Below are 72089 nucleotides of genomic sequence, written 5' to 3'. Positions count from 1 at the left end.
AGGTTGTTAGATCTTCTCAATAACCATAACCAATTTAGTTAAAAGTAGAAGATTTTATCATTGCATCTATGATCAATTCTCTGAATCAATTCTGAAATTATACCTTTAGTTGGATATTTGCTTGATATTGATCTCTCTAAATTTTTGGTTGATTTTAAATGCTTTTTCTTTTTTATTTTTTATCAATTTTAATACCCCTTTTATTTACTTTAATTTTCATTAAAATAAGTCTACCCAATCCCTGTGGATTCGACCTTGCTTACCGCTACTACAAATTTATATTTCTAAAAGAAAGTATTATTATTTGTTGGATTCGACACCCACCAAATTTTTGGCACCGTTGCCAAGGATTGGTTTCATTTAGACGTATTTTAATGCCCCGTTCTTCTCGTGCAGGTGAACTCTAATACGATCCTGAAATCGAGAAGACTGCTCGCAGGTTAAGGAAAGAAACTAACTTGCGCAATAGACAAGCTTCTTATTCTTCATCCCCTGAATCAAAATATACAGTCAACTTGGTTGATTCATCCAGCAATTCTAAAAAAGAAGGAACAATGGCCAACGAAGAAAGAACTCTAAGAGAATTGGCTGCACCAAATGTGAATCAATAACCGCTCTGTATTGACTACCCAGCTTTGGAGGTAGCTTTTGAACTAAAATCTTGTTTGATTCACTTGTTGCCTACTTTCCATGGACTTGAGAATGAAGACCCTCATAAGAATTAGAAGGAATTACATGTGGTATGTTCAAGTATGAGACCACAAGGAGTGACTGAAGAACAGATCAAATTACATGCTTTTCCGTTCTCGCTAACCGATAGAGCTAAAGATTGGCTCTTCTATTTACCCCCTGGTTCTGTAACTACCGAGATGATGATGATGTTCCTTGATAAATTTTTCCTTGCTTCAAGAGCCGCTGGTATTCGAAGGGAGCTGAGACCCTTCACGAGTATTGGGAAAAATTCAAACGACTGTGTGCAAGCTGCCCTCAACATGGGATTTTTGAGCAACTTCTCATCCAATATTTCTATGAAGGACTACCACCCATGGAGAGAAAGATGATGGATGCAGCCAGTGGAGGTGCCATAGTGAATAAGACTTCTCACGATGCTAGGGAATTAATCTCCATCATGGCCTCCAATTCACAACAATTTGGTTTTAGGCAAGACACATCTCCAAGAAGAGTGAATGAGGTAGGTTCGTCTTCCATTGAACATCAATTATCACATCTCACCTCCCTTGTTCAGCAACTAGTTGTAGGAAAAACACAGCAAGTGAAAGCTTGTGGGATATGTGCTGCGATCGGTCACCCAACTGACATATGCCCTACACTTCAAGATGATTCTCATGAGTACGCCAATGTAATTGGAAGGTTTCCCGATCCTCCACAAAGGAAATATGATCCTTACTTAAATACCTATAATCCAGGATAGAGGGATCATCCTAACTTTAGCTATGGACCAAGACCATCGTAATTCCAGCGTTTTCCACTTGAGCAGTCTTCTTCAAAGCCAGGTTTGTCTCTAGAAGAAATTGTGAAATCACTTGCAACTAATGCATAACAATTTCAGCAAGAGACAAGAACAATCATACAAAATTTGGATAATCAAATGAGTCAATTGGCATTATCCATAAGTCGATTATAATCCCAAGGTAAGCTACCTTCACAAACTGTTGTTAATCCAAGATAAAATGTTAGTGCAATCACATTGAGAAGTGGAAAGGAGTTGAAGGAACCTAGTCTATTGGAACATGGGAGAGCCTTAGAGGACGAAACTAAAAAGGAAGTTGTTGCTCCTCACACTCAAAAAGACCAACCTAAATGACTCAAAAGCGAAAAACCCAAGGAATTTGTCATAGATCCTCCTTTTCCCTCTAGATTCGCTAAGTCTAAGAAAGAAGCATGAGAGAAAGAAATTCTTGAGATATTTTGCAAGATCGAGGTAAATATTCCTTTACTTGATGTAATTAAACAAGTACCTAGATATGCTAAAGTTCTTAAAGAATTATGGACCAATAAGAGAAAGCTCAAGGGTAATGAAAAGGTATGTATGGGGGAGAATTTTCAGCTATCCTGCAGAGAAAACTACCCCCAAGTGTAAAGATCCAGGTATGTTTACTATGCCATGTAAACTCGATAATCTTAGGATTGAGAGAGTAATGTTAGAGATAGGAGCCTCAATAAATATCATGCCTCTTTCTATTTACTCATCTCTGAATGTTGGTTATTTGAAAGAAAGAGGAGTGAATCTTCAACTTGCTGATAGATCTAATGTATATCCTGAGGGAGTTTTAGAGGATGTTTTGGTGCAAGTTAATGAATTGGTTTTTCCTGCAAAATTTTATGTGCTTGATATGCAAGAAGATGATTCTTCTAAATCAACATCAATTTTGTTAGGAAGGCCATTTTTTAAAATAGCTAGGACAAAAATTGATGTAAATGATGGTACACTTACCATGGAATTTGATGACGAAATTATTAAATTCAATATTTATGATGCCATGAGATATTCTATTGAAGTGTCCTCCGTTTCTGTCATGGATGTTATTAACCCTTTAGCACAGGAAACTTTTGATCAAAATGAAGATGATAAGTTGAAAGATACACTCAACATGAATTTCACTTCTGAAAGATTGCAGGGAATCATGAAAAAAATCTGTGTTGGATCTTGATTTGCAAGATACAATCCAAGAACTAGAATCACTCAAACCCATGAGGTATGATGTATCTTATATTGAGTCACCTCTTTCTCACACCAAGCTTCTTCTTTCTCTTGTGCATGCACTAAAATTGGAAATGAAGTCTTTGCCAAATCATCTGAAGCATGTATATTTAGAGAAGAGGAAATTATTCCGGTGATCATTCCCAACAAACTCTTTCCCTTAGAAGAAGAAAAGTTTATTCGAATGCTTAGAGAGTACAAGGAAGCGATTGGGTGGAGGAAAAATTTCTTTATCGATGAAATACAAAGTTTGGATACGGGTCAAATATTTAAGGTCGATGATCATCGTTTCAAACCTTTTTATGAAGGTTCTCTGGTGCATACTGCTGGTCAAAACATTTTGGAGTACCCAACTTAGGATGATTGAGAAGCTACAACGTCTAGCCAAAGACGTTAAAGAAAGGCGCTCTTGGGAGACAACCCAATTTTTCTTTTTTCTTTTTTCTTTTTTTCTCAATTTCTATTTTCGTTCTTTTTATTTTTTTTTTATTTTTCCCTTGATTTTTCGGAGTACAATTAATCTTTTTTTCCTCTTTAGGTCAGAAGATGAATTTTTGTAACCCGTGGGCACATCATACAAAAGCATAATTATTCCTAAAGTCTCTCACTATCCAGAAGATGTTTTTGTATAAGACGTGCCCACGTCTAAACTCAACACCAATTCTGGTTTAGGAAGCAAGATTCAAAGAAACTTTTTAAAATATAAATGTGCCTTATCTTTTGTTGATTTTCTGTGCTCCTTCAGAAGAATCAACCCAGCCGACGCAGAGTGCCTTTACCCCTACTCGTGACAAATATCGTAGTTGATGCTCAACATTTTTAGGGGAGTTTTCTACTCTTATTCTTTTATGGTTTTTGAGCATCTACTTTTGATACATTAAGGATAATGTATGGATTAAGTGTGGGGGAGAGTATTTCATACATGGTTTTACTTTGAACATAATTTTGCTTCAATTTTTTTAAAAAAAAAACAAGTGTTCTTTAGTTCTTTTTTGTGATTTTTCTCTTCGAAATTCCATATTCTTTCGATGTTTATCCTTACATTATTTGGATTGATGTGCATTATCGAATTAAGTTGAAGCATAATAGGGGATTAGCTTGAGTAGTTGAATTCTTATTTGCTACACACTAGTTGATTACTCTTAATGACTGATTGAATGAAAAATGTACGGGATTTGATACATGTTTATCCTTTTTGTGAGTTTTGGGGCCAATGAGCACTCATTTTCAGCATGCTCCATTTCTTGATTGAGTGATTGCCATACATAGTTGATTTTTCTAGAACTTGCTTTGTTATACATGTCGAATACCACATTTTAGAATTGGATGCATCAAGAACGATAAGGGCATTTAGGTGAAACCACTTTTAGCTTTCGTAAAGAGCTTACCCTAATTATCATCCTTAGAAAGCCAATTTTGAGCCTGAGCCTTTTTGTTTGAAATTAACCATGGTACAAGCAAATATTAAATCCTTTTTATTAATTTCACCTCTTTTGAACCTTGAATTGGAGGATTGTATGAGCTTCTTCACAAAGAATTCAAATTATCTTGAAAAGATCAGAAGATGTTGGAATATAGTGATTCGAGTTGCAATTTCTTTCATTGAAGAAAAAAACAAAAAAAAGAAGCAAAATTGTGCAAAGGAAAATAAGAAAGAGAGATTGTGTAATAAAAAAATTTTATGTGGCTTGAAGTGAACATTTGAGATTGAGTTCCATGTGGATAAGTTTGTAAGAATTATTTAATAAAATAGCTCAAATTCATTTCCTACCAAACCTTACCTAAGCCACATTACACCCTATTTTAGATCCTAAGGTTTTTATACATTCAATTCATTGATTAGTGGTGGGGATGTGATAGGTTAGCAAGCTTATGGTAAAAAACTTTATGTTTTGGTTTGAGAGTTTATTGACACCCTAAACACTTCGAGTGTATTGAGGGAATCTAATGTGAGGGTATTAGATCCCACTGCATTTTGATATTAAAAAGATTGATGGAGTGGTTATTCATGTAAGTTGGTTTATGAGAGTTTCTTCTACGAATTGTTCGTTCCTTACTTGTGACTAGATTTGAGTCTTTAGGGCATAACTATTTTGATTATGGAGGGTTGAGAAAAGGAAGAAGAATGATTGATGTTGAGAAGAGTTATGAATTTGAACTATTGTTTTCTTGATGACAAGCATTGATTTAAGTGTGGGGGAATTTGATAAGATGCATATTAGACATATATTCTATGATATTTTCCTCATATTTGAATAACTAAAATTGCTTAAATCATGGATTTTGATTATATTTCGTATTTTGTGGATTAGGTTGAAGATTTGGATAAAACAAGTTCAAAATCTAATGATTAGCATGATCTTCACAAAATCCTCAAATCAAGGAGGAAAAATCGGAATTCAAGAAGTTGGCAAGACCAGAAGAGGTTTTCATATAAGACGTGGGCACTGCTTATTCATCCTGAGCTATCGTTGAAGAAGTCTTCAGTTAAGGCGTGAGCGCGCCTTATCAGTCTGTACAACCCTAAATTGGGGTTATGAATTTATAAGGGAAAAAGAGTTTAATGACAGCTGGAAGACTCTTTTGAATTATTCTTATCTTTAGAAAAGGATGAGGGCATTTAAAACTCCTATTTTTGTGGGATTTTCTTCAAGGGAAACTTCCTTATCTAGAGTAGGAAAATCCTTATAAAAATGGGAGCTAGGGCATTAGTTTTACATCAAGTCTTTTATTAAGTTTTCTTTTAGTTTTTCTTTTGGTGTTCTTTCAATTATGAGTAGCTAAATACTTTTGTTCCAACTGGAGGATAATTGAAGTTTTGGTTCTTCAAGGATTGTGAGATCTAAATAATTTTCATTGTTCTTTTACTTCTGTGCTATTTATATATCTTCTGTTTTTATTAAGAATTATTGTCTTGATTGATTATGCAAAGGGGTCGTTGTTCAATTGTCAAGTTCATAAATTGCCATTTAGAACTTTAAATCTGTAATTGTTTAAACGTTCTAATATTAGTGGTAAAGTAACATAGTTGATTTTGATTATGTTATGAATGTATATAACCTAGTCTAAATGAATCGAGCTTGTGTATTCGTTGGCTAGAATTTATGGTCCCTCTAGTGGTTAATGTTGTTGGTGGATTAAATCTTAAGAGCATGTCTAGGGTTGTTCATTAACAAGGGAAATAATCAAAGAGCTTCTCTTGATTATCGTTAAACTAAGGAGAGACATGTTGTTAGAGCTTCTCAATAACCATAACCAATTTAGTGAAAAGTAGAAGATTTTATCATTGCATCTATGATCAATTCTCTGAACCAATTCTGAAATTATACCTTTAGTTGGATATTTGCTTGATATTAATCTCTCTAAATTTTTGGTTGATTTTAAATGCTTTTTCTTTTTGATTTTTTATCAATTTTAAAACCCCTTTTATTTGCTTTAATTTTCATTAAAATAAGTCTACCCAATCCCTGTGGATTCGACCTTGCTTACCGCTACTACAAATTTATATTTCTAAAAGCAAGTATTCTTATTTGTTGGATTCGAAACTCACCACAACTACGCTGGTTACTTTTGTTTTTAAAACAAATTGAGAGTCGAGACACGAGTTAGTTACCCTATATTTATAATTTTGGAAATTACGAGTCCGATCTTATTTAATTTACGGGTCATTATGTTATTTCAAAAGAAAAAAAAAATAGATTTTCTGTCTGGTTAATGCTTACACTTCCATAAAATTATTTAAGGTTGTTGCATATCATAGCTCTAAACCCGAGCTTAATCCCGATTTACTTAAGTAGGGAGAAACATCACACCTCATGAGGAGCATTGGGCTTCCTTTTGTGGGTCTGATAAAGTACCTCTAGGAAGCATCCTATGTTGCCTATCCAGATATCAGATCTGAGGTATGCTTTTAGTGGAGTGATCAGTATGTAATAGGCCAGAATCGGAGTCAACCTTAGCAGGTTGTAAAAATTGCTCGGGAACCTTTACTAGAACTCTGATACATTTAGATAATTTAGTGAACCTACCCCACTAGAGCCATGTGGATAACCTAGAGGTACTAGAGCGCATACGGGTAGGATTTTAATTTTCTTTGGTGTGTTTTACATCCGATTCTTTATTTTTGCTAATTATTTTTTGATTTTTTTAATGTTACTAAGTTGTCGCTTTGTTTCCTGATTGTATGTGTCATTTTCATTTTCGTGTCATATCATTACATAGAATGTATTGATTCTCAGATTACCTAGTTATTGTAAAAAGAGCTTAAGGCAGCAATGTCTTCTAATGGGACTAAGAACGCGATATATGTTCAGACTTGGTTTGAGTATAGACATAAATAGTTTGGGGACAACATTGCCGAAGAGTCAATTTTGCTAGATGAGGTGATTGTTAGTGTCAGACAGGTGTATTGGTCCAAGTTATCGAGAATTTGGGCTAGCCAGGATGAGATTTGAAAAATACTATTTAGAGAAGTATACGGTGACATCGTCAAGTCACTGAGGGTACCGATAGATGTATTGGTGGTTCGAGCCTTGGCTGAGTGTTGGAATCTGGCTTACCGTTGCTTTACTTTCGACAGAGCAGACATGACCTCTACCCTGGAAAAATATACGGCTCTGCTGAACATCCCAAATGTTAGGATGCATTCCTTTTACACCAAGATGATTCGATCCTAGGGGTTTTCAACCAAGATGTTTACACTAACGGGAAAGACCAAGGAATGATTTATCTATATAAGCGGCAGCCTTGAGGGTTTTCTTAATCCTAGAATCAGAGAAAGAGCGACACATCATAGAGTTAATGATAGATCTCGAGAAATTAGAGGATGGGGCTAGATATTATATTTAGTTCCTTGTCGATGTACTCTCTTTACCTAAGTTCTTAAGCATTGTGTGTTGTTGAGAACTCTTTGTAGAAACTAAGTTATTTTGGAATCAATATTGGTTGCATTTGCATTTTCATGTTTTTTTCTAATGTTTAAATCTGAATGCTTGCATTAAAACAATTCATTCATTTAATAATTCACCAAATAATAAAATATAATTTCTGATCATTTGTAGTGATCTTGGCATACACCTAACACATATACGGTACTCGCAAGTCACCCAAGAAAATGAAAGATAGACTAGCCCAGATTTAACAATACCACAGCGAAGCACAATATGAAATGAGAGAAAAACTAAGTAAAATGGAAACAAAAATCACAAACTCACAACTCGGTGTACTGCAAAAGATCGAAGACATATTCAAGAAGCATTCTACGACTGAAAAAACTACGATTGACCAACCAGCGTCATCCGATCAATAGCTCTCGCATTCCCCAGGTTTTTGGACTGGGAACGTCGCATCCTGCTGGGTTTGAATCTGAGCCCCAACACCCACCGGGATTTACACTGGACCCCCGTATCCTCTTGGTTTCACACCAGTGCACGTTTCTGTTAGATTACCAGCTCTACAAGAGACTCACCCTGAAATCTACATGGCTAATCTACAATACCACACTGAGCCCGCATTCCAAATGAATTACCCACCTAATGCTAAGGTAAGGCCTATCGAATCAGGCGTGGAGGAGCTGTCACCCGACTTTCATGAGATAGCAGAAAAGGAAAAGGCTAATAGCGAGATAATCAAGTAGCTGAAAAGTTTGGAGGAAAGGGTGAGGTTAGTAGAAGTGGAGCCTTTTTACATAATGGACGCAAGGGAGCTAAGCTTAGTCCCTGATCTCATACTACCCTTAAAGTTCAAAGCACCAAACTTCGAAAAATACGATAGAAACACTTATTTATCTTCTCACCTCACCATGTTCTGCATGAGAATCACGGGCTATACTGAGAATGAGAAGCTTCTAATACATTGCTTTTAGGACAGTTTGACTGGATCGGTGGCCAAATGATACAATCAATTAACCAAATCCTATATCAAATCGTGGAGGGAATTAGCCCGAGCATTTTTGGAGCAGTATTGTTACATCACTGACCTGGTACCTGACAGGTGGATGCTGTAAAATATGAAGAAACGACACAAAGAAACCTTCAAGCAATATGACCAAAAGTGGTGTGATGCGTCACCACAAGTGTACCCCCTAGTACAAAAAAATGAGGCTACATTTATTTTCGTGAATACCCTGAAAGCTGCGTATCTGGGGCATCTGTTAGAAAATACTACTAAGAACTTTTCCGACCTAGTCATTTCTAGTGAGCTAATCGAGAATGGAATGGAAATATTGAAAGAGTATAAGGGTCGAAGAAGCCCTATTTTAAGAAGAAGAAAAGTGAGGTGAACCACGCGAGCACTTACCAGAAGAACTGCGCGGCTAGTATTACAATCACCCAGCCTAGGGTAGAGAAGGCAAACACCCATGAAAACATGGGGCCAAGAAGGGAGAATATGAGACCAACTTTCTCACTAGTGCCAGTGTCATACTTAGAAATCTACACTTCTCTCTTGAAGGAAGATTTAGTATGCCCCTATAAGATGACTATGTTGCAGCCACTTTACCCTCACTGGTATAATGCCAACATCCACTGTGAATACCATACAAGGGTCGATGGGCATGATATTGAGAATTTCTTATCTTTTAAGATGGTCGTACAAAACCTCATCAACACTGGAGATTTCGAATTCAAAACACCACTTGTGAACGCTCACCCCATGCTCAATCACGGGGTTTAAGGAGTCATTATGATTGATGAAAGGGAGATTGGAACGACAAAGAGAAATGTATCAAAAGTCAAATATCCCCTTAGTTGGGTGTTTAGGCAGTTGTGCACATCAGGAATGATTAGTGGTAATCTCGAGTCGAAGCCATTAGGACGTGAAGCATATTATGAGTATCACCAAAGGGAGGACCAAAACATTCAGAGTTGCCATGAATTCCGAGCATTACTTCAGAAAACGATAAACAACGATGAAGTGGAATTCTTCAGTAAAGAGGAGAATCCATGAGAGATGGATGCTTGTATGACTGATGGCTCTAACAGGATACAGGGGATGAGGAGAGAATAAGAGTGAATGGGAGAAACTCTGAAAGGACTATCAATCAACATGATTATCAGGGGCAACCAACCTGAAAAGTTTTAGCCAGAATTTGTCCTTATTTCCCCGGTGAAAAGCTCGACAACTAGATGGTCGAAGACCTCCTCGTGGTTTTTAGGGTCAATCCAAAGTAATGCCTAGGAATAATTTGTATTAGCATCTTGAAAGTATCTATTAAACTTTTTTTGAAACTCAATGATTATCCAATCAATTAATGAAAGATGTTTTTTCTCAAATGACAATCACTCTCATTCTTCGTATTTTGCATTACATTCTTTGCATCATATTTTTTATTCTATATTCTTTATTCATTACATTCCAATATATCCGAGCCAAATTTCATGCAGATGTCACAACAATACTACATAAATGTTCCTAAGGGCAGTTACAAGATAGATTTTGAATGACCATCGTGTCCGGATGAAGTTAATGAGTATGAAGATGAAGAAGACTATAAAGTCCCTAATGAGCTATTGAGATTGCTGGAAAGAGATGAAAAACAGATTCTACCCCACAAGGAAGAAACATAGCTCGTGAATTTGGGGACAGTGGAAGTAAAGAGAGAAGTAAAAATTGGCACTACTTTATCTGCATAAATAAGGCTAGATTTGATAAGCTTGCTCCAGGAGTATAAAGATGTCTTCGCTTGGTCATATCATGATATGCCGAGGTTGAGCACTGATATAGTAGTCCACAGATTGCCCATTAAGCCAGAATGCAGGCCAATTCAATAAAAACTCAGAAGAATGAAACCAGAGATGTTATTAATGATTAAAGACGAAGTAACAAAACAGATCGACGCAGGTTTCCTTCAAGAGGCAAAATATCCCGAATGGGTAGCCAATATAGTTCCGGTACCTAAGAATGATGAGAAGGTCCGCATGTGCGTAGATTATCGAGACCTTAACAGGGCTAACCCGAAGGAAAATTTTCCTTTACCTCATATAAACACTCTGTTAGACAATATTACGGGGTATTCTTGGTTTTCCTTCATGGATGGCTTCTCAGGGTACAATCAGATCAATATAAACCCTGAGGACATAGAGAGAACGATGTTTATAACTGTGTGAAGGACTTTCTACTACAAGGTGATGCCATTCGGGATAAAAAAATGCTGGGCCAACCTATCAGAGAACCATGGTAACTCTTTTCCATGACATGATGCACAAGGAAATAGAAGTGTACGTAGATGACATGATTGTCAAGTCCCAAATGGAAGAAGAGCATATAAAGAATTTGAGAAAATTATTCCAAAGATTAATGAAGTACCAACTAAAGCCCAATCCAGATAAATGAATGTTCGGAGTAAAATCAAGGAAACCATAATCTTCGTGGTGAGATAGAAAGGAATTGAGATCGATCCAGATAAGGTCAAAGCAATTTAAGACCTTCCAGCACCTCGCACACAGAAACAAGTTCGAGGGTTCCTGGGAAGACTAAATTATATATTGCAATTCATTTCTCAGCTGACTGATAAGTGCGATTCGGTATTCAAATTGCTCAAATATAATAATCCTGAGGTATGGAATAACGAATGCCAGGAGACTCTGAAAATTATCAAGAAATACATGTCCAGTTCCCCCATACTAGTAGCACCATTACCCGACAGACCGTTGATTCTCTACTTAATAGTTTTCGAGAATTCAATGGGTTGTATATTGGGGAAACATGACGAGTGAGGAAGAAAGGAAAGAGTTATATATTACTTGAGTAAGAAGTTTACCGATTGAGAGACTCAATACCCACTAATTCAAAAGTTGTGTTGTGCATTAGTTTGGGCTACCCGGAGGCTTATGCAATACATGTTATACCATACCACATGGTTGATATCGAGGATGGATCCACTAAATTTTTTTTGGAGTCCCCTGCCCTGACTGGTAGACTGGCTAGATAAAAAATGTTGTTATCAGAGTTTAATATTGTCTATATAAGCCAAAAGGCAATAAAAGAAAGTGTCATAGCCAACTTTCTTGCAATTCGTGCCTCAGAGGATTACGAATCACTGAACTTTAATTTCCCAAATGAGGATTTGATGTGCATTTCTACAGAAGAAGAGAGCTCTAGGGCAACAAATCTTGGACCTTGTACTTTGATGGAGCCTCTAACGCTTTAGGAAATGGAATTGAGGCAGTTTTGATTTCCCCATAAGATATATATTATCCTTTCACAAGTAGATTAGAATTCTTTTGCACCAACAACATGGTCGAATACGAAGCATGCATTATGGGGTTGAAAGCAGCCATTAAAATAAAGATCAAAACACTCAAAGTGTATGGAGATTCCTCATTAGTAGTGTACCAACTAAGGGGAGAATGGCAGATGAAAGACCCGAAGCTAGTTGAATATCAAACTTTAGTCCTCGAACTACTAAAAGAATTTGAGAAAGTCACATTAAAATATCTCCCCCGAGAAGACAATCAAATGGTAGATTCTTTGGCTACCTTAGCAGCAATGTTTAAGGCTAATAAGAGAACGTACATGATGCCATAAGGATACAAGTATACGAGACCCCGACCCACTACTATCACCTAGAAAAAGAAATAGACGGTCATCCATGGTACCACGATATCTTATAGTATATGAGATACCAAACGTATCCTCCCAAAGCACTTGAAATTGATAAGAAAACAATCAGGAGAATGGCGTCCGGATACTTCCTTGATGGGGAAATCTTGTTCAAAAGGGGCAGTGACCAAGTTTTACTGAGATGTGTAACTGCCAAAGAAGCAAAAAATGTTATGGAAGAGGTACATGGCAGAACATACGGAACACATGCAAATGGTTTATCTGTGGCTAGAGAGATTATGAGATATAGATACTATTGGGCCACGATGCATATAGATTATGTCAATTTCGTGAGGAGATGCCATAAATGCCATATATATGCGGATAAAATTCAAGCACCGCCTTCACCTTTGTATGCCATGAGCTCACCTTGGTCGTTCTCTATGTGGGGAATAGACGTCATTGGGGCAATCACACTAAAATATTCAAATGGGCATCAATTCATCTTAGTGGCAATCGAATATTTCATAAAGTGGGTAGAGGTTGTTTCCTATTCCAGTATCATGAGATCTACAGTTTGTAGATTCATAATGAGGGAAATAATATGTCGATATGGATTTCCAAAATGAATCATCACAGACAATGTTACTAATCTAAACAACAAGATGATGGATGAACTCTGTGCGCAGTTCAAGATAAAGTATGCCAACTCTGTGACCTATTACCCGAAAATGAATGGGGCAACGGAAGAAGCAAACAATAACATCAAAAGGATCAGTACGAAGACTACATAGACTTACATAGATTGGCACGAGAAATTACCTTTTCCCCTATATGGATATAGGAAGACCATGTGTACATCTACAGGGGCAACGCCCTTCTCTCTAGTATACGGAACAAAGGCAGTCGTACCTATTGAGGATGAAATTCCATTTGGCTCTTGTTTTAACAAAGGAAAATACAGGGAGTAATTTCAAAGAGGAAGGGGAAACAAAGCTAGTGAAATTAGGGTTTTTGTAAGTTTATGGATTCACAAGGTGTAAGGTTGACTATTACTCCCAATTGTTTATCTTAATGGCCTTTTCTAGTATTTAGAAATGGGCCTTTTTTATTATTTGGAAATTGTTAGTAGGTAATGATTCATAAATATTTTATTGACCCTATTAATATAAATATTGTCAAAGTCTAATCAAAATTAAAATATTTATATTAAATTTATAAATATTAACAGAAAGTTCACATTTACTTATTATTATTAATCTTTCGTGATATTATATTTCAATTCACTTTCAAAATTTAAATGAAAAATTATTCTGAATTTATTTTTATAAGAAATATCTATTAAATTTATTATTATTATTTAGTTATTGAAGAACTTAAGCATCTTAGGTTAGATTTGTAGAGTTTGAAGTATTTTTGGGTGAAGTAGACATTGAATTTGTGATTAAGAGGTCAAAAGAGAGTGAATTAAAAATCTTAGAGCTCAATGATTGTCTATAACGATGACTGATGGTGGTAACCGACGTTAGTGAGTGAAGATACTCATTTTTTTCATTTGAATATTTTTTTATTATTATTATAATTATTATTATTATTATTATTATTATTTTATTAATAAATATTATTACAGGCCCAATCCAGACTGGACCGGCCCATTTACAGACCCAACAATAACCGGCCCAATTATAATAGCCCAATGAAAACCCTAAACCCAACTAGGGTTTCAACATCTTCATCCAGCCGCCTCTCTCTCTCCACCGTTGGATATGATTTGATCCAACGGCCCAGATGGCTCTAGACAAAACCCTAGGGTATCATCACCCTAGGGCCACGTGGCCGTCGTTGCTTTTGCCGCCAGTTCACTTCGTTTCAACTGCTGCCACGACGTCCACCAAAGGCTTCCAGAAGAGCCCTTCCAGCCGCACACGTCGCTCTACAGTGAGTCATCACTAGAAATCCGATGACTCACTAAACAACTACCTTATTAACTGGTCCGAGAGCCATACCGTCGATGGCTATAAAAGCCATCGACCACCTGCAAACAAAGGAACACGACAGCAACCCAAGAGAAAAACAGAAAGCAAAAAAAAAAAGAGAGAAGAGAAGATACAGAGAGCAACTCAGCAACCATAATAGCAAGGAAAATATGAGGGATACTTACTAACAAAGCCCCGCCGTCGCCGCAGTTCACACGAGCCTCCAAACATCACCAAAGGCCTACGAAAACCTGAAGGTATTTTCGTAGATTTGCTCCGATCGGGAGCTTTTTAAGAGAAACGGTTATCGGAACCGTCAATAGGACGGTCCGATCTATATTTTGGTGTAAAAAAAAATTCGGCCACCGGTGGCGTGGTCAACACCGACGAACAGCTGCCGACCGGTGCCTCTTCTCTCTGTTTTAGAGAGAAGCAAGAGAGTTTTATAACTCTCTCATTTAGAGAGAGAAGAGAGAAAGGAAGAACTGAGAGAATGGCCCGTAGGGCTAGCCATATTCGGGTATAAATACCCCTACCCAAACAACGGCGTTTTGGGAGGGGTATACCTGTAATTTCGTGCATGGCCACACCATACGCGCAGTCATCCAAGTTTGTAATCTTTTCAATTTAGTCACTAGAATTATTTTTCTGGATATTTTAATTTTGTCTTCCAATATTATTTTATTATCTTTTAGTCCTTTCCAGTGTTTATATATATTAGGGTAAATACTCATTTTAGTCCCCTATAATTTTAATTAATTATATTTTAGCCCTGAATAAATAATTAAGGTTAAATTACACTATTAGTTATTATATTTCATAACATTACAAATTAGGGTATTTAATATTAATATATTTTAATTTAGTCATTAATTTTAATATCTTCATTTATTTTAACTACAAGTTTATTACTTTTTATTTTAACATTATAGTTTTATTTTTATTATTTTAGTCATTATTTAGTTATATTTTAATTTAAATATTAATTATTATTATTATATAAATTTTTTAATCATGTTTTAATTTATTTATTTTTCAATATTAAGAAAGTGTAGTCTTAAAACAACTGGATGTCCATTTTCTAAATATTTTAAATAAATAAATATCCTTTTTTTTAAATGTTTTAATTATTTATTTATTTATTTAATATCAAAGAAAAGAGTTGTCTTAAGGCACCTAGAAGTCCTTTTCTGATATTTCTAAATAAATAAATTTATTTTTTATATATGTTATAAATACAATTATATAATTATAACTTCGAAATAATAGGATTATGAATTAAATATATCTTTGAATTTTTAAATTTCTAATAATAGAGACAATTTATAATTAATAAAGTACCAATTTTGGGCGTTGTAGGAGTGCTAGTCTTTCCCTAAACGTAATCGACCACGAATCCCTTTTTATTTATAAAAAGAATGAATTTTTGGTTAAACGCAGATCAGTTTATCTTTTAACTGATGTTTTCTTAAAAACTCTTTTAAAAGATAATTTTTTTAGGTATTCGACCTACTTGACCCAAAAGGCCGATGGCGACTCCCAAATTATTTTAAAAAAACCATTTATTCACATCACTTTTCCCGCCAAGTAAAACATTTGTGCCCGGGTGAAAACTGGTTACGACAGCTTGGCGACTCTACTGTGGATAAGTCAAGCTTTTAAAATCAATTATAAATTGTCTCTATTAATTATAAATTAAAAATTCATATATTTAATTTATAATTCTTTTTTTCAAATTTTTATATATACTTATTATTTTCATAGTATTATATATATTATTTCATTTTATTTGCAAGTATTTTATTTCATTATTTATTTTTCTGTCAGAGTTTTGAACATTTCTCCTCACACACAACACTTGCAGTGCATAACATAAAGCTCTATAATTGAGTTTGTCTCTTTTAAGTGGGAGTAAAAGCGACGTCTTTGTGAGAATTTATTCTCTGTGTCAGACCTAGCAAGTAGCTTTCGGGGTTCATATGCTCTATGTCTTCCTGAGAATTTATTCTCCGTGTCAGGCATAGAGAAGTGTGTCCCCTCGAATTGAACTCGATTCACTTTAGTCTGTGATGGACTAGGATTGAGGGTTAGCAGCCCAAGGGGGCACTAACAAGGACAATCCGGGTACCTTTATTCTTAGATCTGAAACCCTGCATATAATAAACCCTAGAAACTCTTCCGATCTGAAGCCATGCCGAAATTTTGTCCAAAATAGTTGTACACACAGGAGAAATGATTTCAAACTTTTCCTTTTAATTTATTTTCTTACTGAATAAATTGCATGTGAATTTAAATTATTTAAAGTATGAAGAAAGCATGTTTAAATAAAGATATTTAGGTAGACATTATTGTTAAATTATTTTTTCCTTTATTATGTTAACTAATTCTTTTTTTTTTGTTCTTTATTTCTTCTTTTTGCATAGCATCATACAGGATAAAATGCATTGATCCTCGTGTTAATTGTTTCATTGGAAAACCTTCATCCATGGATAAAAAGTGTTCAAATCAAATAATTCTAAACTCAGAAGTAAGACAGTGGGCTGAGGACTTACAAAGACAAGGGGGAGACAGTCTGCAGGATGACTATGTATCTGAGTTAGCCAGTTATGCTCCAGTTTCGCTAAAAAGAAATGATATACAAGATTTGCGAGGCATTTGGGAGAGTTGGGACTCAAACAAAAAGTTGAACTTTTATCAGACTTACGGGGACATCCCATATTTGCTCTATGTCAAAGTTGATGATGACTTACTTAAAAGCCCTAATTCAATTCTGGAATCCAGGGTACAATTGCTTCACTCTCAATAAGGAGGACTTGGTTCCTACTATTGAAGAGTACACAACTTTGCTACATATAGAAGGGGCTTTGGAGAATCGAATTTATTCAAGGTCAATTAAAACTCAACCTTTTCGAGTTAAATTAGCAAAGATTACCGGAGTACGAGAGGAATGGGTGGTATCCCGTACAAAACAAAAGGGCGAAAGCGAAGGCATTGCTTGAACCAACATTAAAGAACTTATTCAGAGTCATCCAGATGATAAAGTACGATTCGATCTCTTTGCTCTGGGTATGTATGGTATGGTCATCTTTCCAAAAGTATTGGGATATATTGAAGCTGAAGTGGTAGATTTGTTTGAGCAGCTACCAAAAAGGGTTAATCCTGTTTCTGCAATTCTAGCAGAGACTTTCAGATCGTTAAACGCTTGTAGAAAGCTAGGAGGTGGACGATTCTCAGGGTGTACCCAATTGTTATATGTCTGGATCTGTAGCCATTTTTGGAGGACAGAAAAGGTTTCATACCGGCGCTTTAATACGGACTACTCACCATTGAAAGAATTTCTGGAGCAAGAATGGCCGAAATAAATTACGAAAGATATGTGGATTAATGCCTTTCAAAATCTGCAAAGCGATGACATTGTTTGGCGAGCCCCGTGGCAAATCCAAAGGTAATTCTTTTACAAATGTGGTGATTACAACTGGGTAATGCTGCTCGGATTGTGGGGAGGAATCGGATATGCACCACTTCTGGTCATAAGACAGTATGAAGGTCGTTAATTTGTACATGTCACTGCTGGATTACATTCATCTAAGTTCGCATTCCACAGCAAAAAATTATAAAAGAAATATCATGGAGGCCTTTACAGCTTGGAAAACAACTTTTTGTATCCGAGCTAAAGCAGCAAAAGAAATGTTAACTCCTGATTATGAAGAATGGAGATATGTCAGGAAAAATGAAAATATCCCTCTACCAGACCAAAATGACGATATCTCTATGGAAGATCGCATTAAGGTGGTTCCATCAGAGATTGAAATCCTGAAAGCTGAGTTTGAAGCAGAAAGAGAAGGTTGGTCGAGAGAATTAGAGCAAATGAGACGAGATAAAGCTATGTTGGGTGTTGACATTGACTTTCATTTATCACAATGTGCAATGTTGAGAGAAAACAAAGAAAAATTTGATGGTGAATTCAGAACGTTAAAGAAAAATTACCAGGAGCTATATAAATCTCGGAAAGCATCAGGACCGAGCCGATCAACAGTACAGATGACCAGAGAATTGAACATCGAGAAAAGTCGAGTTGAAGATCTGAAAGGAAAGAATAGTCGTCTACTCAAAAGCCTTGAGAAAGGAAAGCAGAAAATGGAAGATTTTGAGGTTGACAGAAGAGGGCGAATTATAAAACATAAAGCTGAACACAGCGAGATCATGAATGAAATGCAAAGAGAAAGGGATCGAGCCAAAGATTTAGAAGAAATGAAGAATGACATGCTTGATAAATTTGAAGGTGAGAAAAATACCATGTTCAAGGGATTTGAATCTGAAATAAACCATCTGATGTCGAACTTGAAGTTAGGGGCCAAAGGATTGAAGAGTTCGATGTTGAAAAAGAAAAATGGGAGCTGGAAATGAAAAATTTCAACACCAAAATTGAGGTAGAGCAAGAAGTGGCTAGCAATTGGATGCAAAGATGCAGAAACAATAATGTTCAAATCCAGAAGCTTAATCAAAGGACGCAAGAAGCACGAACAAAACTTGAAGAAGATCTGGACCAGTCTAGAAACAAAAACTCATAGTTTAATGCTTACATTTTACAACTTGAAGAGTCATTATTTCAAGAAAAGGTTCGTCTAGGACCTAGTGATCTTAAAGAAAGTAATGAGGAGAGTGTTTCAATGCGAAGACGCATTAGAGATCTTGAAAAAACTCTGCACAATTGTCAAGTCAAAATCACTAAGTTAGAGCAAACTCTCGAAGGAACTAATGAACAATGGCGAAAATCGACTAATTTCTATATAGAAAGAAGTGAAGAAAGAAGCAATATGGTATTCGAGGCCATGGTACAAATGATCGAAGTTGCTAGATATGTTGGGGAGCTAGCTTTTGAAGCAAAAATAATTGAGCATCACGTTGATCCAGTTTCTAAGTTCGGAAAGAAGATGTCATGGCTACTGAAAGAAATTATAGAGCTTAATAGGAAAGCTACGCCTTATCTGTAGTTATAAACTATTATAAAGAAACTTTTGTATGCCGATGAAAGTTATTCTATGACAATTAACTTTTTGGGATCAATACCTTTTGCATACATGCATTTTGCATACATTCATTATTCATTGCATTATTTTCTTTATGTATAATTTTTAAGATAACATTCATTAATTAAAATTTGAAAAAATAATATCAAAAGAATTTTCAATCGCAGTTATTCTGGCCAAAAGAGAAATACAACATCACTATGGTACTAGACAAGATACTAAGAAAATTATGGAGGATAAAATACAACGTATTGAGGAACAGCATAATAAAGAACAAGCAGAGATGAGAATGAAGCTAGAGAAAATTGAAGCCAGTATTGCAAACTCACAATACAGCATGATGCAGAAAATAGAAGACATGTTTAAAAAGCATGCTATCATTGGAAAAATACATGAAAATCTTGTATCTTTCGAACAAGAACATATGTATCCTCTAGGTTTCCCACCAGAACCAATTTATCACTCTGGTACTACACCTATACAAATCAATGCCCGCACATCAGCATTTCAAGAAGCCAAACCACATGAAAATCGATAAGTGGATCCTGCATCTTCAAGCAAAAATCCACTTATATCAGATGTGAAAATAGGGGATTTTAATGTTGAGCATCTAATCCCAGATTTGAATGAGCTGAATGAGAAAGAAAAAATAAATGAAGAATTGACCAGACAGATCAGGAGCTTAGAAGAACGAATGAAATCCGTTGAAATAACTGAATCATTCTATGGGTTTGACGCTAGTGAGTTGAGTTTGGTTCCAGACCTAATCCTCCCCATCAAGTTCAAAGTTCCCGAATTTGATAGATATGACGGTACCACATGCCTTTCATCCCAAATTACTATGCTTTGTCGTATAATGGCAGGATATGTGAAAGACGAGAAATTTTTAATTCACTGCTTTCAAGATAGTTTGACAGGACCAGCCTTAAAATGGTATACTCAATTGACCAAAGCCAACATTAGATCCTGGAAGGATCTGGCTAAGGCATTCCTAGAGCAGTACCGCCACGTAACAGACATGGTCCCTGATAGATGGACTCTCCAAAATTTAGAAAAAAAAGAATAACGAAACATTCAGACAGTATGCTCAGAGATGGTGTGACACAGCAACCCAAGTTCAGCCACCTCTATCAGAAAAAGAGGCCACAGTAATGTTTGTCCATACTTTAAAAGCTCATTATTTAAGTCATCTAATGGGGAATGCAACCATAAATTTTGCAGATTTGGTCATTTCTGGAGAACTCATTGAAAATGTCTTGAAAAGTGGCAAAATTGAATCAAATGAGGGGTCTAGTTCCAAAAGACCTATGTACCGGAAAAATGAGAACGAAGTCAACAATGCAAACTCTTACAACAAGGATTCTTCGAAAAGTGTTACAATAACCCAACCAAGGGTTAAGAAAGAAGAAACAAACACTAATCGAGTAGAGTCTAGAGGATCTCGAAGGGAAAGTGAAAGGTTGTCTTTTACACCTTTACCAGTACCCTATGCTGAAATCTATGATTCACTATTAAAAGCAGATGTCATACGGCCCTATCCTTTGGTTCCCATGCAACCACCATTCCCTCCATGGTATGATATAAAAGCGCACTGTGTTTACCATGAAGGAATTACGGGTCATTCTATCGAAAAATGTTTGTCATTCAAAAGGGTGGTTCAAAATTTGATCAACACTGGAAAGTTGGAATTCAATTCACCATCTACATCAAATCATCCGCTGCCAAATCATGGAGATAAAAACGTGAACGCAATTCAGGAAGAGAACATAAAGAAAGAAAAAACTGACGTTTCTGAGACTCCTTTTGTTTGGATATTTCAACAACTCTCCTTATCCGGTATAATTCCATAAGAATTCAGGCCAAAGCATAATGAAGGCAAGAATTATTGTGAATATCATCAAGAGAAAGGACATGAAATGCAACTATGTCCTGAATTTAGGGATTTGGTGCAAAAATTGATGAATAACAAAGAGATAGAATTCTTTGAAGAAGAACCAGGGAAAAGAGAAGATGATGTTTGCTCATCAGAAGATTCTAAACCTAATCAGAGAACAAGTGATCCCGTGATTATTAATGTGAAATCATCTATAGTGATTCCTGCACCAACAAAGCCGAAAGTAGTTATCACAACTCCTTTACCATTTCCATATAAGGATACCCGCAGGGTACCTTGGAATTATACTACCAATGTTTTAATGGTAGGAGGATATGTTTCTCTGGAAAAAACAGAAGAGAAAATACAGAGTCTGGATTCGATGTCTGAAGTAGTGAGTGAAGTCGGATTCTTTACAAGAAGTGGGAGATGTTACTCTCACGAAACATCAAATGCATCAGAACAGGTGAAAGAAAAAGGAAAAGCCATGGTAATACCCCAAAGGTATTTGATGATGAATCCCCTCCAGCATTCAATGAGCCTGTAATAGAAAAACAAGCACAAGAATTTTTGAAATTCTTGAAACATAGTGAATATAGTGTGGTTGAACAACTATATAAACAATAAGCGCGAATTTCTATTCTTGATCTATTGATGAATTCAGAAGCACATAGAAATGCCTTGATGAGAATGCTTAATCAAACCTTTATCCCTGAAGATATATCCCTCAACAAGCTTGACAGAATTGTGGGACATATAGCAGCTGACAATTACATAACGTTCACGGATGATAAAATACCTGAAGGCGGAATAGGGTCAGTAAAAGCTTTGAATATTACCACACATTGTCATGGTCATGTTTTGCCAGGAGTATTGATTGACAATGGATCCGCTCTTAACTTGATGCCTCTAGTCACACTTCAAAGAATGCCTGTGGATAAATCGCACATGAAAAGTTATCAGAATGTAGTGCGAGCTTTTGATGGCACTCAAAAAGAGGTGCTTGGGAAAATGAAAATATCGTTGTTGATCGGACCAGTCGTGTACAATATTGACTTTTTGGTGATGGATATCCACCCTACATATAATTGTTTATTAGGGAGGCCATGGATTCATTCTGCAGGAGCTGTTCCTTCTTCATTACATCAGAAATTAAAATTCGTTGTTGATGGACAACTAATATGCGTAGGAGCTGGAGAAGAAATCATTGCGTCTATAACAAGTGATGTTCCGTATATTGAAACCAATGATGATGCTCTCGAATGTTCTTTCTGAGCTCTTGAATTTGTCAATGCAACCTTTATTACAGAGGGAAGAAAAATTCCATATCCCAGATTGTCTGATTGCACCAAGATGACTGTACGACAGACTTTAGGCATCGGAGCTAAAACTGGGAAAGGTTTGGGAAAGAATCTTCAAGGGAGTTCAGTTCCTGTAAGTATGAAGATGAAGAAAGATCGTTTTGTGCTTGGATTTAAGCCCAATTTTCAGCAAAAGAACAAAGAGATGAAAAGAAGATGTGAAGATAGAAAGGCAAGGTTGAAAGGAGAAGAAATCCCTTGGGAACACATGTTTTTCCCGCAGTTGAAGGCCACATTCAGATAAGGAGAAACAATTAATGTAGAACAACAGCTTTTTGATGCTTTTAAAGAAGAAAAGTTGACAAAAGATCAAAGCATAGTTGAAGAAGCTATGAAAGGATTATTTATCAGCATGATCATGAATGACAACAAGACTGGCAAATACTTGGCTAAGATTCGCCCTTGTTTTCCTGGAGAAACACTCAACAATTGGACTGCTGAAGACCTCCCTTTAGTTTTTAATATTAACACAAAGTAATATTCAGAACTAATCTTTATGTTTAGCCTAAGAGTATGAAAACTTTTTGTTATCTTGTAAAGGAAATTATGTTAAGTTCACCTAATACAAATATAATAAATTTTCTTTAAAATTCTCAAATGGCAATCATTGTTTACATTCTTTACATTTTTACATTCATTATTTTTCATTTATTTCATAAATTTACTATATCCTTTCGGAAATATGTCCGACTTAAATTTGCAGGTGTCACAATGTTAATAGCATGTTTATTCCTAAATTTAATCGAGAGATAAATTTAGAGCAGCCCATATGTCTGGAGGAAATCAATGAGTGTGAGGATGAACTGGAATGTGATGTTCCTACTGAATTATTAAGACTGATAGAAAAAGAAGATAAACAAATTTTACCTCACAAAGAAGAGATTGAGACTGTAAATCTGGGAACAGATGAAGAAATGAAAGAGGTGAAAATTGCTACTACTCTGACAATCCAGATAAAACAAGAATTGATAAATCTCCTTCAAGAGTTAAAAGAAATCTTCGCCTGGTCTTATCAAGATATGCCTGGTTTGAGTACAGATATAGTGATGCACAAACTTCCAATCAGTCCAGAATATAAACCGGTCCAACAAAAGCTCAGGCGAATGAGGCCAGAAATGTTGTTACAGATCAAAGAGGAAGTGATGAAGCAGATTAATGCAGGTTTCCTACAGGCAGCCAAATACCCAGAATGGGTAGCCAACATTGTTCCAGTACCAAAGAAAAATGGGAAAGTTCAAATGTGTGTGGATTACAGAGATCTCAACAAAGCTAGTCTGAAAGATAGCTTTCCATTACCCCACATAGATACCTTGGTGGACAATACTGCAGGTCATGGATGGTTTTCATTCATGGATGGCTTTTCAGGATATAATCAGATAAAAATGAACCCTGAAGACATGTAAAAAACAACATTTTTAACCATGTGGGGCACATTCTGCTATAAAGTAATGCCATTTGGATTGAAAAATGTAGGGGCAACGTATCAAAGAGCCATGGTAACTTTATTTCATGACATGATGCATAAAGAGATTGAAGTATATGTGGATGACATGATTGCCAAATCCCGAACCGAAGAAGAACATATTTAAAATTTGAGAAAGCTTTTCCAGAGATTGAGGAAGTATCAATTAAAGCTAAACCCCGCTAAATGCACTTTTGGGGTAACTTCCGAAAAGCTTTTGGGATTTGTGGTCAGCAAAAAATGAATCGAGATTGATCCAGATAAAGTAAAAGCAATTCAAGATCTTCCACCACCCAATACAAAAAAAGAAGTTCGAGGTTTTTTGGGAAGATTAAATTATATATCTCGGTTCATTTCTCAATTAACTGACAAATGTGATCCAGTGTTCAAATTACTTCGAAAGAACAATCCTGAAGTCTGGAATGATGAATGTCAAGAAACTTTGGATATTATTAAGAAATATTTATCCAATGCCCCCATTTTAGTATCACCAATGCCTGATAGACCGTTAATTCTCTACTTGACAGTCTTTGAAAATTCGATGGGATGTGTACTGGGACAGCATGATGAATCTGGAAGAAAAGAAAAAGCCATTTATTATCTGAGCAAGAAATTTACTGATTGTGAAATTCGATATTCACCAATACAAAAATTATGTTGTGCCTTGGTGTGGGCTACTCGAAGACTCAGACAATACATGTTATATCATACTACTTGGTTGATATCCAAACTTGATCCTTTGAAATTCTTAATGGAATCACCGGCTTTGACAGGCAGAATGGCTAGATGGCAGATGTTATTATCCGAGTTTGATATTGTATATGTTAACCAAAAAGCGATAAAAGAAAGTGTCATAGCTGATTTTTCTGGCCAGTCGTGTATAAGATGATTATCAGCCTTTGAGTTTTAATTTTCCAGATGAAGATTTGTTGTGAATATCCATGAATAAAGAAGTCAGAACAAATGATGAATCTTGGAAGCTTTACTTTGATGGAGCATCCAACGCCTTGGGACGAGGAATCGGGGCAGTGTTAATTTCTCTAGAAAATATTTATTATCCCTTTACAAGCAGACTGGAGTTCTTTTGCACCAATAACATGGCGGAATGTGAAGCTTGTGTCATGGGATTGAAAGCAGCCATAGAAAGAAAAATTAAATGTCTCAAGATATATGGAGATTCATCGTTAGTGGTGTATCAATTACGAGGTGAATGGGAAACAAAAGATCCCAAATTATTGGAATACCGAAATTTACCATCGAATTAGTGAAAGAATTTGAGAGAGTCACCTTCAATTATCTCCCTCGAGAAGAAAATCAAATGGCAGATGCTTTGGCTACATTAGCTGCTATGTTTCAGGCAACTAAGAAAGTTGATATGATGCCAATCAAAATGCAAGTATATGAAATTCCTGCACATTGTTATAGTGTGGAAGAAGAGGTAGATGGTAAACCATGGTATTATGATATCCTGCAATATATCAAAAATCAAAGTTATCCACAAAATGCATCTGAAATTGATAAAAGAACCTTGAGAAGAATGGCTGCTAGATATTTTCTTGATGGCGAGACTATGTATAGAAGAAGCAATGATAAAATGCTATTGAGATGTTTAAATACCAGCGAAGCCAGAAGCATCATTGAGGAAGTACACAGTGGAATATGTGGAACACATGCAAATGGTCTTTCCATGGCTAGAAAATTAATGAAATATGGATATTATTGGGCTACCATGCACACAGATTGTATTTATTATGCAAGGAAATGCCATAAATGCCAGATATATGCAGATAAGATTCATGTACCCCCATCTCCTTTACATGTAATGACAGCACCCTGGCCATTTTCTATGTGGGGAATAAACGTCATTGGGGCAATCACACCAAAAGCATCGAATGGACATTGTTTCATCCTTGTGGCAATTGATTATTTTACCAAGTGGGTTGAAGTTGCTTCATATGCCAATATTAAGAGGTCCACAGTCTGCAAATTCATAAAGAAAGAAATAATTTGCCGGTATGGCCTACCAGAAAGGATCATTACAGATAATGCTCTGAACCTGAACAACAAAATGATGACCGAACTTTGTGCACAGTTTAAGATCAAACATGCAAACTCAGTGGCATATCGTCCAAAGATGAATGGGGCAGTTGAAGCAGCAAATAAGAACATCAAGAGAATCATTACAAAGACCACTGAAACTTACAAAGATTGGCACGATAAGTTACCTTTTGCTTTATATGCATACCGAACTACTGTTCGAACATCTACTGGGGCAACGCCTTTTTCTTTAGTCTATGGGATGGAAGCAGTCTTACCAATTGAAGTTGAGATTCCATCGCTTTGAATTTTGAGAGAAGTAAAATTGGATGAATCTGAATGGATCCAAGCTCGATTTGATCAATTGAACCTTATTGAGGAGAAAAGATTGAAAGTTATTTGCCATGGACAGATGTATCAAAAACGGATGATAAAGTCTCATGACAAGAAAGTACATCCAAGAGAATTCCAAGAGGGTGATCTAGTACTAAAAAAGATCTTGCCTATACATAAAGATTTCCGTGGGAAATGGATGCCTAATTGGGAAGGGCCATACGTTGTAAAAAAGGCCTTTTCCGGAGGAGCGTTGATCTTGGCAGAAATGGATGGAAAAGTTCTGAGAAACCCAATAAACTCATATTCTGTCAAGAAATATTATGCTTGAAGGAAAAAAAAAGAAGGAAAAAAAGAAGGAAAAAAAGAGAAAAAGAAAAAAAAAGAAGAAAAAAGGAGGGTCAAGTTGAAAACCCGCAAAGGGCATCTTGCAACCAAATGAAGGATTTGAGTTGAAAACCTGAAAGGGCGGCTTAAATGCATGTTGATATTAGGCATCTGGCAATTGAACCCTCTTAAGATTTTGATAGTTTGGGAGGAACTTCACATCTACAAGCATTCTGACAACGTTTGAGATCTTCCAGACAAAAGCTTACATCAGAACTCTAAATTATATCAATTTGATTAATTTATAAATACTTATGCTAATAATTTGTTGAGTCATTTGAATTTTTATCATTTCTATGCTTGCCATAACTTTGAATACAATTCTATCTATTTATTAATAAATTCTAAGTTTATTTTCTCTAAATTCAATTTATTTGAGATTCAATTTATTTTTGAAAATTCAATTTATTCTTTTATTTTTTAAATGGATTAACATAATTTTGAAATAAGTTAAAGATTTCTGAATATCACTTTATGTTAATACTTTTAAGGGCATGGAATACAAAGTAAGTCTTATCAACGTTTGCAATCATTGTTAAAAAGCAAACAAATTATTACCATCATAGAGTTATTTGGAAGCGGAACAAGAAGAAATCTGTTCTCAATTGGCAGATTATGAATATAGCCTTTTTCCATACAGCAGTACAAAAATGCTTCGAATATACAAATTCTGGCTCTACATCATATAAGTACTGTGATGTTTTGGTCCAAACACCAACTGAAGCAATCACCACGTTATCATGGTAGAAATAAGGAGGCCCAATAGCATCTTCTGGAAGTGTTCTTTGAGTTATCTGATCTGGTTCGGTAAGAACTCCAAAACTAATCATTGGATTAGGAAGATGAACTACATGATTTTCTTCATCAAGAAGCTTCTTTCCAAGCTACCTCTGCTTCTTATTTTTTTAAGAAAATCATAGCCCAAGTTTCGCCTTTTCTTGTAATTGGGAACATTGCATAATGGCTTCCTATCTTTTACTGGAAGAAGTGTGTCAGCAGCCTTAGTCATTTGAGCAGCACATATAAAATCTGTCAACTCTGTAATTGATGAATCAAGACCATATCTCTATGACTATTGAAGACTTAGCATTTGAGTATCCTATTTTCGTCAAGTATAACGGTTTACTCTCCTCATCAGAATCAAAATTTAGGATTTCCTCGGTATCAGAAGAACTATCAATATCTTTGAAATCACCCTGAAAGATTGCTTCATAGTCAGATGAGTAGTTATCAGAATAAACATGTTGCATGAGTGCGAGCTTTTCAAGAGCCTATACTATTGAGTTTTATTCTCAAGTGGTTTTGTGACATCATGCAAAAATTCAGGCATATTTACATCTACACTCTTCAAAGATGATAGATTCTCCATTCGAATAGGGAAGATTTATTGGATTTCTACACAATTGAAGAAAGACCGAGTTCACCAATTTGAAATCAAATAAAAATGAACTTAATATTCATGCATCATATTTAGGCATTTGCAAAAATAGGTGCATTTCCATTCATTTTATCCATGTTAAATGTTGACAGGAATTTCAAAGATTTTAGCAAAGATTCAAATCCATCACAATGGATCAGCTTTTCCAGAGAAAGTTCATAATGAGAAGAACTCATCTAAAGAAGGAAGAAGAAGTTCATAATGAGAAGAGCTTGTTCAACCTTTTGCTCAAATCCATCACTTGATGGATCAGCTTTTCCAGAGAAAGTTCATAATGAGAAGAACTCATCTGAAGAAGGAAGAAGAAGTTCATAATAAGAAGAACTTGTTCAACCTTTTGCTTGAATTCATCACTTGATTGATCAACATTGCCAGGTAGAGTTCATAATAAGAAGAACTCATCTGAAGAAGAAAGAAGAAGTTCATAATGAGAAGAACTTGTTCAACCCTTTGCATGACTCTATCACAGAAGGAGATAGATCAGCATCAACATTTCCAGAAGTGTTCATAATGAGAAGAACTCATCTGAAGAAGAAAGAAGAAGTTCATAATGAGAAGAACTTGTTCAACTTTTTGCTTAAATTCATCACTCGGTGGATCAACAATTCCAGAAGTGTTCATAATGAGAAGAACTCATCTGAAGAAAAAAGAAGAAGTTCATAATGAGAAGAACTTGTTCAACTTTTTGCTTAAATTCATCACTCGGTGGATCAGCAATGCCAGTTAGAGTTCATAATGAGAAGAACTCATCTGAAGAAGAAAGAAGAAATTCATAATGAGAAGAATTTGTTCAACCTTTTGCTTAAATTCATCACTTGATGGATCAACTTTTCCAGAGAAAGTTCATAATGAGAAGAATTCATCTGAAGAAGGAAGAAGAAGTTCATAATGAGAAGAGCTTTTGTATGACTCTATCACAGAAAGAGATATATCGTCATCAGCATTTCCAGAAGGAATTCATAATGAGAAGAATTCATCTGAAGAAGAAGAAGTTCACAATGAGAAGAGCTTATTCAACCTTTGCTAGATTACATCACAAAAGGAGATGAGTTGTCATCCCCAGTGGACAAGTTCATAATGAGAAGAGCTAATCCCAAAGAAGAATTATTTCAACATTCCCATCATAATCAAGTGAAGTCAAATGAAAAAAAAAACTTATTATCTTTTCGTCTTTGCTCTATTCTTGTTAACACAAGAATAAGCAAAGAGGGGCAGCTGAAGATACTCGTTTTTTTCATTTGAATATTATTTATATTATTATTATTATAATTATTATTATTATTATTATTATTATTTTATTAATAAATATTATTATAGGCCCAATCCAGACTGGACCGGCCCATTTACAGACCCAACAATAACCGGCCCAATTATAATAGCCCAATGGAAACCCTAAACCCAACTAGGGTTTCAACATCTTCATCCAGTCGCCTCTCTCTTTCCACCGTTGGATATGATTTGATCCAACGGCCCAGATGGCTCCAGACAAAACCCTAGGGTATCATCACCCTAGGGCCACGCGACCATCGTTGCTTTTGTCGCCAGTTCACTCCGTTTCAGCTGCTGCCACGACGTCCACCAAAGGCTTCCAGAAGAGCCCTTCCAGCCGCACACGTCGCTCTACAGTGAGTCACCACTGGAAATCCGGTGACTCACTAAACAACCACCTTATTAACTGGTCCGAGAGCCATACCTTCGATGGCTATAAAAGCCATCGACCACCTGCAAACAAAGGAACACGACAGCAACCCAAGAGAAAAACATAAAGCAAAAAAAAAAGAGAAGAGAAGATACAGAGAGCAACTCAGCAACCATAATAGCAAGGAAAATACGAGGGATACTTACTAACAAAGCCCCACCGTCGCCAGAGTTCACACGAGCCTCCAAACATCACCAAAGGCCGACGAAAACCCGAAGGTATTTTCGTAGATTTGCTCCGATCAGGAGCTTTTTAAGAGAAACGGTCATCGGAACCGTCAATAGGACGGTCCGATCTATATTTTGGTGTAAAAAAAAATTTTCCGGCCACCGGATGCGGTGGCCAGTGGCGGGGTCAACACCGGCAAACGGCTGCCGGCCGATGCCTCTTCTCTCTGTTTTAGAGAGAAGCGAGAGAGTTTTATAACTCTCTCATTTAGAGAGAGAAGAGAGAAAGGAAGAAATGAGAGAATGGCCCGTAGGGCCAGCCATATTCGGGTATAAATACCCCTTCCCAAACGATGCCGTTTTGGGAGGGGTATACCTGTAATTTCGCGCATGGCCAAACCATACGCGCAGTCATCCAAGTTTGTAATCTTTTCAATTTAGTCACTAGAATTGTTTTTCTGGATATTTTAATTTTGTCTTCCAATATTATTTTATTATGTTTTAGTCATTTCCAGTGTTTATATATATTAGGATAAATACTCATTTTAGTCCCCTATAATTTTAATTAATTATATTTTAGCCCTTAATATATAATTAAGGTTAAATTACACTATTAGTTATTATATTTCATAACATTACAAATTAGGGTATTTAATATTAATATATATTTTAATTTAGTCATTAATTTTAATATCTTCATTTATTTTAACTACAAGTTTTATTACTTTTTATATTTTAACATTATAGTTTTATTTTTATTTATTTTAGTCATTATTTAGTTATATTTTAATTTAAATATTAATTATTATTATTATATAAATTATTTTAATCATGTTTTAATATTTATTTATTTTTCAATATTAAGAAAGGGCAGCCTTAAAACAACTGAATATCCATTTTCTAAATATTTTAAATAAATAAATATCCTATTTTTTTAAAAATGTTTTAATTATTTATTTATTTTTTTAATATCAAAGAAAAGAGTTGTCTTAAGGCACCTAGAAGTCTTTTTCTGATATTTGTAAATAAATAAATTTATTTTTTATATATGTTATAAATACATTTTTTATATAATTATAACTTCGAAATAATAGGATTATGAATTAAATATATCTTTGAATTTTTAAATTTCTAATAATAGAGACAATTTATAATTAATAAAGTACCAATTTTGGGCGTTGTAGGGGTGCTAATCCTTCCCTAAACGTAATCGACCACGAATCCCTTTTTATTTATAAAAAGAATGAATTTTTGGTTAAAACGCATATCAGTTTATCTTTTAACTGATGTTTTCTTAAAAACTCTTTTAAAAGATAATTTTTTTAGGTATTCGACCTACCTGACCCAAAAGGCCGATGGCGACTCCCAAATTATTTTTAAAAAAACCATTTATTCACATCACTTTTCCCGCCAAGTAAAAAATTCGTGCCCGGGCGAAAACTGGTTACGACAGTGAGCAATAAGGAACTTTAACTGAATTCGAGGACTAAATTAATATTTTATCTAAAGTTTAAGGGTTAATTTAATATTTTATCTAACATTTAGGGGTTAAATTAGTATTTTTTCTAAAGTTTGAAGACAAATTAAAAATTTATCTTTTTTACTAACATATTACATCGTCAAATTAACATAAGTTAACGGCTATGAGATAAAAAAAATAAGACAAATCAAAAAATAAAAGTGACCAAAACGTATTGTTTTCAAAATAAGTGATCAAAGTAAGATAGATAGAAATAAAAAATGACCACCCTTGTTGTTTACCCATTAATTTTTTATTATTATTAACCTAGATAAGTACAAGACAATATATATTCAAATATAACTCTCAACAATGTGACATTAAATGCTCACTCCTTAATATATGCTCGAACTCAAGATATTAAAGAATAATAATGATTCTTTTATTACTTAATTTGCTCGATTCGTGCCCTTTAATTAATTCTAAATCGAGCCTTTACTGACCTCACCTGTTCAAACTGCAGTCCGGTTATTAAAACGATGGTTTATAGTTTCTTTTCAGTAGAGCATTTTTGCCTCTGCATTTTGTTAAATGGAGGGCTCCTGTTGCATTTCTAGGCTTCGTTTATGTATTTCTAAACCAAAATTTCTGCTATTATCTTTCTAACAATACAAAATTAAAATTATTATAAGGTAATATCTATTTAAAATATCGCTAATGTATATATTTTATAGACATGACCAGTTGAACTACGATTTTTGAGGGATAATATTTCATTCTATCTTTAAGATTATTCAAGAAATTTTCTTAACTCAATATTAAAATTCAAATCTAGAAGTGAAAAAAATGCTTTCTGTTAGGAAAAAGAAATGAAAAGAATAAATCTTCACACATTTCACAGGGAGTTTTCCATATTTCAGGGCATACTTTTCTTGAAAGTAGAAACAGTTGACGTCATACCAAATGCTAATGATCCTCCTTTCGCCCTAAATTCGGTGCTTAAACATCATACGTTACATACTGTGTATTTCATATCCATATAACTGTGTATTTCACATATAACTGTGTTCAATGCATATGTTGAAGATGCCTTGCACCATCAGCCTTACCAAAGTAATGACCACATTGATGTTCCCCATTTTCATCTTTCTTCTCTATGTTCCTTCAATGGTTCTTTCTCAATCATTCAGATCACTTCAAATGCCGACTAAGGCCTACGGTCTGGAATCCATGGCATTCGAGTCCGGTCCCGTAACTGGACGGTTCTATGTCAGGATAGCTGGGTTTCTTGACTTCGGATTCACCAGTCCAAATAGGTGGTTCTTTTTTATTATGGTGGAATTGTTGATCAACATATTTATCGTGCTTGAATTTTCATCTATGATTATGAACACTGATACAGGTCTAAGCGGATGTGTGATGGCACTACTGATCCAGATTTGGGGCCAACTTGTGGAAGGCCGTTGAGTTTAGCCTTCCATTACCCCTCGAATAAGCTGTATGTTTGTAATGCTTATTTCGGGCTCATGGTGTTAGGTTCGGCCGGAAAACAAGCGACCCGAGTTTCCGACACAGCAGACGGACAGCCTTACCATCTTTGCAATGGTTTAGACGTCCACCAACTCACTGGAAATTTTTTTTCACGGATACCAGCTCCATCAATGATCTAAGGTTCTATCTTCTTAATCTGCATGCATGAACGATTTAAATGCAGTTACTCGTTTAAGAACCGACACAGAATTTTATGTTAACGATATGACTTAATTACTGATCAATTTACATACAATCCTTGATTATATGGTGCAGAAATGCCTCGAAAGCATTGAACACTAATGACACCACGGGGAGATTGTTGATGTACGACCCCAATACAGACCGAGTGACCGTGTTGATGAAGAACCTCTCAGGGCCGGCCGGAGTAGCGATCAGCCAAGATGGAGCCTATGTCCTGGTCTCCAACTTCATCGGCAACAATACTATCAGGTATTGGCTCCGAGGTCCACGAGCCAACACATATGACTCCATAGACTTCCAGGAAAGACCAGATAACATCAGGAGAACAGTGGTTGGAGACTTTTGGAGGGCGGCAGCGGTGCTGAAACAGCCGGCACAGTCGTTGATTCCAGTTGCGCAAAGGATCGATGTGTTCGGCAGGGCTTCTCGAACCGTAAATTTGGAAGCATGGTATGGAAATAAATTAATTAGTGAAGTTCAGGAGATCGGTGGTGAACTCTATGTAGGATCACGGTTTACATCTTTTGTTGGCGTTTATCGATTTTAGTCGTTAAAAAAATAAGAAACAATTTAAGATAAATATAAAAATATAATTTAATAGTTTATTAGATTTTGTTTCATTGAATTTTTTATTTAATTTTAATATAGTAATAATAAGTGATCATTTAAATTATAATAAAGATATAATTCAAAAATAATTTGATTTGAATTATGTGGTTGTGAAAATGATATTCGAATTCAATCATGACATCATTAAATATTATAATTTAAATTTTGAGTTTTTAAATTTTAAAATTAATATATTAAAAATACATTATAAATCTTTTTACGGACGCATCGATAATTTTAATTTAACTAATAAACTTTAATAATTTAATAAAAAAAGTATATATTTAATAAAAAAAAGTTTAAGGATATTAAAAGATCTTAAACTTTCAATCCCTAAATTTTTAATTTTCATTAATTTATTTATTTGATAATTAATTTGATCAACATTGACAGTTAAAATAGTTTTTGCTGGATAAGTAGGTATCACATGTTTTATCATAATATTGTCGAGTGATATTTTCATAAATATTTTAATAATTTTAGAATTCTTTTACATTGTTTTAGAATTTCAATTGCCTTTTTAGAATTTAAAAATATCTATAAATTTTAGTGATACCAATTCTAGAAAAATTCATTAAGATTTAATTAATCAAATAAAAAAATCAAGTACCAATTCTCAAAAGAAATTCTAAATTCAAATATCAAATTTTAAAAAACGTCAAATACTAATCACGGTAACAATTAACATCGAAAATCGTTAACCAAATGATCACGTTAAATTTATTTTCTAAGTTTAAAGATTCCTCTAAATGTAAATTAAATGTAAAAATAATTTGAAGACCACATTAATATTTTTTTTATAAATTACAAGGCCTCATATACCTTTTTTATAAAAAAAAATTACATAAATATTCAAAACAACATAAGTAAATGACATTTTATGCTAAGATCCCATTGCCTTTACCGCACATGCATGCCAAAGAAAAGGGGGTAGATTAAGAAGAGTAAGACACAGGAATCTAGAGACTTTTCAGTGACTAAAATTGAGAAGAGAATATTTTTCTATTAAAATGACAGGAGAATATCAAGTACGATTGGTTCAATAATATTCAATCTAACATTAAAAAGTAACTATATATATATATATAACTAAACCCAACTTTACTTGAAGACCAATGAAATGATTTACCTAGATTTGATTTCCACTATAGGTTTGATAGATGGGATTTGATATCAGATTCCATTTTTTGACATGAGATATTTTCACACATGGTGTCTGAAACTGAAAATTTTCACTTTCAAGCAGAAATGGTGAAAGGGTGCCCCCCACACATGGAAACTTCAATATTTGAGGTTAAGAGAATCATATCCCACACTCATGTATGAATATGTGTAGGGTATAGATGCCGAACACAGACAATTAAAGAAAAAAGAATAGTTGGAGGAAAACATACATGTAGAGAGGCGTTGGGACCATAGAGAGAATCTCATTTCATAGAAACCTCAGTCATCGGAATATTTACATCATTTATGAACTTCCAAATTGACCATACCAGTTTAATTTGCTAAACACACGACCAAACAAAGCAATGCAGCAAACTTCCAATTCATACAATTTAACATTCCAAAAATGGAAGAACACCTAAGAGGAAAACTCCACTGATCTACATCATAAGAACACTAATAGTAAATAAGATTATAAACCTATGTCATCAATTTCATTTTTTTTTCCTAAAACATGGTATTAGAAGGATATAGTTTTCCAACTATATATGTAGAAAAATTAAGATATTTTCCGGAGTTCCGTTGACAAGCTATTATGTGTGTGGGATATTGAACCTTGTTCAACAAAAGGCTAATAACTCACTGAAAAAATTCAAGAGAAAACAAGAATCCACACCCAGTTTTAACTCTAAATTTATCACTTGTGACAAAATATAAACCATTATGTGTGTGAGAGTAACTGAAACAAGATCGAGAACATTACACATTAATTTCCTCACGGAGAAATCATGAAAATGCGAGCATCAAGTGTATAAGACAAATGAAGAAACAGGTCATTGTCATTCAAATAAAGGAAAACTCCCAATCAACATGAACAAAAACAATTTTAGAAACAGATTACCACTGTGCAAGGAAATCAAAAGGTATTTCTCAATCTCAAGCCATTTTTGGCCATTAAGATAAAAATAAGAATGAGAGATACAACAAGGATTCAATTTCTTTAAATTCTCAGCAAACAACTATCAAAGGACCTGTTAACAATCATCATAAAACTAAAAATATATAAACAGGCATCTTTTTCTCTGCTTTTGACTTTAAAAAAATTAATAACAACAAAATTAAGAGAGAGATAAGGCGCTGGATGCAGAGGTTTATCGATCGATTCATGTATTTGTGTTACTCTTACAACAAATTTACCAGGAAGAGATCGATGAACCGCTGCCTCCAGTGTCCCTACGGCCTTTCCTTTTCCTTTTCCTTTTCCTTTTCCCTCTATTTATAATGATGGTTTTCTCCTTCTTATTCTGACAAAAACAAAGAATCGACGGGCAAAAGAGTTCAAAATCAACAGATCTGATCAAATTCAACGAAAATATAAAGCATTCCAGTGTATTCAATAAATATAAATCTACTAGAACAAAATAAATAAATAAATAAATAAGGGAGGAGAAAGAGGGAAAATAGAAATATAAATCTGTGTCGCCATTGCTGGACGCTTTTTGAGATCTCGTAAGTCACAGTCCAAAACTGACTTTCTCCCTTTTTTTATCTCCATTTCTTTTGGAATCTTTTCCTTTCTAAACTAAAAGTAGAATAGTTTTTTTCTGGATTTGCAGTTTTAACCCCGTAGTTAATCAATTCTTTGATTGTTAGATTGCGGTGAACCAATGAACGAAGGGCAAACACTTAAAACGTGTTTAGCTTGTTAAGTGGACTAGGCATCACAATCTTTTTCCTCAAAATCTTAATTTAATCTTTCATTAATTTAGAGTAAATTATACTTTTACTACATAAACTATTAGTTTTAATTCATTTTAGTACCTAAACTTTCATTTTTTCCAAAAACATACCTAAAGTTTAGCTTTTGTTTTATTTAGTACCCGTTTAAAAATTAACGTTAAGTTTTGAAAAGATTGAATGTTTAGGTACTAAATTGGACTAAAATTTATAGTTTAGGAACTAAACGCGTTAAGTTTTTAAAGACGGGTACTAAAATGAAACAAAAAATAAACGTTAGGTATGGTTTTGAAAAACTTGAAAGTTTAAGTACTAAAATGGGACAAAACTAATAGTTTAAGTACTAAATGCATAATTTACCCTTTAATTTATTAGTTTTAACTTTTTTAAAATTAAAATCTCAATCTTAAAATTAATGATAACCAAACATTTTATTAAATCAATTTGTACTCTTAGAACCTAATTAGAAGAAAACACAAACTATAGGGCTAAAATCACAAAATTAAGGACTTAATTGAGTTTCTTAACAAGCAGCATGGCTAAATTGGGATGAATTGAAGTTTTAGAACTTAAATTAGCAAACTAATAGTGTACAATTAGGAGCTAATTGAAGAGATTTCGAAAGCGACAGGTTTAACCTGTCATCGCCACAACCTCTTGGTCTCATAAGTGAAACAACAAGAAATGAAATGAGACTGAGTGAGGCGAAGCAAAGTTTTTCCAATTTCATAACTAGTGATCGCAATAGGGGCATTATTGTTTGGAAAAATCGTTGCTTATAGAGAGGACATTTTACTGCATGAATTATCGATTCAACATTGTTCGGAGTCAAACGTGTCAGAAGAAATTTAAGTAGCTTAATTTTGTTAATGGTTTGTTATTAGTAGTTGGGTTATTATTAGTTAGGCGGCTTAATCTGTTGGGCAATTTCTATTGGATATGGGTTATAAATACTCGTGCTTAGGACTTAAATAATGAAAAGTATTGTAATCACTCTTTAAACAATAAAATCATATTTCCATTCTCTGTTTGAAATCCAAACGTCAAATACAACTACCGCCGCCTCTTCTCCTTCACACACTACGGCCACGGCCGTTCTTCATTCTATGCCATCAATGGCACCTTTCTAACATGGTATCATTCGTCGATGATCATGCGGCCATCTTTATTCAGCTTGTGTTTGTTGTTGTTTTCTTTCTAAACACATATCAGTCACCGAATTCTCAACCACCATCCGTCGCTATCCATCGTCCGTTTGTTTTTGTTTTCTTCACCGAAAATCCTTGTTGTTTTTTCTCAATCGCTGATCAGGAGAATCGTCTCTGCCACTATGTTTTTTCATCCGTGATTTTCGTGCATCCAAAACTGTTGCATGTACCCGATCTCAGAGTTGACTCTGTTATAAGGAAATCACTGGGCTTGATTGATTAATCTTATGCCATTGCATCTGATGTTGTTGTATCAACAATTGCTTCCTCTGTGATTGAGTTAGCGTTAGTTTTCTTCTGTTCGTTATGGATCTCAATTTGTTTGACGTTTGATTCCAAATATGGTTGAAGGCTTGTTCCATTTTCTCTTCTGCATCTTGTTCTATTCGTCATCGTCCACCGTGATTGTTTCATCATCGATATTTTTTCCTCTTCTCTTGTGTTGCATGTTGTGATTCAATGGATATTGGTGGCTCAATTCATATTAGTGCTGAAAATTTAAATGGGCAATGGTGGAGTGGTTGATCTATATTAGATTAGGTTATGTTTTTTAACAATAGCTTTAGTTTGGTTCTTCTTTGCTTGGATTTGGTTCCTGGAATATTTGAGTTAATGCTTCTTTGGTTAATGGTGAATGTTGTGTTTCTGTTATTGCTTATAGCCTGCACTTAGCAATTGCTGAATTATGCACTCGGTTGTTGTTGGTGATTTGTGTAGTTGTACTTATTACTGTTACTACTTCTATTGTTTGGGAATGTCGTTTATACAACAGCTCAAAGGTGTTTGATGGAGTCTTTCAATATGTTTACTTCTTCTACATAAAATACATGAACTAAAAGTTTCATTGTCTAGTTTTCATGGAGAATCTTGGGGAAAGTCACGTAGCTTTTCCTTCAAGAATATCAACAAAGTTGAAGAAACAAGGTGAATGTTAGAACAAATCATATTTTCATTCTCTGTATGTAATCCAAATGTCAAATACAACCACCGTGGCCTCTTCTCCTTCACACACTACGACCACAGGTCGTTCTTCATTCTATGCCGTCAATGGAACCTTTCTCACAAAACGCAAGTCAAAACTATTGTTTCGCATGGTTAATCGATACCATTTTATCGTTTTATTATCCTAAATCCTCTAGTTAGGACAAATTTAAATAGCTTAATTTTGTTAATGGTTTGTTATTAGTAGTTGGTTATTGTTAGATAGGCAGGCCTAATCTATTGGGCAATTTCTGATGGATATGGGTTATAAATACCAATGCTTAGGACTTAAATAATGAGGAGTATTGTAAATATTCTTTACACAATAAAATCATATTTTCATTCTCTATATGTAATCCAAATGTCAAATACAACCATCGCGGCCTCTTCTCCTTCACACATGAGCACCGGTCATTTTCATTCTCTGTCATCAATAGCACCTTTCTCACAGAACGTAGGTCAAAACTATTGTGTCGCATGGTTAATCGATACCATTTTATCGTTTTATTATCCTAAATCCTCTAGATTTTCTTGGCTCTAGTTGGAGAGCTAGGTCAGGGTTAACTGCATCGGTTGACATTGACAAGAAATTTCTTATAGAATAACTATTTGATATTTTTTTCTCTTATTTTAGTGTGATTTACCTTAACGATACCCCCTCAATTCAAAAAAATACATTTAATAAATATAAAAAATAAATTTATATTAAAAAAATATTTATAGACAATACTATAATAGCTTCTTCATTTTATTTATGCTTATAAATAATAATCATTTAATTTTTTAGTAGATATATTTTTAATAATTTTAATTAATTTTAAAAATTATATTATAAATAAATAAATTTAAAAAATCAATTATTTTATAAAATTGAATATTTCATTAAAAAATAAATACTCTTTACACACTTAGATACAACACGAACCAAACGATCTTAATAGTTAAAAAATTCTTCTTCTTCTTCTTTGAGATCTAGAATTCAAGCAGCACATATATAAATGTGTGAATGTTCAATATCAATTGATTAAAAGTTTTTGATCATATATTGTTTTGAATTTTCCCTATATATATATATATATATATTGATTAATCTAGGGTGATTACAAGTGGAAGCACGGGCGGAATGAGGGGAGGGCAAGGGGAGTCTTGGCTCCCGCCAATTATATTTTAATTATTAATTGATATAGAAAAATATATTTTTTAAAAAATAAATAAAGAAAAATTTATCAAGCCCCCTCAATTAAAAAATCATAATTATGGAAAATAAAAAATATTTTAGCCTCGCTATAATAAATTACTAGTTTCGCCCTAAGTGGAAGTAAATATTCTAAAACTCTTAACCATTTGATAATAAACACTCAAATATCTTGTAATCTTTGGTTCTTTAACTCATGACCTTTAGAATAACAATCATCTCTCTAAACGCAAAAGTGACTTGATTCGTGGGGGTGCGTGTGTAGGGACAGGATCTAATTACATTTTGTATAACTCTTTAAGTTTTACACATTTCTAGGATCATTGATGAGAAAAATCAATTAAAAAATAAGAAAAGAATCACTAGAAAAAAAAAATTAATCTTAGCATTTGATTTCCCTCCACTCAATGATCTTAAAAATGTATAAAATTGAAGGGGGGAAAAGTACACAATATAAATGGATCCTAACAAATACATATAAATAATAATATTTAAAAGAAAATAAATAAATAATCCATTAACATCATTCTCTCATTTAGAAAAAAAAACTGTAACAGTTTAAATTAAACCTCCCGCTGTACACAACCAAAAACAATTAATGCCATTCTCTTAAAACAGTGCTGATAGAATTATGGATAGTTATAAACATCAATAATAAAAGCTCAAAAAGATAATTTCTATTTTTAATGCCACTCAAAACTCGAATTTAAACCTCAAAATCATATCAGACAAAAGACATTGATTCCCTTTCACAGTTTCTCCTTAATTTGTCCATTTCTTCATCTTCTCATCCACAGCCGCCACCGACATTGCAATATCAACGTTTCAACGTTAACTCATTAACATCAATTTCTTTTTGCCCTTACTGTGCACATATTCGATTTGCTGAAAATGGCGGCATTAGGAAAAGATGAACTGGGTCAATAGAGGGAGATTTTCGAAAGGTTCGACATGGATTCCGATGGCAGCTTGGCGATGCTAGAGTTGGCGGCGCTGCTAAGAGCGATCGGGCTGAAGCCATCGGGCGATCAAATCCATGTATTGTTAGATAGAATGGACTACAACAATTACAGTGCAGTGGAGTGGAGTTCAATGAATCAGCCAGTATATTGCCCCAACTCACGGAGGATATATTGAACAACCAAGAGCGGTTGACGGAGGTGTTTCAAATGTTTGATCGGGATGGCAATGGATACATCACGGCGGCGGAGCTGGCGGGTTGATGGCCAAATTGGGGCATCCGTTGACTTATTCGGAGCTAACCGATATTATTAGAAAAGCGGATTTCGATGGTGTGATTAGCTTCAACGAATTTTCGGCTGCATTGGGAAAATCGACCCTCGAATTTGTAGGCATTACGTTGGTATCATGACCCCACATTTCAGTTTTTCTTTTCTTTCTAGGAACAGATTTATTGTTCCATGCAATTCTTCCTTTGTGGACCCGGATCCATCAATCCCTTCTTGCCGTTGGCCTTGTCTTCGTTGGGTTGAGCTCTATGTCATCTTTGATTGTCAGACTAGTTGAAACTCGTACATTTATAGTTGCAAATATAGATCCAGAAATGAAATACCCAGGGTTTTCTTTTATATTTTTTTAATTAGAAACATAGAACTAGATTTAGATTTTCAAATAACTAGAATTAAATGATCAAATCATCGATAGAGAAATTATATTTATTATTCGATGAAAATAAGTTAGATCTATTGTGTTGGAAGCACTGTTATACACTCAATAAATTTTATAACTCAAACTATTATTGACATGAACAAACTACGATACAATACAAACAACACTAACTTCAGCTAATTTGCAAACACTATTAATATAATTTGTTAAGCTTCACCCTTTCACTCGATTTACTTCTCACTTTATTTTTTTTCTTTTCTTGCATACATCCATTGGGTTGTATTCATAAGTGTTTATTAACCGCCTAAAACTTACTTGTTGTAATAAAACTCTTTCACCATTTTGCAGCCATGATTTTGTCAATCTCCATAAGCTACCAAGTGTTATAATTCATCGTCAATTTGATGTCATGTTGATGCTGCCAACTTCCTCAAATTGTTGCCACCTAATTCCATAGCTTTGTCATCTCATTCTTCTTTGACCAACTTAATTGATAATCCTCCTTAATTGATAAGCAATTTACAAATTACTTCCAAAGCATCAATTTGATGCTACACGTTTTCATTTTCAAGCTTTTGCCGATTCAACATACTATCACATGTGTTTAATTCTTACCACCTCAATTCTTGCCATCTTTCATGAAATTTCTGGCTCTTGCCGACATCCATAATCGAGTTTGACTTCTAACACTCCTCTCAAACTTGATTTTTCATTACAAGTTTTCCTCCACTTATTATGAGATCACTCTTTGCAAGTAAATTGAAAAGTGAAACATTATTTAATTTATAATCATTTTACCTTTCTTGTATTCTTCTCTCCCTCATAGATCTTGAGCTTCTTTCGGAGGTACTTCAGGATTTTCATGTCCGTTGCTACCACTGCTATTGCTGCTTGATGATGATGCAATAGTCCTTAAAATTTATTGTCTTCTTTGCTCCATCTCTAGTATTATGTCTCGTCAAACTCCATATCTCTTGAAATTATTATCTTATTGGTAAGATGATTATAGAGTCTGTAAGTTTTGCTTCTTTCATCATAGCCGATGAAAATATATTTCTCTCATTTTTCATCGAGCTTTTTTCTGATCTGCTTAGGAACATGTGCATATGAGATGCACCCAAAAATTTTGAGGTGTCCAACCCATGGTTTTTTACCGCTCCATGCTACATTTAGAGTCATTTACTTCATTCTTTTGGTTGGACATCAGTTCAAAAAAAAACTACTCAACGAACAACTTTAGGCCATAAATTTCTCGGTAAGTGCTTACCTTTTATCATTCTCATTGCCATATCAAGGATTGTGTGGTTCTTTCTTTCAGTAACTCCATTTTATTGAGGTGTATATCTAACTGTCAACTGATGGATGATTCCATGTTCTTTACAGAAATCTTCAAATAAATCTAATATATACTCGCCTCCTCTATCAAATCTGGGTATTTTTAAATATTGACCACTTTTCTTTTTTTGTCTTTGCTTTGAATTCTTTCAATTTCTTCAGTTCTTCTGATTTTTCTTTCAAGATATAAACCAAACTTTTTCTACTAAAATCATCAATAAATGTTAAGTAATACCTATTTTCACCAAGTGACCATATGTCAAATGGACCAGCTATATTTGTGTGCATAATCTCCGAAGGCCTTCGAGCTTGCCAGGATCTGTCAACTTTGAAGCTTTGTCTATGTTGTTTTCCTTTAATGCATACCTCACATAATTGATTTGGAGGATTGATCTCTAGCATTTCTTTGACCATATTTGCCTTTGATAATAACTTCATGCTCAAAAAACCAAGATGTTCATATCTTAAATGTCATAACCATGAATCATTTTTACTTATCGTCTTCATGCACTTGACTTCTCCTGACACGATGTCAATAGTAAAGAGACGATTTCGAGTCATGTTGACTTTTGTAATTAATTCTCCATCTTTATTTTTTATAGCAAGGGAGTGATTCTTCATCAGAACTTCATATCCTTTTTCCAAGAGTTGACCAAGGTTGATGATATTGCTTTTTAAAGCCGGTACATAATATACATCTGAGATGTACTTCTTTTCACCATTTTTTTGAGTAATCATTACTTCACCTTTGCCTTTAACTTCTGTATGCGAGTCATCTCCAAAGGTTACTTGACCATGGACGGTTTCATCTAACTTACAAAGAGCTCTTTTTTGCCACACATATGGTTGTTGGCACAGTTGTTAAGATACCAAATATTTTTCTTGAATTCTCCATTTTCTTTGTAAGTCAGGAAAATATGGGACTTTTCAATATTTTCTTCTTCAGCTTTTGCTACATAATTTCTTTCTTTTTGTTTAGGAGATAATTTACACTCGTAGCTATAGTGTCCATATTTATTGCAATTATAACATTGTACATGGGATCTATTTCCTTGTTGATATTTGCCTCGACCTCGAGCTCGACCTCTGAATCCTCGTCAATGACCTAATGTTTGCTAATTTTCACTTGATTGAGTTTTTTTATATGATAAACCACCACGTCCTCGTGTTCCTTATCCACCTCTATATTTTCAACGATAACCATTTTGATTTGCTCGGCCTCGTGTGTAACGGTTGCTGGCTTTATCTTTATTGACATTCATCTTGCTTTGTAAAACTTGCTATAAATTTTCAGAATCTTCATCTTCTGCTCATGGTCTTGAAGTGAACCCACAAGCTTATCGATCGAAATCTAGGATAAATATTTAGATTATTCTATTGTGATTAATACGTAGTCGAATTTTCGTGTCTACGGTCGCAAATTTTTTTATCACTCTAACTTCATCGAGGGATTCTCCAATCCTTTTCATTTCATTTACTATCGCTTTTACACAGCTAACATAATCATCTAAGTTTTTGTATTTTTCATTTTCAACATTTTAAATTCAGCTCTAAGCGATTGTAAACGTACTTTTTTGTCTTTTCGACACCTTGAAGATATTTTTTTTCAAAATCTTCCACACTTGTTTTATGGTCTTCGCATCTGAGATTTTTTCAAAGGTTGATTCTTCAACTCTTTGAAAAACAAAGAACAATACCTTCTTGTCTTTCTTGCGAGATTCCTTCAATACTCATTTCTCTTCATTGGTTAATGTCGCTTCTACTGTTGTATTTTTAGGCTCGACATAACCTTCCTAAATAATTTCCCAACCACCTTACGAATCGAATAATGCCTTCATTTAGATACTCCAATTTTTATAGTTTGTCTTTGTCAATCTTAGGGTTTATGGTTTAATCATATTGGCTATCTTCACCACCATATGAACTAGAACCAAGCTCTAATACCATTTCTTGGAAGCTTTGGTTGACACTCGATAAATTTTATAACTCAAACTATTATTGATATGAACAAAATACAATACAACACAAACAACACTAGCTTCAGCTAGTTTACAAACGCTACTAATATGGCTTTGCTAGGATTCACTCTTTTACTCGATTTACTTCTCAGTTTATTTTTTCTTTTCTTGCATACATTCATTGCTAAACTAATTACCCATATTAATAAGTGTATATTAATAACCTAAACTTACTTGTTGTAATAAAACTCTTTCACCATTTTGCAGCCATGATTTTATCAATCTCCATATGCTGCCAAGTGTTGTACTTTATCATCAATTTGATGTCATGTTGATACTGCTAATTTCCTCAAATTTTTGGCACCTAATTCCATAGATTTGCCGACTCATTCTTCTTTGACCACTATAATTGATAATTGATTAATATTTCATTGTTAATTACTCCTTGATTTCTTGGATTTTGTTATTTATTTGGGCATTTTCTCCTATTTTCTATGTAGGACATTGGATTATGGAAATAACACTAAAACATTACATTTCTGTAGTTTTTTTTATTTTCCGAATTCAAGGTTGGACTAGTGGGCATGACTTGGGGCATGAATCTAAAGCCTCAGTCACTTTGTTTCCCTCACAGGGAGTATATTGCAGAAGAACATACCAATTACGATGTCGAAAATCGCTTAAGTGCCATTTCAGAAAATAATTCCTTTTATAGACATCTTTTAACACCCGAATAGATTGAAGACATAACTCAAGCACAATTTGACGGAAACCAGATTCCCACGCATACGCTAATGCATGATAAACCCCCCAGAGCTCCGCATACAAAGTCAAACAAATGCCAATGAATTTTATAAACCCAAAACACCACTAACCACACTCGTTACGAGCGACCCCGCCACAAGACGCATGCTACTTAACCACACCTCGAGCTCCATCCAAGTTAATTTCACCACTGTTGCTGGGGAGGATTCCACATCTTCGATTCACGACTCAAACGCACTTCAACAAGGTTAACTACACTCTTTTCACCCTTGGTAAGAATATACACCTCAACCATTAACCTACTACATTCCACTACCGACCTTGGTCTTGTGGTTGAACCGTTAAAAATATGAGCATTATGGTCCAAGGGTTCCACAAAACGTACCCAAATAACAAGTCCAAGTGTTCCGTGTTACCCCATGCGAAGCAATGCCAACCAAATTGGTACGAATCCAATCCATATTAAAAAATGAACCCAAATGTGAGGAACTCACCAGCTCCGACCAAACCTGGATGGCGACTGGAAAACGTCGGAATATATGGTCCATATCATCCACCATGTCAAGATTCATAAGCTCAGCTCAGTGAGTAGAAGTCAAGAAGAAAAGAGAGAATAGGCTCTCTAAACCTTGTTAATGAAAAAGATATCTCTGCAGTCTTACAACCAAGCTTACTTATAGCTTCATGAACGTATACAACTGACTATAATAAAAGCATAACAAATTCATAACAGAAAACTCAACAAACTATTCCTAACTTACTCATAACAAAATGGATTACTCATAACAAAATGGAAACCTATTATATTCCCCATGATTTCCAAACTTCTAAACAACAGTTTGAGAATCAATATTCCCCATGCTCTCCAAACTTCTAAACAACTGAGTGATTAAGAGTTTTTGATGATGCTTTAGAAACATAGGTGCGGAGAGTGGCTTTGTCAACACATCAACAACTTGTTCATAAGCTGGAACTTCATGCACCTACAACTTACTCGCAACCACCATTTCACGAACAAAAAACAAATCGAGCTCAACATGCTTGAATTTTGAATGAAGCACAGGATTAGCACAAACAACCACAACACTCTTATTATCGCACCACAAGGTTGCTCGACCATGCACAACAACATGCAACTCCTTAAGCAAAGCCATAATCCACACCAGATCAACATTAGTATAGAAAAAGCTCCTATACTCAGCCTCATTAATAGAGCATACAACGACTTGCTGCTTACGAGAACTCCATGCAATAAGATTCCCTCCAAAATAAATACAAAATCCTGAGGTTGATCGTCTATCATCGACATCAGAGGCCCACGTGGCATCAACAAAACCAGTTAACGATAGTCATAATGATGAAGAATAACGTAACCTGTAGTTAGTTGTACCTTGGAGATAACGCAAGATCCTCTTAACTGCCTGAAAATGTATATCACATGGTGCCTGCATAAATTGACAAACCCTATTTACTAAGTAAGCAATATCAGGACGAGTTACTACAAAATATTGAAGAGCACCCACTATGCTATGATACTCAACACCATTTTTAATGAATTCACCACCATGTGCTGAAAGCTTGCTTGTAGAAACCATTGGAGTAGGAAGCTCTTTTGCATCACCAAAGCCATATCTCTCCAAAAATTCACGAATGTATTTCTGTTGACTCAAAACTAATCCATCAACATCATATCATACTTTAATACCCAATAAAAAAACTAAGAGAACCAAGATCTTTCAATGAGAATTGTTTGTTCAATTCATTGATCACCCTTTGAACTTCATCTTCATTACTCCCTGTTAGGATTATGTCATCAACATAAACTAACATATATACTATGCTAACATCAGTCTTTCGTACAAACAATGATGAATCCGATCGTGCCAAAACAAAACCACCCGAGATCAAATACCCTCGAAGACTATCAAACCAGGCTCGAGGAGCTTGTTTCAGGCCATAGATAACTTTATTAAGCTTGCACACCAACCCTTCATTTCCTTGTTCATATCCAGGCGACTGCTTCATATAAACTTCTTCAGTCAGCACTCCATTCAGAAACGCATTGTTGATGTCAACTTGGCGAAGCTGCCATCCCTTGGACAAGGCAAGCGAGATAATAACTCGAACAGTGGTTGGCTTAACCACTGGACTAAATACTTCATGGAAATCAATTTTATCTTGCTGAATGAACCCTTTGGCTACGAGGCGAGCCTTGTAACGAGACACAATCCCATCATGATTTCTTTTCACCTTAAAATCCATTTGCAGTGAACAACTTGTCGTCCCTTGGGAAGAGGAACTAGTGACCAAGTTCTATTCTTCACCAAAGCTTCATATTCTTCTTGCACCGCTTTAGCCCAATGAGGACTACGTATCGCTTTTTTAATTGAATAGGGTTCTTTTTCTAGACAGTCTACCTGAAATGTCTTCAATTTTTTAATCCCATTTTTCCTTCTCGTAACAATGGGATGAAAATTTTGAGAAATAGGCTGAAGATCACCTAAGGTAGGTATATTGTCCTATGAAACAGGCATTGCCCTTGAAACAGGCTCAACAACAGAAGGAGTAGACTCATCCACATCAGATGACTATTCCACACATTCTGGAATCACTGAGGCTGCAAGAAGGATTGTACTAGGTGGTTCCACACGTTCTAGAATCATATAAGCTGCAGGAAACCTGGTAGTAGACGAACTAACATCATTTCAAGGAAGTACTTCTTCATTATTTGATGTAGCAACTACTTCCTCACTATAACCAACATCACGAGTAGAACCATTAGCTACACCAGGAACAAGAACAGGCAGCACACCAGTAGTTACATCAGACTCACCTCGAGTACACGAGCAACCAACACAACTTGCTTTCTTATAAGGAAACTCCTCCTCGTCAAAAATTACATGCGAGAGAGAATAACCTTGCCTGAATCATCCAAGCACTTGTAACCTTTATGAGAGAAACTGTAACCAAGAAATACACATTTTTGAGAACGAGCTTACAATTTGTGCCGATTAAAAGTGTGTAAACAAGGAAAACAAGCACTGCCAAACACACGAATAAGAGAGTAATTTGGAGATTGTCTATAAAGAACTTCAAACGGAGATCGACCACTCAAAACTCTCGTAGGAAGTCTGTTTATTAGATATACTGCTGACACAAAAGCATAGCTCCAGAATTTTAATGGCAACGAGGCTTGAGACAACATAGCAAGACCCATTTCAACAACATGCCTATGCTTCCTCTCAGCTTTATCATTCTATTCAAAAGTCCCAGGACAAGATATACGATGTAAAACCCTATTCTATCTGAACCAAGACCTCAGAGCCTGATATTCTCCACCTCCATCAAACTGTAATATCTTGACTTTGTACCCAAATTGGACTTCAACCATCTTAACAAAGTCAAGAAAACATTGAATTACTTCAGATTTACGTTTGAGTAAATAAACCCACATGTATCGACTAAACATATCAATGAATGAGACATAGTAAGCAAATCCATCTGAAGAAACAACCGATGCAGGTCCCCAAACATCAGACACAACCAATTTAAAAGGCTCATTGTATTCAGTCAAAGACTTACAAAAGGGCAATTTGTGTGCTTTGCCTTGCATGCATGCAGTACAAACATGAGTGAATTTAGTTTTATTTGAAGAGATATTACAAGACTTCATAACCGAAAGAACAACATCCAAAGAAGGATCACCTAGCCTCCTATGCCACAGCTCCAAAGCATCCTGTAAACCAGAAACATTGTGGACTTGAAATCCTGCCTCCTGCTTGTCACATGACTCATGACCATCATATGAAAGCAGTTGATATAACCCCTCATTCGTGAGCTTCCCTCGAAGAAGAAACGTTCTGGTCTTAGCATCATTCACAAAGCACTCAGAAGCATGAAACTCAATAAAAACGTTATTGTCACACGTGAACTGTGTGAGAGATAATAGTTTCTTCTTAATATTAGGAACGTGCAACATGTTTTATAAAATTAAAAATTTCTATCTTATAGGTAAGAAACCTCGACCAACATGATCAATTTTAACCCCCTCACCGTTCCCCATGAGTAAGGTATTAGCACCAGTGTAAATAGTACTTGAGTCAAAGACAAACAGGTCATTAGAGACATAATGAGTAGCACTCGTATCAGAATACCAAGCAATTTCTGGAGGCACTGATGAGCAAGTTGAACTAGGAGAAACTTATGAGTTGAACACTGTAGGAACTGTGGAGGCAAAAGGTGATTTCCCAGTAGATACAGAAAACTGATAGTAACCCGAGACATGAGGCACACCAGTCATTCCTGGTAAACCAGGACCAGCCGAGTAAAAATTGGTGGGTGTGAATAAGGAACAAACGAGTGATGAATAGGCGAGAAAGGTTGAACCGTATGAAAGAACACTTGCCCTCTAGATTGCTGTTTGACTGGATTTATTCGAGTAAATTATTTATGTAAATCACCAGTTTAATCCTCACCTCCAGTTACACCAGTAAAGTCACGATCAAAACGGTGATAACACTTTTGCACCACATGGCCAAACTTACCACACAAATGGCATTGAGGTTTGTTTGAACTCTGTCCTCAGCCTCGACCACGATAATCGCCACCTTGATGGTCGATTCTGACCTAAATGCAGTTGTGATGCATTATTCTCTTTAGCATCCACCTCAATGTATTACCTCCATGGGTAAATAGGCCAAGTTAGCTGCAACACCTTCATTCAAGAACACTTTCTGTCGAGCCTCACAGTCCATTAACGTATCAGTCAGAGTTTCTAAAGACAGACTCTCACGAGATGCAATAGCGATGATTGACTCGAACTCCATCGATAGACCAGCAAGAACAACACTCACATGTTCCTGCTCAGTGACAACACTACTAAATGCATTTACTAAATCACATATAGACTTAACCTTTGCAAGATACTCACTAATAGTTAACCCAGACTTTCTTTGAGTATGCAAACTATGCCTAAGGGCTGAAATCTTGGCAGCAGATCGAGCACCAAACAACCGAGAAACAACAGACCATATGGAAGAGGTTGTTGTAAGACAAGTAAGATGAGGAAGAACCTCAGTCCCAATCGTGGTGAGTAACCAAGAAGCTAGCAATTTATCTTGCTGCCTATGAATCAAGAAAGTCGGATTAACCCCAGCCTGACCAAACACACTTGCAACATACTCGTCTGGTAGAACTGCATTACTGGAAAGAAAACTTGACAATCCATAACCATCGACTATCAACGCAACTTGATGCGGATTGGAGACACGATTTTAGAACCTCGAATTGAATTTGCATTTAGATCAACCATGACGAACAAGATGAAACAAAAACAGATTAACAGCGGAATAAACAACCACCAGGATTGACGAATGATACCATGTCAAGGTTCATAAGCTCAGCTCAATGAGTAGAAGTCAATAAGAAAAGAGAGAATAGGCTCTGTAAACCTTGTTAATGAAAAAAATATATCTGCAGTCTTACAACCAAGCTTACTTATAGTTTCATGAACGTATACAACAACTATACAAAAGCATAATAGCTTCATAACAGAAAACTCAACAAACTATTCCTAACTAACTCATAACCAAATGGAAACCTATTACATTCCCCATGCTTTCCAAACTTCTAAACAACAGTTGAGAATCAAAACACCATGGCAAAAGTTACATTTCCCTCTCTCCTCATTTGTCATTAGCTTACGGTAACAAAGCAACCACAAGAAGGCTTTTTAACTCGAGGCCATCACCGAAACTTATGAACGATCACCCACACCGGATTAGAATTAGTGGTAATGGTTCCGTGGCGCACCTTATAAGTGGATTTCAAACTGAACGAACGGTCACGACAGCCTTTCCAACCAATCACATATTTGGAGACTCTCGGTTTTGACCCTTTAATAGCAGCTATCTTGAGTAAAATATCATTCAGAAGAAAATGAGCAAATAAACGCCATTGCCAGACCCCTTGGACATTGGCCATAGATGTGACAGAGCTGCGCCCAATAGAAGGAACCAGATCCGAACGAACATGAGCAATTACGGGCTTATTTCATTGAGCCAGACATCATGTCAAAAATTAACTGTCGTTTCCGATCCAAGAGACCACACCAAATTAGAACACATCATTCCAAATGACACTCAAACTTTTCCATAGGCGAGAACAGTTCATGTTACGCAAGGACAAAGCAACGCCGGTAGTGCATTTATACTTCGATCGAACGAACCAAACCCAAAGAGATCGGGATGCCAATTTCAATAAGCGTCTCGTGGATAAAATCTCATTCAAACCAATCGTAAGCTTTCTCAAGATCAGTTTTCAGTGCCATCCATCTTTTCTTCCCACCTTAGATATAATTTTATAGGTGACCGTACACAGACTAATAGACCGAACCGAGTCGTTGAATTAGGCAACGTCACCTTAGGCAATAGAACAAAGACCGTCTGATTGATGGAAACTCAGTTATACCATAATCAAATAACTGTTTCACGAAACCACACACAAAACTTCCCACAATATGGCAATTACATTGAAAGAATTCGGCATTCAACCCATCACCCGGGGCCTGAGAGTTGTTAACTTTTTTGTTCTCCATAAAATTGATATTTCATAAAATAACACGACACTTGATCAATATTTTCCTTACTATAAGATAGATTATTATATTATCCATACTAAATAAGCTTTTTATTCGAATACTATTTTGATTAATTAAATAAGTATAAAGATTAAATCAATTATATGTTGATCGATTGATAGAGTTAAACCGTGCCTGAATGAGAAGAAACCACCTAGGATTCGATAAAGTTGTCCAGAAAAAATGAGGAAGAAAGAATAAAGTAGTAGTAAACAAAAACAATGGGAACAAAACAAATAATAAAAATAAAGATGCAGGGAGAGAATTGATCAATATATATATATATATATCCAAAAAAATGGGTTTGTTCTTCACTCACTGCCATCTATCTGCCAGTTTGTAATTTAATATTTTATCTCCATTAATGCTGCCAAGGAAAACTCTGGCAGCTTCTATATGACACTCATATCTTGTGACTAAATCTGTCTCTTCACACACTTATGTTCTTTCTCCAACTCATTCTTATTCCCTCTCCTTCTCCATTTTTCTGGCTCTAAATCGGGTTCCAACTTCAAGCTTCATTGATTCAGCTTGGATCAAATTTACTGGAAAAAAAACATGCAAGACACCATCGGGATTCCTGCTTGTTTTCATCAGGTGAGAAGCTTAGTGATGATTCGACAGCCGTCACCAGGTCCGGCGAGAGCGTTTTCATGTCTGTTTTCCGAACGAAGATTGCCGACCATTATCGTTTGGTCACTGTCACTTGGTGCAAGAAACTGTTACTCCATGGTCTTTCAGTATCAGTGGAAGGTCCCCAGGGAGAGAACCAGTATGGGTGTAAAGTTGAGCTTAAACCATGGTGGTTTTGGAGAAAACAAGATTCCAAACGCTTATTAATCGATGGTAAAAACTCTTGATGTTTTGGGACCTTAAGTCTGCTAAATTCAATGCCAAACCGAACCCATTTCCGAGTACTATGTTGCAGTTTGTAATGGACAAGTTGTTTTACTTGTTGGGGATCTAAAGAAGGAAGCTTATAGGAAAACTGGTTGCAGGCCTGCACTTATCGATCCCGTTTTGGTTTCAAGAAAAGAGCACATATTTGGGAAAAAGAGATTCTCAACAAGATCTAAATTCCATGAAAAAGGTTGGTTTCATGAGATCTCAATCGAGTGTAAGACAGAAATGTGGATTCATTAGATGGTGTTATTGTTGAGCCTGAAATGGAGATGAGAATTGATGGGAATTTGGCCCTTCATGTCCAGCATCTTGAATGGAAATTCAGAGGGAATGAATCCATCAATGTCAACAGAAGAAGATTACAGGTTTACTGGGATGTTCATGATTGGCTTTTCAGTCCTGGTTTAAGACATGCCTTGTTTATATTCAAGCCTGTTTTGTCATCGTCCTCGTCGTCATCGCCGTTATCGTTGTCGTCATTGTCATTGTCGTCACAAACAGGGAGCAGCGGTTCATTAGAAGGACTCAACAATGGTGACTCACCAGAGTTTTGCTTGTTTCTTTATGCCTGGAAGATTGAATGACATCACCATCAATACCTTAAGATTCAATCTTTCCTGTTATGGGACATCATGTATGACTCCATTATTGAGTAGAGAAAAATGATATCACAGTTGGGATTGAAGCAAGTGGCTCAGAATTGGACAAAGCACATTGTTTTAAGAAATTATTTCTTTTAATTTCTTTCTTGATCTGGTCTAGATAAGTGAGCAAGCTCAAATATGTAAGATGATAAATTGATAATAAAATCATTAAACCGCAAGGCTTATCTGTTATGCACTGCACATGGATATTATAGTTCTTTATTCAGCTAACTTACTTTGATTTCCTCTTTCCTTACTCGTTTACCCTCAATGACTTGAAAAATCTCCACTTTGTTCTCATTATCATCAATGGAGTAACTTTAGTAGGTGAAAATTACAGCAACATACACCCCATACATCTTTGATGAAAGAATCTAACTGACCTTTTATCGAAAGTTTGTTAAAGAACCGAAACTAAAATCCGTGTTTTCCAATCGATCTGTGCCAACAAGTGATAACATGTTGTCATAAACATCGATATACCCGAATGCATCAGAACCAGGAGGACACTCTAAAGCAGCATCAAGCACCTTGTGATAAAAACCATGAGAATCAATTGAATATCTTCCTTTATGACTGTGTCCGGTGAGGCAAACCTTCACACAATCGTACCGGTGAATCACATCCAATACTTGGTCATAATTCCATAAAAGCAACGTTTTGCCTGTTGCACCAGGATCTAATGGAAGATGACAACATACAATCTCTTTTTGTTTCGTATTTGTTGCATCTTGAAGTACACTATCGAGCCATTCCATTTGCTCAATTCCAACTTCTCCATTGAACATAACAAACCTTCTATCAACGTCCTTCAGTCCCTCCGGACTGGTTTTATTTGAATTCGGGCTTTTTTCACTCAGTATTTTCAAGGCCTCCAATGTATTCGGATGATCATGAGGCCATCCGATTGCACTGATATCGTATCCATCCAATACAAAGAATCTGTATACCGGTGTTGGCGAAAAATCATAGTATGCATGTGTGACGACTGACATGATTCGGGATCTTCAATAGAGGAAGCAACTCATCCCGTGGGAGATTGTAAAGACAATGATTTCCAATCATGTGATACACTGGACCACGAAATTTTTCGAACTCACCGACTACTCTCTTCACAGCATCTACAGATTGATCCTTGGGGCACTTCCCATCAACAATATCTCCGAAACTAATCACAAAGTTAAGATTCTTGTGGTTGTTCCAGATCTTGACTGCCCTTTGCCGAAAAAGAATACTATGTCTATAATACCGAGGAATGAGTGACCGTCGGGGACATCAGCATACTGAACATCAGCAATAACACCAAAGGAAAATATAGGATGCCTGCCCTGGACATTTGCTAATCCATTTGCCAAGGCCATGCAGAAATCACTCCTTTCACCTATCATATTACCATTTCAATCATTAATTTTCCAAGGCCAAATCCATAAAGAAATTAGTAATGAAATGAAAAACAAAAATCGAAAGAAATGAATTATATGCATGATGGCTAACAGGTGAAGCTGAGGATGTCATATAATTAACAGCCATCAGCTCATTACAGAAAAGTTGAAGCAACGTAAATAGCAACAAATTCATCAAACCTAAATGAAGCAGTTTCTCACAATTTGACTATCTGAGAAACAAAATCCCATTGCATGTATTCACCGTAACTACTACCTTTCGGGTTTCTTCGCGTCGTTGATGATTGCAGAAAGTTCGATAAACTGACAAAAGAAAAGGATTCACTTAAAAGACACAAATACTGCAGACACAACTGCTTGAGTCCGGATCCTCTACAAAGAACAACATCATTTTTACCCGAATCCGGGTGAACGTTATGCATTGGACATAGGCATCAATCACAATTACGGTAGAAAAAAATGAAAAATCCGAATTACATTATAGGTGGGTGTATTAAGGGCAGACTCTTCGGATAAACATTTAAAGACACAATACTATAATTCATCCAAACTTCGACTTTCCAGAAAGAAATCAACAACCTCATTAAGGTTACACCAAACCAAAAAAGCACAGATCAAAACTAACAGGAAACCCCTCATACAAGTTTAATACATTTCAACAGTTAATGGATTCCTCTTTCTCTCTGCTTCTTATCCCTGAAAAGGTTGCTTTCATGAGACAAACACACGGGAAATTAATCTATCTAATCTAAAAACATCCCAAGAAAACAAAAGGGAAAATTAATTCTCAAACAAAGATATGATGCTTGAACACAGACAAACAAATAATATCATTCAAGGAAATTGTGAAAGGGATACCCTGTTTGACTGTTTGGGATTTGAATGGAGCCCTCCAAGAGATGTTGGTTGTCGCAGAGATTTGTGACTGAAAATGGCTAAAGGAGAGAGGGAGCGTTGGATATTGGACAAGGCTTCTCCTTGTTGGCGTCAACTATTCTTTTTTGCTTTGGAATTATATTATGCAAAATAGTTGGAATTAATTATAAGAATAGGAGGAGAAGTTTTAGAAAATAACCAAAATATTATAGAAAGGGAAAACTACATAAATACCAGTCAAACGTTTAGGATATTTTCATTTAGAGTGTCGTGTTTTTAAAACTTACAATATAATCAGTAAACTTTTAATTTATTTTTCTTACCATCACTTATGTAAATTGTCGTTAATAAATGTTGGGGTGACACGTTAAATTCATCTTGCCAAACAAAAATACTAAAATCTAAAATTAACATATAATTTGTTGAGACCGACAGTACATCTCATGACGTAATAGAAAAATTAATTCAACGGTCAACTTCAGATATTCAAGTACGATTAATGAATCAAGAAAGAATCATGCAAAATATTACCTTATTTCATCTGGAAACATTAATATGAAATATAGAGATTTGTTGTAAATTAATGGTGAGTCCAAACCAATACGATAACGTCTCGAAGTCTACACAGTCCACCCAATTGGAACAAATAATTTTAATTCTCTAGCTGTTAGAGTTAACACACAAGTGCTAATATAACTGCTAGACCTTTTACCTTTATATAGTCTTTAAAAGACTAATTCAAATACACTTTTCAAAAACTACACTCGTTTTTATCTTATGCAAATGAATTATATTTTGATAAATAATTTCAAGGTAGTGTCATATTAAGAAATAATTTTAAAAATGACATATTTAGATAATATAATTGATTATGAGTTAAGTTCTTGGACTATTAAGCCAATAATGGAATAAAAGTATTGAAAATTTTAAATTACATACCATTAAAGAATACAAATCAAACAAACAATTAGTCTAGTAGGATAAGTCATTAGAACTCTTAAACAAGATTAGGAGTTTAAATCTTGATAATTACGAATAGAGTAAATTAGGTTGGGAAGGTCGCCTTTGTCTCTGTAATATTCGATCCGGATTAGTCAATCAATAGATGAGATATAAGTGGTTATACAAAAAAGAGAATAAAAATCAAATTAATTGGATATATTTTTAGGGGGCATTTGATTAACGGAAAAAATCATTACCAAGAGGAATAATCTTTTTCGGAATTGTATTATCATGTTTGGTTCTTGAAAAAAATCATTATCATGTAATAACTTATTATCAATAATAGTATTTTTTTATTAAAATGGTGGAAATATCATTACCTCTAAATTTTTAGGTAATGAACAATTCTCACCACTGTGGACACAAACACTCCTGAAATAATTATTCTTTTAATATGAATTATTCTCAATTTTTATTTTTCGTGTTTTACTCAAAATTATAAATTTAATAATAAAATATAAAGAGTTTAATTTAGTAAAATATTAATAAAATGAAGTAGTTAAAATTATTTTATATTTTTAATATTTAGTATGTTAATCATTATATATTTTATAAGGTGAAAATGTTATTATTGTAAAAATATAATTATTTAAAATAATACTGAGTTATTAAAATAATAGATTTTATACATTAAAAAATAATATATTTGTACACTCGACATAATAATATTTTTTTCGTATTATACTATATTTTATATATACAAATATGATATTTATTAAAATTATTTAAAAATATAAATTTAATATTCTAATTATTATTTTTGGGTACAATAATGTATCATTACAACGATAATCTTAGGAAGAAGGATTAACTCTTTAGAGGTTCCTTTAGGAAACACAATTCATCTTCCATCTCCAGGGCCATGTTGACCAAAAGGTCTGCACATTTGTTCCCCTCTCGTTTAATATGTTTGATTTCTTTTATCCAATCCCCATCTTTTAATTCCTGCAGTCGTTTAGGAGGGTGATACTTTGGGTGTTTCCAGTAATTTCCTGGTTCAAAGCTTCTACAAGAATTTTGGAAACGATTAGTTTTCTGATTCCCAGACATTTTGCAACTGCAGGACCATCCTTCAATCCCTGAAACTCAGCCTTTGAACTGTCAGTTCCTCTGAATCGACTTAAGAATCCACCAACTCAGTCGTCGTTTATGTTTCTTATCAAACCTCAGGCCGCTGTTATTCCAGAATCAGGTTTGCATGCACCGTCCGTGTTTAGCAGCCATATTCCTTCCGGTGGTTTTGAACATTTCACCCAAAGAGGTTCCAAGATAATCTCTCTTTGCTTTGAATCAGTTGCTAGTTTAATTTCTCTGGCAAATGTGTGGCTTTGATTAGCGATTTACACCAGATTTTCATTTGAAACCCTAATATACTAATTACATTGATTATATGATAAATGTATTTTTATTTAAATTTAGACAGGTTAACAATTAAAATATTTTTTTATAAATTTTATTAAAATATTTAAAATTTAATATTAAAGTTTAATGTGTTAAAAAGAATATATATCGTAAGAATAATTTAGTAAATATGTATTCAAATAATTTTCTAATCTTCTAACCAAACAATGTAATTTTACATTTCTGCTATATTATCCAAGAAAATACAACATTACTAGGTCTTCCAAGTAACAGAAGGGTTCAATCTTATCGAGGTATAAGAGAAGAAGAAACGGCTCTAGCAATGGAGGACATTACTAGGTCTTGCTCTTCAGGTTTACCGGTGAATCTAAGTGAACTCTTTTCTGCAACTACAAACAACGTAGTCAGCAGAATAGCTTTGGGAAGAAAGTATAGTGAAGATACAAACAAGTTTAAGAAGCTTTTGAGTGATTTTTCTGAGCTGTTGGGTACTTCGAACGTCGGGGATTATCTTGCATGGCTTGCATGGGTAAGCCATGTTAATGGATTCAATGATAAAGCTGATAAAGGGGCGAAGGCGTTCGATGAATTTCTAGATGGAGTGATCGAAGAACGTATAAATCGGCGTAATAAACATGTAAATTATCAAAATGACCTTGTAGATATTCTGCTGGAGGTTCAGAAAGAAAACACAGTTGGCTTGCCTATAGACAGAACTAGCATCAAGGCTCTTATTTTGGTAAGAACTATCAGCTTCATTCAAATTGTTGAGATCATTTCTTATAATTCTGAAACATTGGCTCCATTATTTTTTTTTTATAGTATGAGGTGATTATAACATTCTCTTTTATTACTGACGTCACTTAATGGGTTCTCGATTTAATATTTTAATGAATGAAGATGATATTTTTGCAGGATATGTTTGCGGCCGGTACTCATACGACATACTTGGCCCTGGAGTGGAAAATGACCGAGCTATTAAGGCACCCAAAGGTAATGAAAGAAGTTAAAAACGAGGCCAGGAAAGTTTCCGGTGGAAAATCAAGCATATCGGAAGATGATCTCCATAACATGCACTACCTAAAAGCGGTGATCAAAGAACTCTCCGTTTACATCCTCCACTTCCGTTGTTGCTTCCAGCAATATCAACAAAAGACGTAAAGATAATTGGATATGACATTATCGAAGGAACTCAAGTTATCATCAACGTTTGGGCAATCGGAAGAGACCCATCGTCATGGGAGAAACCAGAAGAGTTTCTGCCGGACAGGTTCTTGAACAACTCGATAGATTTCAAAGGACAACATTTTGAGTTGATTCCTTTCGGTTCTGGAAGGAGGATTTGTCCGGGCATACTGTTTGCTATGCAAATAAGTGAGCTTTTCTTAGCCAATCTCGTGCATAAGTTTGACTGGTCATTGCCTGGGGGATCAAACGACAAGGAATTGGACATGACCGAGTCTGTAGGCATTACCAGCAGTAAAAAATCTCCTCGAATTGCTACCACAAATCAATGTTCTGTCTACTGCGAAAACGTCTATGCCATGTAAATCTACTTCTTTTCTAGAGTGTTGTTTATTAGAGTGATTCGGTACAGTTAAAGATTTTAATATTGAGATTCAAGATTTTTCAATTCATTAATAGATTCATGTACACTTCTCCTTCCGTATCTAGCTTTTGATTTCAATGGTTTGACATGCAAATCCAAAACAATAATTACTTTATCAGTTATTCTGAGCGATATAAGAACTATAACCCATAATTTATGGAAATTTTTTTTAGGATGAGTTTGGAGGCATTAAATTTCTCAACTTGGGACATTTGAAAACTAGATTTCAATTGAACAGAACGCTTTCACGTTTCAACTGCATTTGCAAAAGAATATATCCCATTCAATGTGATAGAGACGACATGAAAACAATAGGATTCAAAACTAAGAAACATGCAACTTCATGAATTCTTCTAACCACTACTATGGCTTTCATTTTCAAAATTGGGATCCTTAAAACATCTCTGTTCACCTAAACGAGAATTCAACCATCTTTCAGATGATTTAAATATAACCTTAGTGAGACCGTATATCCTGAAGATAGCGACCAACTTGCTGCGCACCGATGAACAAGGCATCTGCAACCACAAAAACTCCAACCTGCGGCAAAATCAACTTCGACTATGTCAGATAGTAACTATACTCGAGCTCACTTTGCTGGAATGAGGAAGCGAATAACAACCAGACGGGCGGAGTAGAGTACACGGTAACCCCAACCCTCTTTGGCAACTTGAGTTCTTTGTTGATCTGTCCAACTGAAATTTAAAAGGAATTAGAAAAGAAGCTGTTCTGCATGATGACAGTCAACTATAAGTTGCATAATATCTGCTTATGAATCTTAAAGTTCAACTTGCACTTGCTACTCCTGATCACATTTACAAAAAATATATATATATATTTTCTTTTATTACAGACAGGTACTTGAAGAAATACAAGGATATAGTTTGAGCTATAACTAAAAAAAATGGTTTCAATCTATGTTACTCTGACTCTTCATTTCACAAGTACCTGTGTTTGATACCCAGGTCCAAATATTTGGACATAAGTATCAGGATGCAATACATACATGAAACTTGTGCCGGGTCCGAGTAACTTGGGTTTTAATATCCTTAGAACCAGTTTTGGAACCAAGTCCAGGCAGGTTAATTTCTCATATTTATTTTGGGGACAAAAGTTATATGAAAATTTCCAAGCAGCATGTCAAACAAACAAGAAGAGTAAGAGATATTATATACCCGAGAAACTCTGAAAGCCCGCCAATTCCTGCAAACTTCAACGGCTGAGAACCTTCTCCAGCAAGATCCTAAAGAAAACAAGTTGAGATTTGTGAAATTAAAGGAATTTCTTCATGTATAATCAAAGATAAAAATAATTAGTGTCTGCACAAAAATGAGAAATATAAAGACTAAAAGGAAATTCTATCGAACATTACCTCCTCTTCAGCAGCCTCTAGACCCCCTTGAACCCAGAAAAGATTTTTGTAGCCAGCATTACACAGTAGCTCACAAGCCGCTAGAGATCTGGCAGAATAGTGTCGTTCAGTTAAGAAAAAGAATCAATACTGCGTTTAGCAGCTAAAGGGCTCTCAAAGATATATATTTTCACTTTACGGTAACCCTTATCTAATTCTCATGTGCTCCTACATTGCATAACAAGAATATCATATATCAAACTCCATCTATTTTTCTTCATTTTCTTTATCGTTTTTTTTTTCTCGATCTCAGCAACTGCACTGGTCACGATACAATGCAGAGTTTTAACTCCAGCTTTATCTTAGAAAAACATTTGCATTCCAGGCAGTCTTTATTACGGTAGGAAATGAAACTGATTGTTTGAAACTATCATCAATACTGAAGCACAAGCAGTCTCCTCTGTCACTTCAAAAAATCTTAAAAAAATCACCTCAACCCTTTCTGGCATGCAACAATAAGCTCGGCATCTTTAGGGAATTTCTCCTCAACTTGTGATAAATATTGACTGTCAAAGAAAGCACTCAGAGTATCAGTACAAAATTTATTCTACATACATGCATATGTAAGAGCAGATATGCACAAGAGTCAAGCACATGTGTGTCCAGAGGCACATGCACAAAAGAGAGAAGCAAAGGTAACTTATTAAGCACCTGTTATAAGACAACGTAGGCACACCACTCCACCAGCCCCCTATAGAAAATATAACACAGTATTAATAAGCGTCCCAACAACACATTAAAGCGGTTTTATCGGGTAGTACAATGCCATTAATATGATCTTCCTAGAGGTCAGAATATAGAAAGGAATCAAGAGGTACCCATCACAAAATTGGAGACTTTCCTTGAAACAGTTCCAACGTCAAATTTATTATCAACTTCAAAGATCGGTACCCAGGTAGAGCCCTTAACCCACGCCTTCAAAACAGAGCAAGCAAATATGAATATGTTCCAACCACCAATAAACATGACACCAACATTAAAGATCCCATGTAACATACAGTTCCCTAAATAAGAACGGGAGAAAATGAAAAGAGGAAGAATTTCTTTACTTGTTTTTAAACACCAACTACTTAACAATTTCTCAACAAGAAGAAATAATTTAAACAAATATGCCCATATAATGCTTTAAACATGATATTTTAAATGACACACTGATCATGGATGAAAACATGTTCATAATCTATGATACAATGAATGATAAGACTAGACCAGCTTCAATGCAGTAGACAAGAGAGTCAAAAAGTAGTTATAACAATCATGTACATTGTATTAAAGTTGAAAAGCAGTGATTAAGAAAGACAAAGAACTATCATTTAAGAACCTTCTCACGCTCACTAGACGGGCGAACATCGAGTAAAGGTTTGTTCGAGAGTTGAATTGCATAACCTGCCTCCTTAGGTGTAAGAATCTTTACTTTTCCTTCCCTAATCTGTAAACACACAATACAGCAAAAACTTACTACTGATAAAGCAAGAAGCCTCCACGTGAAAGATCAGTTTAATAGATTTAACAATATCAATGAGAATCATCCTCATTAGCCAGTACCCATGTACAAGTTTAAAAAAATCTTTGCTTTATCAAAGATGACACTCAAAATTCAAGTAAAAAATCAGATTAAAGAAGAGGGAAACGATAATTTAAAGTTAGGGATTAAAGAAAATATACCATAGCATCCCATCTCTTCTTTGCAGCAGCCATATCTCTCATTTGTTTCAACTCAAAATCTTCTTCACCAGCTTGCATTCGGATAACCCCACATTGCTAAATCCACAAGAAAACAAGACAATTAAAAAAATGGAGAAGAGAAAGAAAAAAAAGTTGAAAAACCAAAACCCATTGAATTAAAAGGCTGGAAAAATTGGAAAGAGAATCATACGAAACGTTGAGGAGCAACAGTGCATGGATGTCTGGAAGTTGATATACATGGAAATGAAGAGTTCAAAGGAGCTTTTTGGCTGTTAAGGCGCGAAATGGCTAGTGAATTGAAAGATGGAAGCGCCAAAGAAGCCATTTTTATGATTGTTTCGAGAATTTTTGCTTCAAAATAATTTTGATCATTTTATCAGTTGGATTTTGCTTTTATCTTTTCTGCGTTGGGTTCCCGGAGGATCCTATCTGAAAATCCAATTATCCAATTCTAAACGACTTCATGGACGCAACCAACGGCGTCGTTTCTTTTTGTTTTCAAGTTTTAATTTTCTTTTTAAGTGTTTTTTTCCTTCTCAAAAAGAAAAATATAATTCTTTTTTAGGGTAAAGTATAGTAATGGTCACTGAACTTTTCTAAATCTTTTATTTAGGTCCCTCAACTTTTAAAACTTGTAACACAGTCCTCCAACATTTAGTCCGTTTGCAATATGGACCTCTACCGTGACACTGCCGTTAGTACGTTTGCAATATGGTCACTGAACTTTTTAGGCGCTTGCATTTAGATCCCCCGACTTTTAAAACTTGCAACACAATCCTCAATTTTATTCTAAACCTCAAATTCCTTTTCGATCTTAAATTTACTTTTTCGCTTCTCTCTTCTCATTTCCAGCGTAACTTTTCAGTCGATGATGCATGGAAAATTTTAATCTAACTTTGAATTATGTGGAGGCCTTAACTTGAATAAGGGTTCATTGAGAGAAGACCCGACAAAGGGACTATCTGAACCATCAACAATTCAAGGTGTAATGTTAGATACAGATCATCCCAGGTGAAGCATAGATGTTCGATGAAATGCTTGTGAGAAAAAATGGGGTTATAAATTCAGAGTTGACAAATACTACTAAGATGAACTAAGTATCATTGTTGAAAGTCACCAACAAAGCTAGAATTATTTTGTATAAATGGCATATAATAATTTCTTCGTTTAATCCTTTTGGTTAAAGAATTTCCAACAGATGATCAAATATAATGAAATCCCAAACAATGCATTCACCTCTCAATCTCTTTCGCAACTCAAAAGGCATCATGACAGGGTCAAGTAGCTGCTCCAAATATACTACCCTGTCATGATGTCTTTCGAGTTGCGTGCATACAGAATTATCTTCTAAAGCTATAATTCAATACAATTCAACTGTAAAATTTTCAAAATATGTAAAAAAAATTCCAATTTATTCACGATATATCAGTCACATAATCAACATGAACTTATTAAAAAAGAATAAGAGCGCACAGGACGCCGAAAATCATAGGTCGGATCAATTCAATTCCCAGTAAACTAGTACCAGCAGTCTCTCGGATTGAGCCTGGCGATTTCACTATGTCGATATTCACAACCAATTCCCTGATTTAAAGAAAAACCAAACAATAATATATAAAAAAAATTAACCTAAGACTCTCTTTCACTTCTATTCTGATGAGCTGAATATCTTTCATAAAGAGTACTAAAATTTTTGATTAAGAAGAAAGAAAGAAAATTAGATGGTTTTGGTTCAAAATTAACACTGAATATCTAGATCATTGACATGCAGTTCCAAAAATATAAAAATTTCAACAAAAACACACAATACAAGCTAAAAATGAGAAAGTGCGAAAGATGAAAAACTCACTTTCGGATAGCCCAAAAGAGAAAATAAATACCTTCTTGCAAGTGAGGGGAAAGTCTAAGAAATAAACGCAATCAGTGTTGCGTTCTAGCAATTCTTCCTCCATTTTTTCTTTGTAAATAAAAAGCTGAAAGAGAGAACGCTGCTTGGGTTTACAATTTTACATTGAGGAAAATTGAAGAACAAAAACCAAACGAGAGTTCATGTGAGCGAAAAAGACTGAGAGGTGAATGCGCTATTTGGGATTTCATTATATTTGATCATCCTTTGGAAAATCTTTAACCACAAGGATCAAACGAAGAAATTATTATATGTCATTTATACAAAATAATTACAGCTTTGTTGGTGTCTTTCAACAATGATACTTAGTTCATCTTTGTAGTATTTGTCAACTCTACATTTCTAACCCCATTTTTTTCTCACAAGCACTTCATTGAACATCTATGCTTCACCTGAGATGATCTGTATCTAACATTACACCTTGAATCGTTGATGGTCCCGATAGTCCCTTGGTCGGGTCTTCTCTCAATGAACTCTTATTCAAGTTAACACCTCCACATAATTCAAAGTTAAATTATAATTTCCCATGCATCCACGACTGAAAAGTTACGTTGGAAATGAGAAGCGAAAAAGGAAATTCAAGATCGAAAAGGAATTTGGAGTTTAGAATGAAATTGAGGACTGTGTTGCAAGTTTTAAAAGTTGGGGGACCTAAATGCAAGTGTCTGAAAATTTCAGTGACCATATTGCAAACGTACTAACGGCAGTGTAACGACAGCGGACCATATTGCAAACGGACTAAATGTTGGAGAAATGTATTGCAAGTTTTAAAAGTTAGGGGATCTAAATGAAAGCTTTAGAAAAGTTCAGTGACCATTACTATACTTTACCCTTTTTTATTAAAAAAATTTATATTTACTTTTAAAAGAAAAAGATTCTATTAAATATAAAAAGTAATACTAAATTAACATGTTCTCAAATAGTTGGTCGCTGTACTAATGACTTGTTTGACTATTTTACCATTTTTAAATAAATTAAAATTAAAATTTAATATTATATAAATACATATAATTCCATCATAGCCGACTAAAAAAGTTTTAGAATCCCGAGTGAAAATTAAAAAAAAAGACAATATAGAACTAAATATTTTATTATTTTTGAAAAGCTAATTTAATATTTTGGGTAAACTATGTAATTAGAATCTAAATTTTCAATTTTTCAAAACCATGTTAACATTTAATTTTTGTTTTATTTTAGTACTTACTGTTAAAAACTTAATGCATGTATTTAATACCTTAATTATTAGTTTTAGCCTGTTTTAGTACCTAAATTTTTAATTTTTTCAAAACCATGCTTAACATTTAATTTTTGTTTTATTTTAGTACTTACCGTTTAAAACTTAATGCATGTATTTAATACTTAAACTATTAGTTTTAGTTTGTTTTAGTACCTAAACTTTCAATTTTTTAAAACTTAATGTTAAATTTTAAACTATGATACTAAAATGAAACAAAAGCTAAACTTTAAGTATGATTTTGATAAAATTCAATGTTTAGGTACTAGAGTAGACCAAAATTAATAGTTTAAGTACTAAACACATAATTTACTTTAATATTTTATTAATGAATTATAGAAACATAATTAAATTTTATCGAATATATTATTTTTTATTATTTTATTGATTTGAGAATTCAAATCAAATCTAGTGAAACAATTGCAGATAAAATAAGGAAAGGTAAGAAAAAAATTGGGGTAACCGGAAATAACGGTGGGTAAAGCGGTTATCAGACAAAGATGCGTCATACGAAAGCAGTTGAAAATGATTTGGAAAGTCAAAAGATTGAAGGTGGGAAGTGGATTACGGGTATCTACAATGTCGTCGAAAGGAAACTTCCCATAAACTGTCCCCATTGTCTTCTGAAGTGGATTACGGGTATCTTTGTTTGGTGTGTTTCTGAGTTTTTATGAGTTTTCATGAACGGATGTAGAATTTGAAAGAAGAAAGGTTTTTGCTTTATGGGTTTACAGCTAGAACTGTTTATAAATTTCTGGTTTGTATTGTTTACACTGTTTCTGGAAATGATGCCATTATTTTAATCTTAATAATAACACATTATCAACTGAGTTTAAACCTGTTATTCGGTTTAAAATTATGTATAATATCTGCGAAAATACCTTATTATTTACAGTCAACTTGTGTTCTTTGCCATTCATATTTGCATACATTGAATCGTGCAGAATATATGTGAACTATAGAGCTGATGGGTGGCATAACAACGAAACGATTGACCACAGCACAGTCCTCTTCTGTGGCGTCTAATTCATATTCACGGGATCATAATAGATATGCACAGCCATCGTATGCTTCCTCCGGCCGGGACTATGTTTCGGAGCGGTATTATGCCCCTCCGCCTCCAAGCTATGGTGGTCATACTCATACCCCTGAGTCGAAGAGGAGACTGGAGAGAAAATATTCGAAGATAGATGATAACGACAATAGCTTGGAGCAGGTATGTTGTATTTGTGGTTCCCAGTGGTTTAAATGCAAGAAATGTTTAGTGACTTTTCGAACCTCACCGGCATCTACTTGGAGACACCGTTTTTGTTATTTATAGGACGCTGTAGCCTATATATGCATAACTCTGTACTGTAAATTTCACCTTAGCTGTAGAAAATTTCACAATGCCGTTCATGCTCCTCATTGGCTTTGTTATGCTATTTGGCTAGCCTACTGAATCTGTGTTTTCGATATGGTAAGAAAAGCTTGTTGTACTCTTCTTTTTTCCTAATGTCACCGATGACCTGGCCCTTGCTGGCTTGGAGTCTTCTAATCTTATTGTTGGTATCGATTTCACGACGAGCAACGAGTGGACAGGATCAACACTCTCTCGATGTGTTATATATATTTTACGACACAATACCTTTTATCGTGCTTTCAAATAGGTGCAAGATCTTTCCACCGAACAAGTCTACAACACAAAGTGTTATATATATTAGGTTAGTACGCTGCATATATTTATAATCGCATCCTAGCATCGAATGACCACGTATTTGTTTTTCATCCTTCTAACGCCTAGGATTACTACAAGACTCCTCTGGTAACAATCTGCTATTGCTAAAATTTGCACTTTCTACCTAAAAGCACATTTCTACATGTATTCATTTATTCTGAATGTCTATAGGTGACTAGAAGTGTCGATACAGAGCGTGGCCGACTAAGCCCACAAGAAACGAAAACAGTCAAAGCGATTGTTGTTGGGAAATAAAACGAGAACCAATAATTTTCTTATAACTAGATTAGTGCGAATGCGAAATAAAAGCGGGAAAATAATACCCGAAATTGATAACGGAGTTCAGCCAATTGTGCCTACGTCTCCGGACTACTGCAGATCTTTTACTAAGAGAGAAAATTTACAGGTGATTACAAAACACTCACTACTCACAAGAAAGCTCTCTAGTATTGAGAGAAAGAAATGATTTTTGGGATGATTTTGAAGCTAAATGAGCTAGAGTATTTATAGCTGAAACTTAAGGACTAATATTGTAATTAACCCTATTATAAAATAAATAAAAAATTACCCCTTAACAGACCCCCTTAGCAGCCCCCCCTTAGCAGCCCCCCTTAGCAGCCCATGTGCTATTATTAATTTTCAACAATCTCCCACTTGAAGACTGATTTTAATTTGTCTTCACACCTCGATCAATGCAGCAGCATTTCTGGTCTTTTATTCTATCATGCCAACTGAAGCTGAACACAACTTCAGTTTGTTCGTGGTTACCGTCTTTGTCAACATGTCTGCCGGATTTTGAGCTCCACTAATCTTTTCAAGTTTCAAAATCCCATCTTCCAGAAGAGACCGGCTAAAATGATATCACAGTTGTATGTGCTTCGTTCTGGAATGAAAAGACGGATTCTTTGCTAGATGGATAGCACTTTGACTGTCGTAATACAAGACATTGTTTTCTTGTTTCTTGCCTAACTCTTCCAAGAAACTTTGGAGCCAAACCATCTCCTTGCTGGCTTCTGTAACAGCGACATATTCTGCTTCAGTTGTGCAGAGAGCAACTATCTTCTGTAGTTGAGAAACCCAACTCACTGCGGTTCCTCCTAGAGTATAGACATACCCTGTAGAGCCCCTTCTGATATCGACATTTCCGGCTAAGTCAGCATCTACATAGCCTGTCAGTATCGTATCTCTACCTTTGAAACAAAGTGCTTTGTTTGTGGTACCCCGCAGATATCTGAGGATCCATTTGATTGCTTCCCAGTGTATTTTGCCCGGATTATTCATGTACCTGCTAACAGCTCCCACTACTTGAGCAATATCTGATCTGATACAAACCATGTCATACATCAGACTTCTAATTGTTAAGACTACGGTACCTTCACCATGTGTGCATGTTCTTCCCCCGTCTTTGCTGAATGGTCTTTGGAGAGTCTGAAATGAACACCTAAAGGTGTACTTACTGGTTTAGCATCTTGCATGTTGAACCTAGAGAGTACTTTGTTGATGTACTCAACCTGTGATAACATCAAAGTCCCCGACTTTGTGTCTCTCTTGATCCTTATCCCAAGAATCTGCTTTGCAGCGCCCAGATCCTTCATAGCAAACTGCTTCGACAATTTTTGCTTCAAGTGTATAATCTCTTGCATGTCTGAGCCTGCAACGAGCATGTCATCAACGTACAACAATAAAATAATGAAGCTGTTGTCGAACCTCTTGATGTAGCAACAATGATCTGCTTGGTATCTGGTAAAACCACTGCTACTCATGAAACTATCGAACTTCTTGTACCACTGTCTAGGAGCTTGTTTTAAACCATACAAGCTCTTCTTCAACCTGCATACCAGGTTTTTTGTGTCTGCATCTATGAAGCCTTCTGGCTGCCTCATATAAATTTCTTCCTCCAAATCACCATGAAAGAAAGCTGTCTTTACATCTAACTGCTCAAGATGTAAATTCTCTGCAGCTACAATTTTCAACACCAGTCTGATTGTAGACAGTTTTACGACTGGAGAGAAAATTTCATTGTAGTCAATACCTTCTTTTTGCTGAAAGCCTTTGACAACCAATCTTGCTTTGTATCGTTTTCTCCCATCGTGCTCTTCTTTGATCATGTAAATCCACTTGTTATGTAGCGCTTTCTTGCCTGGTGGTAATTCAGATAATTCCCACGTCTGATTTGACATAAGCGAGTCCATCTCATCTTTCATGGAAGACTCCCACTTGACTGAATCCTCCACCTGCATTGCTTCATCATAGCACTCTGGTTCACCATTGTCAGTCAGCAACAAGTAGTGCAAAGAAGGTGAATACCGTTGGGTTGGTTTAGGAATTTTGGAGGAGCGTCTCAGTTCTGGTGTGCCTGGTTCTTCCTCTTGAACTGCTTCAGGACTGATCTGAACATCATTTCCAGAAATCTCCTCGAACTTAGCAAATTCCTTTGTTTCAGCTTCGGTATTACTTGATTCTGTGGTTGACCTGTCTTTGTACATAATATTTTCATTGAAAATGACGTCTCTGCTTTTGATGATCTTCCGATTTTCGTAGTCCCAAAACCGGTAACCGAACTCATCACCACCGTAACCAACAAAGACGCATTTGTTGGACTTGGCATCAAGTTTACTTCTTTCAGCAGAGTTTATGTGTACATAAGAAATACAACCAAACACTCTTAAGTGTGAAAGGTTTATTTCTTTCTTGCTCCAAGCTTCCTCTGGTTTTCTGCCATCCAAAGGAACTAAGGGCCCACGGTTGATCAGGTTAGCTGCAGTGTTGATAGCTTCAGCCCATAGAAATTTGGGCAATCTGGCATGTATCCTCATACTTCTGGCACATTCATTCAGAGTTCTGTTCATGCGCTCTGCTACGCCATTCTGCTGTGGTGTTATGGGAACTGTTGTCTCTATCTTGATCCCATTGTTTGCGTAGAAATCTCTGAATCTACTGACTCTATACTCTCCTCCATATTCAGACCTCAACCGCTTGACTTTCAAACCAGTCTCATTTTCCACCATGGCCTTCCATTTTTTGAAGGTATCGAAGACTTCTGATTTCTTCTTCAGAAAATAAACCCACACCTTCCTTGTTGAATCATCGATGAAGGTGACATAATATAGTGAGCCTGCAAAAGATGGAACTGGGGATGGTCCCCATACATTAGTATAAACCAATTCTAACCTTTCTGCCTTGGGTGTCTTGCCAATCTTTGCAAAACTGACTTTCTTTTATTTGCCAAAGATGCAATCCTCGCATAGTCCAACATCTACATTCTTTAGATCCGGTAACTTCCCTTTTGACAGAAGTATCTTCATTCCTTTCTCGCTCATATGACCAAGCCTTTGGTGCCATAGGTTTGATTTCCCATCAGCATCTGCTATTATAATGATATTCTCTAAATTTGAGGTTACATAGAGAGTACCAGTCTTCTTATCACGAGCAATGACGAGTGCTCCTTTGGTAATCTTCCATTCACAGCCTGAAAAAGTTGTATTGTATCCTTCTCCATCAAGCTGTCCAACAGAAATCAAATTTCTTTTGAGACCAGGAATATGTCTCACTCCTGCCAGCTTCCAGGTGGTCTGGTTTGGCAGCTTTAGCCGGATGTCTCCTTTTCCGACGATCTTCAAGGTTTCATCATCAGCAAGATGAACCTTCCCAAAATCACCACTGACATAGTTCTCCATGATTTTTTGGCATGACGTGGAGTGGAAAAATGCCCCTGAATCCAAAATCCATGATTCAATCAGACTGTTGACGCTTAAAATCATGGCATCACCTGTCTCCTCCGTCAAGTTGGTAGATTCCTGTGCGCCGGTATTTTTCTTCGGTGCTCGGCAATCTCTTTTAAAGTGACCCTTCTTGCCGCAATTATAACAGGTAAAATCTTTATTTCCTATTCTTGATTTT

At 35.2% G+C, this 72089-nt stretch overlaps 4 protein-coding genes and 4 pseudogenes across 4 annotated transcripts; 6 read left to right on the top strand and 2 right to left on the bottom strand.

Annotated features, from left to right (window-relative positions):
• The first annotated feature begins 32600 nt into the window (after positions 1-32600).
• On the top strand, positions 32601-33765 carry LOC120187231 (annotated as a pseudogene).
• A 7238-nt stretch (positions 33766-41003) lies between these two features.
• Positions 41004-41484, top strand: LOC120187230 (annotated as a pseudogene).
• Positions 41485-52734: 11250 nt separating this feature from the next.
• LOC120187229 lies at positions 52735-53923 on the top strand. Its single transcript, XM_039190995.1, has 4 exons — positions 52735-52738; positions 53034-53282; positions 53365-53526; positions 53580-53923. Exons 1-4 carry the CDS (start codon positions 52735-52737, stop codon positions 53921-53923), a joined length of 759 nt encoding a protein of 252 aa, XP_039046926.1.
• A 355-nt stretch (positions 53924-54278) lies between these two features.
• Positions 54279-55737, bottom strand: LOC120187288 (annotated as a pseudogene).
• Positions 55738-58893: 3156 nt separating this feature from the next.
• Positions 58894-59493, top strand: LOC120187227 (cytochrome P450 736A117-like). The gene is made up of 2 exons (XM_039190994.1): positions 58894-59365; positions 59449-59493. Exons 1-2 carry the CDS (start codon positions 58949-58951, stop codon positions 59491-59493), a joined length of 462 nt encoding a protein of 153 aa, XP_039046925.1. The 5' UTR covers positions 58894-58948.
• A 33-nt stretch (positions 59494-59526) lies between these two features.
• LOC120187226 lies at positions 59527-60176 on the top strand (annotated as a pseudogene).
• A 334-nt stretch (positions 60177-60510) lies between these two features.
• LOC120187285 (rhodanese-like domain-containing protein 11, chloroplastic) lies at positions 60511-63760 on the bottom strand. Its single transcript, XM_039191038.1, has 10 exons — positions 63523-63760; positions 63312-63407; positions 62968-63075; positions 62465-62561; positions 62298-62337; positions 62078-62152; positions 61608-61695; positions 61411-61478; positions 60858-60930; positions 60511-60775 (listed from the first exon to the last, which is right to left on the bottom strand). Exons 1-10 carry the CDS (start codon positions 63655-63657, stop codon positions 60692-60694), a joined length of 864 nt encoding a protein of 287 aa, XP_039046969.1. The 5' UTR covers positions 63658-63760; the 3' UTR covers positions 60511-60691.
• A 3487-nt stretch (positions 63761-67247) lies between these two features.
• Positions 67248-68444, top strand: LOC120187225 (E3 ubiquitin-protein ligase RGLG2-like). Its single transcript, XM_039190993.1, has 3 exons — positions 67248-67688; positions 67942-68073; positions 68361-68444. The coding sequence occupies exons 1-3, from the start codon at positions 67440-67442 to the stop codon at positions 68442-68444; spliced, it is 465 nt and encodes a 154-aa protein (XP_039046924.1). The 5' UTR covers positions 67248-67439.
• The last annotated feature ends 3645 nt before the right edge of the window (positions 68445-72089 follow it).

The sequence above is a fragment of the Hibiscus syriacus genome, unplaced genomic scaffold, assembly GCF_006381635.1.
Source record: "Hibiscus syriacus cultivar Baekdansim isolate YM2019G1 unplaced genomic scaffold, ASM638163v2 tig00113724_pilon, whole genome shotgun sequence".
NCBI classification, from domain to species: Eukaryota; Viridiplantae; Streptophyta; class Magnoliopsida; order Malvales; family Malvaceae; genus Hibiscus; species Hibiscus syriacus.
Note: the sequence above shows the minus strand (reverse complement) of the source record. Positions and strands in the feature narration are given on the sequence as shown.

Excerpts from the sequence above, each read along its gene's own strand:
- LOC120187229 (XM_039190995.1), top strand. Across the intron at positions 53,283-53,364 it reads CAAACGCTTATTAATCGATG|TTTGTAATGGACAAGTTGTT; the intron begins GTAAAAACTCTT and ends ACTATGTTGCAG. Across the intron at positions 53,527-53,579 it reads ATCTAAATTCCATGAAAAAG|ATGGTGTTATTGTTGAGCCT; the intron begins GTTGGTTTCATG and ends TGGATTCATTAG.
- LOC120187227 (XM_039190994.1), top strand. The coding sequence starts at position 58,949 with ATGGAGGACATTACTAGGTCTTGCTCTTCAGGTTTACCGGTGAATCTA. Across the intron at positions 59,366-59,448 it reads GCATCAAGGCTCTTATTTTG|TATGAGGTGATTATAACATT; the intron begins GTAAGAACTATC and ends TTTTTTTTATAG.
- LOC120187285 (XM_039191038.1), bottom strand. The coding sequence starts at position 63,657 with ATGGCTTCTTTGGCGCTTCCATCTTTCAATTCACTAGCCATTTCGCGC. Across the intron at positions 62,153-62,297 it reads CCTACGTTGTCTTATAACAG|TCAATATTTATCACAAGTTG; the intron begins GTGCTTAATAAG and ends TTTCTTTGACAG. Across the intron at positions 61,696-62,077 it reads GCATGCCAGAAAGGGTTGAG|ATCTCTAGCGGCTTGTGAGC; the intron begins GTGATTTTTTTA and ends CTATTCTGCCAG.
- LOC120187225 (XM_039190993.1), top strand. The coding sequence starts at position 67,440 with ATGGGTGGCATAACAACGAAACGATTGACCACAGCACAGTCCTCTTCT. Across the intron at positions 67,689-67,941 it reads ACGACAATAGCTTGGAGCAG|CTTGTTGTACTCTTCTTTTT; the intron begins GTATGTTGTATT and ends TGGTAAGAAAAG. Across the intron at positions 68,074-68,360 it reads GATCAACACTCTCTCGATGT|GTGACTAGAAGTGTCGATAC; the intron begins GTTATATATATT and ends GAATGTCTATAG.